This window comes from Theobroma cacao, chromosome 2 (genome assembly GCF_053813885.1).
Source record: "Theobroma cacao isolate CCN51 chromosome 2, ASM5381388v1, whole genome shotgun sequence".
NCBI lineage: Eukaryota > Viridiplantae > Streptophyta > Magnoliopsida > Malvales > Malvaceae > Theobroma > Theobroma cacao.
Window position 1 is genome coordinate 44,560,024 of NC_142640.1, and position 72,089 is coordinate 44,632,112.

The window sequence follows — 72,089 nt, forward strand, 5'->3', positions numbered from 1 at the left end:
AGAATGCCCCTAAAAACACTTAATTTTAGGAGTCCTTTAGAAGTTCTACAAGGTAGTAATTCATATATTGTTCCTTCAAAAATTTTTGGATGTGTATGTTTTGTTCACAAGAGGAACGTAGGTAAGTTAGAACCTAGGGCCCTTAAATGTGTGTTTGTTAGCTACTCTACAACTCAAAAGGGATATAAGTGTTATCATCCACCCTTGAGAAAGTACTTTGTAAGTATGGATGTTACCTTTAGGGAGTTTGAGCCTTATTTTCATACACCTCAGTCACCTCTTCAGGGGGAGAATAAGGAGGAAGAGGTGGAGGTGATAGCACCTGCCCCTATACAGTTTTCTAGTGAAAATCCTAGTGATGACAAGGAACAGCCTAAAACTGGGAGATTAGATAGGCCAGATTTGAAAACTTACACACGACGGGACAAGACAGATACAACCATCGAGCATGCTATACCTGGTCAAGCGCCATCTCTGAGTTTAGTCCCTGAAAATACATGTGATGAGTCTTCTTTACCTTTTGATTACCCTAATTCTAATCCCATTGCTAATGATCTTAACGTTCCTATTGCTATCAGAAAAGGAGTCAGAGCTTATACTAAACATCCTATTTCTAACTTTGTTTCCTACGATTCTTTGTCTCCTTCCTATAGAGCCTTTGTACTGTCTGTTTCCTCCATTTCTATTCCATAGGGTTGGCAAGAAGCATATTACGATCCAAAATGGAAAGAGACAATGGTTAAAAAGATGAAGGCTTTGGCAAAAAATGAGACTTGGGAACTTGTTACTCCTCCCTTAGGAAAAAAACCAGTTGGATGCAAATTGGTGTTTACAGTGAAACATAAGGCAGATGATTCAGTTGAAAGGTACAAAGCTAGATTAGTGGCAAAGGGCTTCACCCAAACCTATGGGGTAGACTATTAAGAGACGTTTGCTCCTGTTACAAAAATGAATACTATCAAAATCATGTTATCATGTGCAGCTAACCTTGATTGGGACCTACAACAGTTTGATGTCAAGAGTGCCTTCCTACATTAAGACTTGGAAGAAGAGGTGTATACGGAAATTCCTCTGGGTTTTAATGATGAGAAAACTAAAGGGAAGGTTTGTAGATTAAAGAAGGCATTATATGGCTTGAAACAATCACCCAAGGCATGGTTCGATAGGTTCAGTAAGGCCATGATCTCATTTGGATATCATCAAAGCAATGCTGATCATACCTTGTTTATTAAACACTGTAATGGTAAGATCACATTACTTATTGTTTATGTTGATGATATAGTTGTGACTGGGGATGATAAGGAGGAGATTGTTCGACTCAGAAAACTTTTAGCTCAGGAGTTTGAGATTAAGGATTTGGGTAAGTTGTAATATTTCCTTGGAATAGAGATTTCCAAATCTGATAAGGGAATCTTTATTTCTCAAAGGAAATATATTTTGGATCTTCTTGAAGAAATCGGTATGTTAGGATGTAAACTTGCAGACTCTCCTATTGAAGCTAATCATAAATTACAAGTAAGAGTTGGTGAGCCAGTTTATTTAGGCCGATATCAAATGTTGGTTAGGAGATTGATCTATCTCTCACACATCAGACTAGACATAGCCTATGCCGTAAGTTTGGTAAGTCAATATATGCATGACCCTCAAGATTCTCATCTAGAGGCTGTTTTTCACATTTTAAGATACCTAAAATCTGCACTTGGAAAAGGACTGCTCTTCTCTAAAAATGGTCACTTAAAGATAGAAGCTTTTACAGATGCTGATTGGGCTGGATCACCTGATGATAGGAGGTCAACATCTGGTTATTGCACATTTATAGGTGGAAATTTAGTTACTTGGAGGAGCAAAAAACAGAATGTGGTAGCTCAGTCAAGTGCCGAAGCAGAATATAAAGCTATGGCATAGGTGTTTGTGAATTACTATGGCTGCAGAAAGTAAAGGAAGAATTGCGATTGTCAGAAGGAAAATGTCTATCCCTGTTCTGTGATAACAAGGCTACTATTAGTATAGCTCACAATCCAGTTCAACATGATCGAACAAAGCATGTAGAGATTGACCGACATTTCATAAAAAAAAAATAACAGATGGTTTTTTGAAGGTTCCTCATGTGACCTCAGAAAAACAGCTAGCTGATGTGTTTACTAAGAGACTTAGCAGCAGACCATTTCATACTTTAGTTTGCAAGTTGGGCATGTGTGACATCTATACACCAACTTGAAGGGGAGTGTTGACTGTTTGGTAGAGATCTTTTAGGAGTAACTTTAGGAATTATTCTATTTTTATGTCAGATTATTAGGACTTAATATTTTGCTTTCTAAGACTTTAACATGGTTTTAAAGCCTCCTCTTTGACATTGAGACAATATTTCATTGATTTTAATATTTTTTGACTTCGTTTCCATATTTGTTACTACTAATAAATTTATTTCTTGACAAAATGTGATATTTGGAAAGAAGAGATAAGACACATAACATTGAATCAGATATCCAAGTGCTACACTTTGTTAATAAAAAGCTAATCTCAGAAATTACTCCAAGTTGCAATGAGTTAACCAAGTTAATTGACGCATTTTGCTTTGGATTCGTAATAGACGGACAAGATGGAATGTTTAAAAACTTTTGTGGATAGTCACGAAGACAACTGTTGGAGCCTAAGACATGAATAATTATGGGTGTCCACCGAACCAAACGAACAAGTTGTCGAAACCACATCTAATTTTTAATACACCTAATACCAAACGAATCTGGTTTCATATATATTATGTGTATATATATATATATGTACACAAACAACTTGTACATAAAAGATAGAAAGGTTCAGACAGCGTACGCCCAAACCACCAAGAAATTAATAAATTCTGTCCATAAATAATTACCAAATACTTCATGTGTACCGCAATCATCTCTTCCGATAGTGGATCCCACGTTAATTGGTTCAAGAAACGAGAGCCTTAAAATAATTTATGTGGGGTGGAAAATGGAAATGCGGAAATTTTATGTCAAAAGGGTTGAATAAATAATAAATTTGATAAACAAAATGTATAATTTCTTCTATTTTAATAAAATTTTAAATGAAAAGTATTACTAAATGCTAATTTTGTGTAGCTGTTGTTTGGTAGGCTATCAACTAGTTTCAATTGATCTATTATTAAATGTTAATTAGTTCAAGTTATTTTTGGTTAGCGAAAAATCGAATTATGATGGGTACAGATTATTCACTTTTGAGTTATTGGCCTTTTATAATAAAAACGGATTGATTTAACTTTGGATTCAGATAAATGAGACATTTTATCAAATTTGGATCACTTTATCAAATTTACACATTTCCCGAGTGAATTTTGCACGTATCGGTCCCAAAAATTTGGTTTGGCAGTAGTTCCCTGGTAATAAAAATAAGGATCAGGTAAGGAGTGAGCAATGCAATCGAGGTGAGGAGATTAGTTAGTTTAAGTTTTTTTTTTTTTTTTTTTCTCTTGGATTCTTTTCATTGAACAATTAAAAAGGGAATAAAGTCAATAAACAAACAAATAGGGTGCAAGCTAGCTCACTTTGGGAACATGGCAATAATTATAATATCCACAGATAGAAACTTCGCATTCTCCGTGTTGAAAAAATAGAAAAAGAGAGATTCTTTTTGGTTTGGGAGACAGTTTAAAAGGTGATGGGATTTGTCAAAACAGCCAGCCAACATAGCGGGGTGTGAAGTGTGACTTGTATCATCTTTCGGCTTCAACACGAAATCAACCCAAAAATCCAAATTCTAGTTTCTGTTTGTTTGACTAGAAATGAACAAGTATAATGGAAAAAATGCTGTTGCCAAAGCTAGCATGGAGTAGGCCCTTCGCTGGATTAACTCCTGAGATTAGGAGTTGGTAGAGCCTAAAACTTGGAAGTGGGGGCAGGAACATGAGTTTAAATCAAACTTAATTTGACGAGCATAGACTCACTAATTAAAAGTAATTTTTTTAGCGGTATAATAGTAATAATAATAATAATAATCCAATTACTATTACAATTTACAAGAATGAGTTATTAAACTTTGCAGGAATTTGCACCTTATATTCATCTTTTGAGGAAAATAATATAAGACAAGAATGAAAAATAGTTGCAATGATCATGACGATAAGATTGATTCTATTCAAGCACTCTTTCCAGATTGCGTTGATCGAGAAAGCAAAGATGGGGATGAAACCTGAAAAGGAAGTGGTAGTCAACAGAGTGATTATTATTAGTTATTGCTAGAAGCTAGATACAACGTTACGTTACAACCAAAATAAACAGACATATGCACAAATTGTAGAATAAATTTTCTTTTGACTTCTAAGGGCGGGGCATGCAAGGAGAAACGTGTCCATCCTCGATGAGGGATTCTGCACCTTGCCTCAACCTTCCAATTTTGGAAAGAAAATAAAAACTTCAAGTTAGACATGATATTCCACGTAAACTTGATCAAGCACCAAGTATCAATCACAACAAAATAAATGTTGAGTTTTTTTTTTCTTTTTCAGAAATACGATTACAGTATTCTCAAATTTTATTCACCACAAATTCTTGTCATTTGATGATTAAATATTAAATTGAGAGGGTTGATCGAAATTTGAAAAATGCAACTTCTCCTATTATCTTTTCCCCAAAATTTCCTAATAATCAGCCAAAGTTTAATTTTACCACAAAATTAAATGATATTACTTACAGAATATTTCATCACTTTAACAAAGTGGAGAGACTTATTTTGTTACATTATATGATAAAAGGTTAAAGCAAAATACGTAAATAAACTTCTAAATTATATCAAGAAAGTTAATTTAACTTTTATATTATTACGTTCAAATAGATTTTAAATTATTATTTTTGATCAAATAAATCCTTCACACTAATCGTTGACTAACAAAAATTAGTCAATGTCACGTTATCTTTCATGTAACATATTGACGTGTCATTTTAATGACGTCAATACCACGTGGTAGACGACATGGCATAAAAAATTATTGACTAAGAATTGAGTTTTTTTTTTTCCTTTTTATCCATTCAAATGTCTAAAAATTGTTGAAAATTTGAAACAAAATTTTTTTAAAAAAAAACTAATTGTTTCAAATTGATTACCATTTTCTTAATTAAAGCCATCCTTCCAAACAAAAAATAAAAAACCTTCACTTTATTCAATATTCTTTAAAGCCAACGTGTCTTAGAGTCAGAACGTTTTCTCTCTGTAAATTCCTATTCCTTTTTTAAAAATCATTCTTTGGGTAGTCTTTAATTTTCAAAAACTGTGAAAAATGTGAAGAGAAAATCTATTATTGTTAGTAAATAAAATTTAATATTATCAAATTTCTCTTATATATTTTAAGGAAGGGAAGAACATCGAATTTCCCTTATAGATTCTAAGAAAGAGAAGAGAAGTTAACTTTCTTTTATCGATTCTAGAGAAGAAAAGAGAAGGATTTAACTTTCTTTTCTCAAAATCGTTTTTGGGCACTCTCGGATTTCTCTACACCAGCGTTTAGTCAAGCAACAAAGCTTCAATCAAATCAAAAAAGTTGGATTAAGTTTTTTTTGTTAGGAACGATGATGTCAATTAAGAAGATGGTAATCAGTTTGAAACAATTAAATCTTTTTAATTTTTTTATTTTAAATCTCTAACCAATAATTTTTTAACATTTAGAAATGAAAAAACTCATTTTCGAATCAGTAATTTTTGAAGCCATGTCATTTGCCACATGTTATTGATGTCATCAAAATGACACGCCAACATGCCACGTGGTAGATAACGTGGCATTAAAAATTGCTAACTGTATCATTAACTAATAAAAATTAGTCAACAGTTTGTAAGAGGGGTTTATTTGATCCAAAATAAAAATTCAACAGTTTATTTGAATGCAAAAAAAAGATAAAGGTTAAATTGACTTTCTTGATATAGTTTGGGGACTTGTTTGGGTATTTAGTCAAAGGTTAACTATTCTTTTAAGGTTAAGTTATATAATTAGTCCCTTTACTCTACAAAAAGTATGAATTTAGTCCTTATATAATAATTTATGTAAATTAAGTCTTTATACTTTGTTAATTTCAATTATTAACTCTTAACATCATTACATTTAACTGTTAAGTATGTTGACGTAGTATTTTATTTAAGCTAACATGATACTTCTTGCTGACATGACATTGACTATATGCTAATGTGGCATGGTCATGATGACATGGCACAAATGCTAACATTGCAAAAAACTAAAGTGACATAATGCTTACGTGGCAAAAAAACTGATGTGATAATTATTGAATTAAAAAAATCATTTTTTTCAAACTTTTTATTTTATTTCTAATTAAATTAAACTTGAAATCAACATGCTAGTAAATTAAATATAGACTATTCTATTTTGGGATTCTGAGCATATCCGTTGGTCCTCATCAATATTCTGATGCCAAAGCTCCCTCGAAGTTCAAGAATTATGAGGTACAAAAGGCATTGGGTGGAGATTACTCTTAATCTTCTAACTAAGGATTGGTACCGGCCATTGCCTCAGAAGAAAAGTGAAAGGCAATGGCAAAGATCTTCCACCTGAATTGTTGATGAAAGGCATTCTTCAACAAAGAAGGAGACAACGAATGAGGGGGGATGCACAAGAAAATAAGGAAGAAAAGAAGGGAAAGTTTTAAAAAAATGAAAAAGAAAAAATGGGGTTCTGGTATGGGATATTGTCACTGAAGAGCAAAGATGCCTTCAATCTCATTACATTTCAAGATGAAAGCAAGGAAAAGAGGTGAGGAGTTACATGTTGACTTTGTCTTTTCTAGTAATAGATTAAAAGGAAATTGTGAGAAATAATCTTTCTCATAAGCCCAATTCAAAAATATTATTTTTTTATAATTTTAACTATTTTTGGTAAATTTTTGGCATGACTTGACAATAATACCTTTTAAACAATTTCAGACAAATTAAAATGGTTTCAGTTTTCTCTCTCCCGCCATTCAAATAAAAATTTTAAAATTAAATCTCTTTCTCTCTCTGCTCAAATATGTCTATCTCGCCATCCAATTCGCAGAGATGACATCAAGCTCTTTCTTATTTTGTTTTATTTGTTTGGATGGTGGATCTTGGGGTTCTTAAGGGCGATGAACAGCGATTTTGCTCTTTGCAAGCATCGATTTTGCTCAAGGAGAAATAACAGCTAAAACATGTTTGATGAGTTTTATGATGATTCACGGTTTTGTTGTGTTTAGGATTGAGATGATTGTTAAGCATGTTTGCTAGGAATTTTTTTTTTTTTTATGAAATTTGAGTTGAAATTGTTCAGGGAATATTTTGTAGAGAGGGTATATTTTGTTTTTGTATAAGGGGAGTGAGCAAGGCCTCCCGATAGGGATATATTTTCTCTTGCTTTGGAGGATTATAGAGTTTTGTAACCTATCTTTTATGAAATGCATAATTTTATGGCTTAGCAAACAAAAAAAGTATGTGTTTTAGGTTTTTAAGTTTATTGGTTTATTTATAGAACCCCAAAATTGAGTTTATTAGTTTTTAAGTATTGCGTGACTTAATTACTGTAGGACTAATTTTTAGACATTACGTGATTAGTTTTAGGCATTACGTGACTAGTTTTTAGACATTGCATAACTGATTTTTAAGCAATGCCTAAGTCACACAATGCCTTACTAACTAGTCACGCAATGCCTTACTAACAAATCACACAATGCCTTAACAAAAACTAGTCATGCAATGCCTTATCAAAAATTAGTCATGCAATGCTTTATCAAAAACTAGTTACACAATACCCAAAGTGAGTCATGCAATACCTATCAACTAGTCACGCAATGCCTTATCAAAAATTAGTCACGCAATGCCTTATCAAAAATTAGTCACGCAATGCCCAAAGTCAGTCACACAATGCCTATCAACTAGTCACGTAATGTCTTATCAAAAACTAGTCATGCAATGCTTTATCAAAAACTAGTCACGCAATACCCAAAGTGAGTCATGCAATACCTATCAACTAGTCATGCAATGCCTTATCAGAAATTAGTCATGCAATGCCTTATCAAAAATTAGTCACACAATGCCTATCAACTAGTCACGTAATGCCTTATCAGAAACTAGTCGCATAATGTCTTATCAAAAATTAGTCACGCAATGCCCAAAGTCAGTCACGCAATACCTAAAAATTAGTCACGTAATTCTCAAAAATCACCAAAACTACTGAATTCCATTTATCAAGATCAACAACTTTAAACGATACACCATATTTCATTTAACAACATAATTAACGAATATGAATGCTCAAAATGTTCAAAGTTTTTCTTCATATATCAAAAATCACTCTAAAATGCTTAAAAATACTCAAAACGCTCACAGGTTTTCTTCGTATATCAAAAATTACTCCAAAATATTTAAAATGCTTAAACGTTTTTCTTTCTGATAAAAAATACTCCAAAGATGACTAGTTTGGTGAGGAAAGCTCAAAAAATATGAGTCAGTTTGATGTGCAAATCTAAACATACTTGACCCGTTAATAGATTTCGGGTTAAAACGCGGAGCCAAATAAATGGGTTGATTTCATTAAGGGTAATTTTGTTCAAATTTTAATTTTCTTAGCTAAAAACAGTTAAAATTATGAAGAGATCTATTATCAAAAACACGTTATGTATAAGGTCCATTTAAAAAAGAACCCACAGATTAATGCTTTTCTTGGTACAAATTGGTTTTCTCAAAGCTCTTTTTTTTGGTTTTTCTCATTTCAAATCAAAGGATCAAAATCGATCTCATTGCTTATTTATCCCAATGTTTGAAAGATTCTACAACTATGTAGTTGTAATGAAATTAATCTCTTCATTTCAAAAAAAGAAAAAAGACAAGTACCACAATAGTAGTATTAACAATCTTAGTTATTAGGACGAACTTGAATATTTAATTTATTAATTGGTGCATGATCTTCTTGTTTAAAGAGCTGAGTTTAAACTTCCCTTTCCTCAATTTCAAAAAAAAAAATCTTAGTTATTAGGGCCTTGATTATCCACCATTAACTGTTTACCAGAGTTACATTCATGGGATTTTCCTTAAAACCTTTAATCACACTTTTTACTTCCCAAGGTCACAAGTCCTTTCTTGGGTTGGCATTTTCTAGTTTTTGCTTTGTTGTTTCTTTTCATGTTTTTCAGTTTTGAGTTTGTTGGTGTCTAATTGTGGTGTTTGGGTGTGTACGTGCTTGAAATTGCTCATGAGATGCACAACTTTGTCTTGATTCCAGGTTTATTTTTCTGGCATCTTGATTTTAAGTTTAGTTCAATCTAAAATAAAATAAAAAATTTAAAAGACAAAAATAATTTTTTCAATTCAACAATTGCCACATCAGTTTTTTTTCCGTCACGTTAGCTTTTTTTTGTCATGTAAGCATCATGCCATGTCAAATTTTTGTCACATCAACATGATCATGCTACATTAGCACATAATCAACATCATGTCAGCAAGAAATACCATATCAATTTAATTAAAATACATATCAACATATTTAATGATTAAATGTAACGGATATTAGGGTTAATGATTGAAATTAACACATTAACAAAGTATAAAGACTTAATTTAAATAAATTATTAAACATGGATTAAATCATACTTTTTGTAACGTAAGAGGACTAATTGCATCATTTAATCTTCTTTTAATGAGGTGACCCCTTCTTTCACTTATTTTCTTCGAATCTTTTTCTTTTCACTTATTTTTCCCTTCCACTCGTGTAACAGTGTGTCAAAATCTAATAACAAAAAATTAATAATAAAATATGAAAATTTATGAAGATTTTGAAACATTCAATTAATTAAAAGTATAAATATTTAAATAAATGTTCAGGGTTCCCTCGGCCTGCCCTCAATTCTCTCCGCCCTTGGAGAAAATATTAAAAGAAAAGAAATCCTGTATAGCCATTTAAGGGAAGAAAAAAAAAAAAGAAAGAAAATCAGAACAGGACTAATATTAATATTTACCGTCGCAGAATCAGACGCATAGCTGGAAGCCGCCCCTTTTTGTCGTTGCCTATTTCGTCGTGATTGTCGTTTGGCACCAGTTCATTCCTTTTCCTCACGTCATACTGTTAATAAAAACAAAAAAAAATAATTTTAATTCTTTGAAAAAATAGAAGTTAAAAATCCAGTAGCTTATCCGCATTTTTATCAGTATGATGTCATATTGTTGTAAAATAATGTTAAAAGTTTTTATCTACATTAACTAAACCACCATCACGGACTGATTGTTTCGTTTGGTCAGACCAAATAACATATGATTGATATATGGGTTTCAAAAAAGGAAATTGTCAAAATTTTTTTTTAAAAATAAACAGTTCAATGCAAAACATATCACCCCCAACAAAATAATCATGGACAAATTGAGGTGAGAAATTCTCCCATAGCAAAAAAAAAAATTATAATATTAATGCTCCATTAGTTTTAATTTCAAAAAATAAGAGAATATAGTAAAATATTGCAATTTTAATTAATATACTTTTGGAGTTTATTTTGGTCATTAAAAAATTGTGTTAAAGTAAACTTTAAATTTGCACATCTTGGATTTTTTAAGAAAATAATATGAAATTTTTTTTGAAAGGCGAAATAATATGATTTGGATTGTATTTTTCATGTTGCATGTAATAATGGTTCATACTGGTAACAGAATGAGAATAATAATAATAATAATAATAAAAAGAAACAAATTGAAAAAGTCTGTGAGACTCTATAATTGTTAGGCCACCACCAATTCCCCCACTCTAAAACATTGCCCATTTTGTTCCTTATAAAGATTAAACGAATAGGAAAAGAAAAGAAATGTTGTATGTACCTTAAGTTGTGGTGGAGTGGAGGACAAAATGAAAATATGACCATAATGAAGGACTTTACAGCCTAGCCAAAAAGCTTTTTTCTTTTCTTTTTTTAAATAGTTACTATTTTTCTATATGAAGAATGAATACTTGAAACTTAACTTGTTTAGTAAAATATATATATCAAATCAAATTAAATCAAATATTCAAATTTATTATTAGTGTAAAAAAAGAATAATATATTTTTATATATAATCAGTCGAGAGTTGATTCAATTGATTAGTTCGTTTATTTTTACAATAAAAAATTTTTGATTCCCATATGGTTGATCTCACGACTCTTGATGCTATCTTAAATATAAATGGTAAACAAAATGAGTAAAAAATTACACATTTGCACCTTAATATGAAAATCGGAACTGCCTATGTAGTTGGAATATATGTGGGAAGGAAAATATGAAAAAAAAAAATGGAAGTAAAAATTGTTGAAAACAACAAGAGAGTACGAGGTGGAAATGTAGGGTAATCTCTAGCAGTTGTTGTTGTTGTGTTACAATTCACAATATTCCAAATCCAACTGTATCCTCTCTCCTTTCCTTTCCTTTTCTTTTCTATTCTCCGCGGGTATCTCTATCTCTTAATCCAATTATTATTATTATTATATTATCCCTTTCCTCTCAAAATGCACCTTCAGCATTTCCTTATACTCGGCAATCCTTTTCTCTGAAAGGTATCTTTTATTGCTCCTCAATCCAATCAGGAGCCTACGCCGGGCTTTCAGAAATGGCTGGCGGACTCGCCTCGCATCAAGCAGGCGACGCTTCTCCGGCATTCTTGCTCCGCCTTGTCCACGACATCATCTCGGGGAATGTCGGCGGTGGAAATGGTCACCTCAATGTCGTGTTTAAAAAGGATTGCACGGATCTGGTGAGGAGGATAGCTCTCTTCACGCATTTGCTCGAGGAAATCAGCGATTTTGGACAGTCTGACCATGATGATGCCTCCTCCTCCTCCGCTTCTTCATGGTCGGCTGATCTGGCAGTGGCTCTCCAGGCTGCAAAGCGTCTCTTGTCCGTCGCCTCCGCCTACCATTCGAATAATTCCCCTGTAAAGCCCCATTTTCTGTTTCTCTTTAATTTTTTTAAACAGGAAATATGAGCGTACGATTGGTTTAATTAATTTTGATTTATCCAGAAATTTTGATCCATTCTTGATGTTGATATGTTAATTGGCATAGCATAGTCCAATGCCAGTTGTTTTACCACTTAAGTACTGCTACTAATGTCCTGCATTTTGATTTTATTGACGGGGTCAATTTTATGCGCAATTGATAGATTTAGTGAATTGTTTTTTCTTCTGGATAAGGAAATTTTTACACATGCTAATTACTGGGTCAATTTGTATGTACTTTGATAGTTAACTCCATTTGGGAAAAATTTTAGGCTCAATAAGTCGAATTAATCTATCAGAGTGCTAAGTTTATTTCTTGAATTTTTCAATATAAATTTCAATTGTTAGTGTTTGTCTCGGTAAATGTAGTAATTCTAATTAATTGAGCGATTTGGAGATTATGAGAAAATGCAGGAGAGGGGATATGTTAATTTTTGTATGGACTTTTTCTTTTGGGAGTTAGGGGAGCAGCTGTTGCTGAAATTTTGTTGTGGTTATGCTCGTTTCTTCTTAGTATGTTATGGGTACATATCTGAAATTTGGTATATCTTGATTTAAGGATGGAGCTGCCAAAAGAATTACTTTCCAATTTCAGTGTGTTACTTGGAAGCTGGAGAAAGCTTTAGAGAAAATCCCTTATGATCAGTTGCAAATCTCAGAGGAGGTTCAAGAACAGGTTTAGTTTGAGAATTTACATGTTGCTCATTTTTTTCTTCATTTATTTGCCTTTTTACCATCAACTAAAATATTTTTTTCAGGTATCGTTGGTGAAAGCACAATTGAAAAGAGCAACAGAAAGATATGGGTCTTTGAATTTGAGAAAGTTTTCTAATGCTCTGCCCCAGCCACTGGAAAAAGAATATGATAGGACCAACCATGAAAGTTTAGCAATGCTGGATGGCATTCCTGAAAATTGGGGTCCTCAAAGACATGGTGCAGATCAGGTGACTAAGATATTGGAAAGAGTGAAGAGCTCTTCAACCTCTTCTGAGGTCTGTCTATCAAATGAAAATGATTCCAAAGGGCAAGAGAATGTGGCCATTAAGGGTACTGAAGAACTCAAGAAGCCTGATGCACCAGTAATACCTGATGATTTTCTATGCCCTATATCTTTGGAACTAATGAGAGATCCGGTGATTGTGGCTACAGGACAGGTATAGTGTGCCACCACAACTACTGCTTGTCGTTCCTGTGTCTGATCAACCTTTGCCTTTTAGCCATCTCATTTCATCCTGGCTTCTGATTTATCATCTTCTTGATTTTACAGACATATGAGAGATCTTACATACAGAGATGGATAGATTGTGGCAACATAACATGTCCGAAAACGCAGCAGAAGCTGGAAAATTTAACTCTAACCCCTAATTATGTTCTGAGAAGTCTAATAAATCAATGGTGTGCTAAACATAATATTGAGCAGCCATGCGGGTTAGCAAATGGTAGGCTTAAAAAGAGTGATGGATCTTTCCGTGATGTTAGTGGAGACATGGCAGCCATCCAGGCTCTGGTCTGTAAACTGTCAAGCCGGTGCTTAGAAGAACGTAGGGCTGCTGTGGCTGAAATCCGATCACTATCAAAGAGAAGCACTGATAACAGGATACTAATTGCAGATGCAGGAGCGATACCTGTTCTGGTGAACCTACTTACGACAGATGATGTGTCATTACAAGAACATGCAGTAACTTCTGTTCTTAACCTTTCCATATTTGAAAATAACAAATCTCTTATAATGCTTGCTGGTGCCATTCCTTCCATTGTCCAAGTCCTCAGAGCTGGAAGTATGGAAGCAAGAGAGAACGCAGCAGCTACCCTTTTTAGTTTGTCACTTGCAGATGAGAACAAAATAATAATTGGTGCATCAGGGGCAATACCAGCTTTGGTAGATCTGCTACAACATGGGAGCGCTAGAGGGAAGAAAGATGCTGCAACTGCTCTGTTCAATCTATGCATTTATCAGGGGAACAAGGGCAGGGCTGTCAGAGCTGGAATTGTGACAGCACTGCTTAAGATGCTCACAGATTCAAGAAACTGCATGGTTGATGAGGCTCTAACAATACTGTCAGTTCTTGCTAGCAACCATGATGCTAAGGCTGCTATAGTAAAGGCTAGTACCATACCTGTTTTGATTGATCTTTTAAGAACAGGTTTGCCCCGCAACAAAGAGAATGCAGCTGCCATTTTACTTTCTTTGTGTAAGAGAGATTCTGAGAATCTTGCCTGCATAAGTAGGCTTGGTGCTGCGATACCCTTGACAGAGCTTACCAAGAGTGGCACTGAGAGGGCCAAGCGGAAGGCTACTTCATTGTTGGAGCACCTTCACAAATTACAGCAGCTCTGACCATTGTGGTTGTACCAGAGCGTTTGTTAATTGTTTTCTATTGACTCTAATTGTTTGACAAAATTGCCATTCTATTCGTTTCAGACCCAAGAACTGAGCATGAGATACAAAGCCATTCTCATTGCTCTCTGTGCATTCATTTCTTTCATTGATGAGTGTAAAAAATTTATTTGGTCTCTTGATTAATGAAGATTGCTTTCGTTTTGGTCTCTTGCTGTTGTTGAGAAACATTAATTATTGGTAGCCTGAGGTTTTTCATACAGCCACAGAAATTCCTTATGTTATTCTGTAAAAAATAGTGGATTGGAGACAACCAAAGTGCTTGGACAGTATGCTGTAGCTGAACATGTGACGATTGTAAATTTGTGATTCCTGTTATTTGTTCGAATAGTTGTACTGAAATTTGAAATAGAACAGCTAGGTGACATTGGATTTGGCTTAGCGTACAAATTTTCTTCCAGGACTGACAAAGTTTAAGAGGATCAATGGGCTTTATAATAATACTGCTAAACGAATGAATTACTTGCAGCATTTAGTTGTTTTGAGAATGTCATCTCCAGCTTTTCTCAGAGTCGAAACTTAGAAACAGAGCAAATTTGTTGCGGACGTTTATATCTCCTAAACAATCCCAAACTAAACTTATTTGAATGTCCGTCTGATTAATTGGACGCAGAAAGAAGTCTGATAAAATCCAATCTTTGAATTATTTTTTAAATTAACACTACGGCCTTATACTGTTATCGTATATTTGTAATCCACAGCTGGCTTTGGCCGATTCTTTCTGAAGCAAATTCTACTTTGTTGGTCGGCCTCCTTGTAGGGTCAAAGTATCAAAAATTGGGTGCATAATGATATATGACTTTGATCCTTAATTTGCATGCAAAAAGCACCAATTCAGAGAAAATTAAAGGGGACAACTCGCTAAGTAATCTACAGGCATACCTTGCTAATAAAATATAGGTGTTGTGCCTGTTCACTTCTTCGAACAAATTGGAGTAGAAGAAGGCATCAGCGTTGCAAATGTAACGTGACCTTTTTGCTTTGAAAGCAAAAGCGAAGATTTATCAAACTAACTGAAAAGCCGAAGTAATGGGAAATGGGCTTTGGATAATGCCAGTGTTCCCGTGACGCAATTGTCTAAGCCGCCGCTGGGTATGATGGCGGCGGTTGTCCTTTAGGAAAATTCTTGTTGTTGATTGGAGAAAAGAGGGTCACCAGAAGAATAGATAAGTATGCTTAATTTTGGATACGCATGAACAATATGATTTTCGTGAGCTTTTTGGGCTTTTTGGTCTGCTATTCCGTTAGTTTCTTTGTCATTCCTCCCTCTCGTTTTCCAGTTTCTTTCCTTGGAATTACCAAGCTGCTACGTGTTTATACGGCGTTGAACTGTTGGGCCATTGGGAAAGTGAAACTAGTTTTCCGTGAGAAATCCTTGCAGTACACGCATGCTAAAACCCTTGCTCCTTGCTATTCCTATAATTCAAAATCAAGCCAACACCGTTGGGATCAATTTCATGTGCAATGTGAAATTGCTTGCAGAATAACAAAGAAAAGAGAAAGTCTCGAGTTTGAATATTGAACTTATATAATAAAGAGGAAATTGTTTTTCCACATTCATATAATTATTCTAAATTCAACGAGCTTACGTAGGCGTGAAAGAAAATTTGGGGGAAAAAATGGCATGAAACTATGACAGATGATGCTGCGGTTAAAATCGAAACAGGGTCTTAGAAGCAGAGAAAATTAAGCCTGTTAATTTAACAGGCTTACAAGTAAGTGAGTTCCATGTTGATGAGCGGACTGTCAATTTGGACCTTGTCATTGAAAAATTCAAACTTTGCCAAAGCCTCGAAACCCTTACCTTTCTGCTTATGGAGACAAAATCAGCCTTAGCAGTCGGTATAATACTTGGTAACAGTAGTGAGAAAAAAAAAGGTTGGTGGTAGACTAACGTACTTTTCTTCCACGGTCAATTCCTCATGCTGAAATTGAGTAAATAATCATACACCATTAACCCTCAAAGTCAGTTTTCACATGTGCAGGTTGAATCTCAACAAGAAAAGGTCTTAATCCAGGTTTACCCCGTGCCGTGATTACCGTAAACCATTTTCGACAGAAGGAGAAAAGGACAAGATCATGCATATAATTTCCCCACATATCACGGGGCATGAATTTTTGCAGAATTGCCTCAAGTCCTTTTGTTGGGTGTATTTTAGCATGTGGACATGGTTGTTGAATTGGTTCTAAGCGGTTTAATTTCAGAATTCATATGTTAAATTTTGATTTATAGTTTAGCATAGATAATAATATTTGATTGAAAGCGATACGTTACGTACTTTTTTGTTTTTGTTTTGTCAAACATAAACAGTTGCCTATTTTCAAAAGGTTTGCCCTCTTTGTTGACCCGTGCTCCCTTAGCATCAACCACCAAATATCCCTTTGTCCTTTTTATCTCACACCCACCATTTAAATCTTGTATGCTTTAAAGTAGGCCAAAAGAGCAACCAAGCCAGTTTTGTGGTTCACCTCTCTGTCTTAAACTCAAAACAGGAACATCGAAGACATAAAGCGAGCTAGCTAGCTGTCTGTTTACAACTAACAACACTTAGGCAAATGGGGAATAGCTTGGGCGGGAAAAAGACCACCAAGGTCATGAAGATTAACGGCGAAACATTCAAGTTGAAGACCCCGGTGAAAGCTGAAGAGGTGGTAAAAGATTATCCAGGTCATGTGTTGCTAGAATCGGAATCTGTTAAGCATTTTGGTATTCGAGCAAAGCCTTTGCAGTCACACCAGAGCTTGGAGCCCAAGCGGCTCTACTTCTTGGTAGAGTTGCCAGAAGCTCCCAAGGAGATAGTTACAAGAAGGGTGCGGTCGGGTATAAACATGAGTGCTAAAGACAGGCTCGAGAGCCTGATGCTGTCGAGGAGATCCGTGTCTGATCTTACCCTCATGAAACCCAAATGTGTGATACCCGAGGAGTCCGAAGAAGAAGGGTCTGAAAGTGGAGCAATGAGGGTGAAAATGAGGCTACCAAGGGCAGAAGTGGAGAGGTTGATGAAAGAAAGCAACAATGAGGCAGAGGCAGCAGAGAAAATCATGCAACTCTGCGTGGCAAATACCAGAAACAGCCCACGTGAAGCTGCGCAGAAAGGAAACGGCGGCCTGTCTTTGCAGCAACAAGTGCATTGGAAGGGCAGCCACGGAAGAGTTGGAGAAGGTTTCAAGGCCCGTGAGGTTAGTTTCACCAGACAATGATCCTGTTTTCGTGGTATTTTTCATTGGGTTTTTCGTTTTTTTCCCCCTTTTTTTTTTAAGCTTAAACAGGAAAAGTTTATTATAGAATATGCTTATAGGAGTTGACAATTTTGATTTGTTATCTGTTTAGTTACAAGTGTGAATGGTATGACGTACGGAACAGGAATTGAGAAAGGGGAATTGTGAAGTCGTCGGACCAGAACAGAGTACTAGTAATACGTAAAGCAATTGTTTAGGAGTCAGCACCCTAAATTTGGACTTTTCTATGAAGTTCTCTCCGGCTAACTCCAAGTCGTCGAGAACATAATTCTAAATTCTGTTTTCTGAAGCAAAATTTGACTAATCACTTGAGTTTTCCAATGAGTTCATCTCATCTAGGATGTTTCCGAAACCAAAATATTGGATCTTGACCGTAGAAATAGATGCATCTCAATTAAATTTTAAGGCTAATTACATCGCCTTGTCTTTATTGGACTTGTCTCAAACTTAAGCTAAGCTAAAGCTAAAGCTAACTATGGTTCCAAGCCAAATCTATGTCCACTCACGTGCATTTGACCTAAGAATGAGGTTATTCTTGAAGAAATACATACTCTAGTATTTATCTTTGTCATACAACACCATATAAAATCTCCTTGTACTCTGCCCTGGCAGAGCCTTCGAAACAGCTGAATATGATCTTAAGAGTCTTTCTTTATCCATGATTCCACAAATCGATCAAATCCCCAGTGGGGACAAAGGGCAACCTAACTTTGACTGCAGAACAACCTTTCTTTTATTCGTTTGTTGTTTGAAAATTTTAATTATCACATATTCTTGTGTCTACCTTTCTTTTTTCTTTACGTCATTTCCCATTATCATTCAAGGAAGAAAATTATGAAAAATAATTGACCAATCCAGATGACTTTTTGATTTGCTTTCTCTATTCGAACTTAGACATGCATGCACGTCTTGTCATGTGATGGGTATAATTAAACAAAAAAAAAATTACAGAACCCATAAAGAATGGTAGTTAAAGTTGAAAGAGAATCCAAGGCAATTCACCCAAAGGCACTCTATTTGTTTTTCCAACTCCAAATCGAATTAAGTAATTGATTAATAACCGATCGAATCAGCTAACTTCTCAAAGTTTTCTTTGTTCCTTGCAGAAACGGGTGAGTTTCACGCCAATCAGTGAAGGAGGGAGCCAGATAGCAGTTACCTCTTGACAAACCATGAAGAGTATACTCACTCAGTGTTCTAATTAAATAAATCAGAGCAAAGCAATGGGAAGATGGTCCATGCTCAATTTTCCACATCCCTCTATACTTCACTCTACATATAAAAACAGTTTGTTGTACATAGAAGAAATATAGCTTTCAAGCTTTTAGAGTGAGAGATGTGACCTTGCGGGGCGTGCATGGTGGTTCAAATCTTTCTGCAATGACTCTATATATATATATATATATACATATAGTGATCTCTATTTCATGGACAATGTTTTATGTATTGTATCTTTTTTATACCTAATAGATTTTCTTTTTTGGCACATTAAGAAACTTTGCCCGGGGATGTTGGGAGAGCATGAATGGTACTGGCGGAAATTATTTAAACACTCCTCGTTCTAAATATTTATTAACAAAATTAATTAATTCATAAAATATGAATAATCTTTGTAAATTAACAGTAGTTTTTGGATTGTGATTAAATAAATTAATTTTTAAAATATTGATTTATTTGAAAAAAATAAAGTCATTGAGTTATTGAGTCAGATGCTCAAATATAAATATTGACAATATTATTAAAAAGGTAAATGGCATAAAAGCCCACGACTAAGCTCGAAAATCTCTATTTTCAAAAGAAGAAGATGAAGACTATGACATGAGGGGGAAAAAAGATTGAATTTTTTTTATATAAATATTCAATGGGTTAGAAAGAGAGGGCTTGCGCATGTGAAGACAAGCTCCACTGACTCAGCTTGATAGTTGAAGCAAGGAGCTCAGTGGCTATTGGTGAATAAATAAAAAAAAAAATGTAGGAGAGTTGGCAATATAAATAATTGCTTTTAATTGTAAAATCGAAATCATATTGATCGTTAAATGTAAACCCAAAATAATATTTCTAGATAGTACATTAACATAATAACAATTATTTAGTTTCAAAAGTAAACTCGAAAAATTAAATATTGAGATTTCATGACCATCTTGAGATTTAGTTAAATTCTTAAAATCATGCATAAAAAAAATTACTGGCCATGCTGTGCCGACCCATGGGTCACGATATATGATGACTCAGCCCAGCCCCTTAATAAGGTGAGGCCCATTACTGTAATAACGTGGGTCGTGCTGTACGCCCGTTTTGCCACCTCTATGTTACTGTGATTAGAACAGTGCTTTTATTATGGGAGAGAAGCATTATTCTCATAACAGTGACAAACCTGATTATAATGTGCATTATTATTATTAAGTATAAAGCCCTAAACAATTCATGTTAAGGTAGAGGAACCTTTGATTCTTCCGGGGAGCTTTTGCACATGCACAAGAGAAAAACTATACACTACAACATTACACCAGAGCCCTAAAAACTCTTCCCCTTTCTTTAGAGGTCATTAAAAAGAGCCCTCAAAAAGAAAGCTTCGTTTCCCCTCTTCACATTTGTAGTTTGTTTTAGATGCAGGCCACTTCTGCCCACATTGAAGAAATTGTGCCGAAAGAAAAAATGAGGATAAAAGAGAAACAAAACCTGGGGAGAGAGGGAGCTCCCTTCTCATTTATCAGCAATTACAATTTCTTATGCCTTATTAATGAACCAATGAATCAATGATAATACAGATCATGAAGTCCATTGATCAGGTACAGTGAGAAAATAGGTAGTCATAGCCTTCCGGAACCTTTTCTTGTACTGTTTAGGAGAAATAATTGTTGGGGATGCATTCTTTGGCCCACCTAGTATCCCAGACGCCTTAACCCATGTCTCCAAGTGCTTGTCCCAAGTATATTGTCTCATGTAATCAATAATTCCCAAAACCAGCTCTTTGCGCTCCTCATCCACTCCAACCAGCAATGAATAGTCCATGACAGCAACCGACTGAAAAAGCACAGCACAAAAATTTCAATAAATATTACTAAAAGAAAACCGCAAATGGGAAAAAGAATCTTAAGTCCAATGGAATAACTTGTTTAACATCATGAAAAGATTTTGGTTACGGCATCACATTCAAATCCTATTCCTACTTCAACATTGACCAGGAAGAATTTGAAAGATATGAACCATTTTTTAAAGCTCTTATGGTGGAAGCAACTTACTGCCAAAAAAGATGTATCATTCCAAATGGCTCTCTCAAGGCTTCTCTTTGCCTTGCTTCCCAGAAAAATGGGCTCTGTTCGCAGTGCTTCTAACAGATTCATATCTAGCAGTACTTTGTTTGTCCCTGTTGTATCCGGATTGTACCGTGACCTTGCAGAGCCCTTAAGATCATATACCCTTGAGATACTTCTTCTGAAAAATAGGTTCTCCATCACCATAAAATCCATTTTTGTTTCTTTGCCACCTTTCAGGTGTTTTACAGAGACCTACCATCAAGCCAACAACAAAAAATTTACAAAGAAACCTTGACATATTAGACACTCCAAACCCCAACTGGATGCACAGAAACAATGCTTTCAAAGAAGAACAGTAATGGGACAAACCTGATAAATACCAAGAATTTTAGCAAGGCAAGTTGGGCTTCCTGAGCTAAGAGAATCTGTCAAATACTTGAAGTATTCCGGTGCAAATTCATCAAATGATTCTAACTCCGTCTTTTGCACTTGTTTAATAATGAATCTCTCATCTAATGATTTGGCAAAATACACATTGCTCTTTCCCCCTTGTGCACTCCATTTCTGGCAGCGGCTCAAGGAACACAAAAAATCCAATTCACTAGGACAACACTTTCTTCTAAGAGAATCAAACTGTTTTGCAAAATAACAAGTCACAGAAAACTTCACTTTGCCACCAGCAGCAGAAGAATCATCTCCAAAAGAAACTGTTAAATGCGGAGACCTTTTTGTATCTGCAAACAAGGCACCCACAGATGATGAAGCATCTTCAGAGCCAAAACTTCTGTAATGGATATAATCCAGATCAAGAGAGCCAAATGACTGCCAGGGTGAAAAGTTGGAAGCTACAGAATCTTCTTTGCTCCTGTCACTGACACTCCAGCCTCCTCCATTTTCATAGGACTTATCAGCAACCCACTCCTCATATTCTTTGGAACTAAGAGCATATGCTATTATACTTGCAGGATCACTGTCGTAAACAGCAATAACAATATCACTGTGGCCCCTCTGCGGAAGAAGTAGCCGAGCCCCTTCAGCCATATGAGATGCAGAGGTGATTAAAGTGGGTGTGGAACTGAGCAACAAATTCAACTTTTGTGCCTCTAGAGGCAATGTGTAGGAGTAAGTGCTCATTACATTAGAAACAGGATCCCTCACCATACTCCTGTACTCTCCAGAAGCATGGAAAGATCTAAGTGTCAAAAAATGCAATGAAGAAGGGTACAATCCTTTTTGAATTCTTTCTTGGAATCTCAATACAGAATCAAACGAATGAAGCCTCATTGGAGATGCTATCTTTCTCAAAGTCAGATTATCAATTTTACTTGTTGGCCTGATAGAACCAGCTTGGGGGCCATCTCCCTGAGATGCTTCAGGAGGTTGAACTTTCAATGTGAGTAGATCAGTACCAGTCCAAGCAGAATCTATTTTTTCAGATAGAGTAGACGCAGGAGACGGGATGCTTTCATCTGGACGCACATCCTCCTCTCTCTTCTGGTGGCATAATGCCAAGTTAGATTCTTCTGGTACAACAGATTCCAAGGTTGTTAAACTTGAGTTCTGTTCCAACCCTATGTCATTCTTAGGAGGCTCCTGTGAATCTGAGGATCTGCAGGCATTTGGCTCATGAGCTTCAGGTTTTCCATCCTTAATATGATCCATGTCAGCTTTAACAGCAGAACCTTTCTTAAGAAGAGAGTCCAATGAATGAAGTTGCCGATCCCAAACATGTGAAGCAATTAGAAGTGAACGCCTCAAGCGATTCAGTTCTAGGATGTCCACAGCTGCTAGACCAAGTGGTGAAGTCTCCATAACAACTGGTTGTAGCAAACCCTATAAACAAGAAAGCTAGTCAATGATAGCACATACACACCACCAAGTATATTTCTAGGTTATATCAGTAACTAGTATTCAGTGTACTTACATTGTAATCATTTCTTTCCTTTCGAAGTTGATCTCTCAGTTCCATAATGTGATTCGGTAACTCACTTGCATTTGATGATTGACAGCTAGCAGAATTACTCTTCTGTTCAATGTGGTCAAGTACATCAGATATGTCCGCATACAACATTTCCATTTTGACCATTAGCTGTGGAAGAAAGATAAAAGTCAATAATTTCAAAATATGATAATTTCATTCGAATAAGAACAAGAGGGGCAATTAAACAACAAAAAAAGAACAAGAGGGAAAATAGACAACAAACCTCGGCTGCGTCTTTTCTAATCCACTCCTGCTGAGCGTCCCCACTAAATTCAAGCATTGATGGGGGCAAATGGACCGATAGTATATCAATTGGGGAATAGCGGAAGAATGCAACCATGTTGCCAAATCTGTAAAATGATACTCATAAGTATCAACATCATCCTTAACTGTCAACAGATACTACATATTAAAAACTTTACAGCATTTACCCATAGAAACGAAGGCAGTCCCTCTGCAATGAATGACCACAGGTTGCAACCCGATTAGCAGTCGCATGATTTGAAAAACTAAGCTCCAAAAACTTTCCAAAAGAAAGTCCCCAGGCAGCATCAGACATAACAACTCTATGAGTTGCTGGAGGAACCCCATCTATATGAGCACACCTTAGGCATCGGTGCCACATCCAAATCTTACCATCCCGTTCACCAGGCAGCTTAAGAGAGGAAAGGCGTCTTACATTGATTGTCAGATTCCCCTGCTGGTGGGTATAACATATAACGTGGCCTTCAGCTGGCTCATTACAAGAACGGCAGCAAGATGCCTGCAAAGAAAACCTATTAATATACAATTCAAACATAGACCCCATATTCTCACATGAAGGCACACAAAATCTGAAATGAGTTACTTGATCAAACAGATCATCACGAAGATATCTTCCGAGTGGTTTATCAAAAGAACCATAAAACTTTATTCGCAGGAGCCGTGACCGTTCACATACAGTTCCTTTCAGCACACACCGGCTTGAAAATGAAACCAATATACTCTGGTGAGTGTCGGTGGCTGAAAAGTATTCACTGGAAGCTTCATCCTCATCAATCTTTTCAAATTTAGCCATTTCGTGAATCTCACCAAGATGCCTCTCCTCTTCTGTCATAGTTTCTTGCAACTCTGATCGAGGAAAATCTCTAATATCACAAGGCAACGTCGTGGACATCTTCAAATCCTTGAATTGTTCCAAAGAACACATGTCCAAACCCTCATCATGTGCCAAGTCATCATTGCATGCATCAAGAAAGGAACCACCAGATGAAGGAAAAAAATGACTTTGATCATAGGGCTCAGATAATGATTCCAATCCTCCATGCCCTGAATTGTGACTCAGAGATGCATCATCCTGAGCAGAAGCATTGACTATCAAGTTGAAACTGGATGGAGAAGAGGAACTAGGTACAACCGAAATGGCATTGTCGGTCTGCGTTTTCTCTGGTACAGCAATTGAACGTTTTACTTTCATCTTAGGCAGAGTAGCACCTTCATCAGCAAGGAAGGAAGTCTCAAGTGATAAGTGATAGGCTGCAAAAACAGCATATTGAACAACATGTTTAACCTTCTTTAGTTCTTCACGAGATCTGCCCCTCAGCAGGACCTACAAAGAGAACCAAGGCAATCTGATTAGAAACAACTATGCTTAACATCTTTGGAAGATACTGGCATCAAGATCATATATGTTAAAATACAGATCAGTGAACACATTCCTGCAAGTAAGATTTATTTTCATTTCTCATGCAAACATCCATGTTTTACAAGCCCGAGGCTATTTTACCATCCACATGAGCAAATCAAATACTGGTCCTCAACAGCCTATAATGATCAGAAAGAGATCAACGTGCAACTAAATTTCATCTAATCTTTTGTTACGTTCCTCCTTTTCCACTTTCTGCACTGAATAAAGAACTAGAACAGTTCGAGAGAAATGTGCCACAACAACTCATACAATCAAACCACTCAACAAGTAGAAAGAAATCAATTTCCAATAGTTTCATAGTTACATACACATAAAAGGAGAGGACGGAGGGAGAGTAGGGGATAAAAGCATTTATTTAAATAAATAAAGCCATGAGACCATATCAACAAGATCTAACAAAAGAAATTTGGAAAGACCCAAACTAAAATGTTTGTGCCACATAGAGAAGCAAAAGACAAATTAATTGAAAGAATGGAAATGGAGTAGAGTTCAGCACTGAAAGCAACTATAAGAATCGAAATGCTCATAAATTAAATGTGGACAGCCAGTGTGTATCCTACAAAAGAAAGAGGGAAGCATATGTGGTTCAAAATTCCCACAATTCAAAGGAACTAAAAAAAGAGAATCATATGCATAAATAGAAATATTACCGTGCAACCTAAACGCCTCGGACAACCTTCAAAGAACATCAGTGTTTTTGATGGTTTCTTGTTAAACTGATTGGCCATCTCGTGTTCTTCAGTTACTTTCTCCAACCGGAACAATTCGCAGTGCCCCAATTGCTTAGCAGATAAATTATCAATTGATGGACAAATAAGAGCACCAGTGCACCTTGCTATACGCTCCAATAATGGCCTTTTCACATTGAGCACTAATGAAATTTCCTTAGCAAGTAGATACTCTTGTGCATATGAAGACACACTCTTCTCTACCAGCAGTACATTGGGGCGAAGAGCCTCAATCTTTGCAATGATCATCTTGAGATGATCATTTTCCTGCCCAAATGGCAAACATTTAGAACACACATGCACATACATAAAGAGAGAGAGAGAGAAAGCACACAAATATGTGATGGTTTTAATCCCACAAAAACCTTCTATTGACCTGCATAAATGGAATAAGTGTTTAAAACAAACCTGTTGAAGTAATGTATTAAAAGATGCCAGCTGATTTGGAACTTTCAGAAATTCTAAGGCCCCCCCTAAAAGAAGTAATCTAGGATTTTTGTATTGTGAGGTCATGCGCTTGTGTTTTATATTTTTGGTACAGACCACTCCCTTGACAAGGGTGCTGCAAGAATGACAGAATTCACGAGTTATGAACTCATATAATAAGAATATAAACGGGAAAAACTATAGAACATTGAAATTTAGAATATCTGAAAAAAGTAAGGCAGCCCACACCTCTCACTGGGAGTTCCAGACGCCATACACTTAACCTTCACATAATCACCAGGATCCATACTGCCTCCTCTGCTAGTATCTGGTTTCACAAAATTCGCGGCTTGCCATGCTATAGCTGTGACAATGTCAAGCCAGTCCCCAGCATTATCCTCTTTACCAACTTTAATACCCTCACCTTGTAATAGTTGTGACACAAGAGCCCTAAAATGCCCCCGTATTACGGCTCTGAGAGGTTCTTTGTTTCCCTCATTTTGTTTCTCCCTTGCTGGGAACATACTTGAAAGGCTACTACTGGATGAGAACATTGCACCAGAATCCCCAATATCATCATCTTCATCATCATATGTAAAGAAGCTACTCTCTGCCTCATCGTTTTCATCCTCAGGTGGTGGGGGATACCATATCAGACCATTGTTTTCAAAATCCAATGGCTTTTGGGACTTTGCATAATGATTACGAAAAACAGACATGTCATCAGAGTAATCATCAATATTTTCTGGTTCCTCACTCCCTGTCTCTGGCTTTCTTAAAACAGCCATGTTTTCTTGATCAAAGGGACCAACATACTGAGCCATTGGGCTCCCTTCTTGCCTCCGCTGTACAGAATGCCCAACTCTATAAGGAGTAAAATTGTTCCTAGAGGGGCTGACTGAAGGACTTGATCCCACGGACTTAAAGCTATAAAACTCATGTCTAGCACTAATACTACTTGAATCTAAATCCGAAACATCATGACAATATTCGGCCCAGGGACTCACAAAGTGCTTACCAGAATCATCAGCATCTTCTTCATCACTCCTACACCAGTAAATACACAAATAACAACACATTCACTACCAGGAAAAAAAAGATGAAAAAAAGGTCAAGAACAAAACTAATATTAGGAGGTTAACGGGGGTGTCTCCAATTTACATACAAACAGAAAAACGAAAATTCCAGCAAAGTAATTGTCATCTAAGCGGAGGTACCTGCTGGGAGATCTTCGAGTAGATACTGGAGAAGGATGAGCACTAAATGAAGTCATACTCTTGCCAGTCACTGCCTGCAGAGAAAACCTGCAATCTCGGGCTTCAAGATACCGGGCAAGATGATCACTCTTGATTGATTCACTATTCACAGAACATGGGGATGGTGGTTCAGGGCTCTCCCGGGGAGATTCAGAAGGATGCACTTTCTCACAATACTTCCTTCCTCCACTTTCACGCCTCGCTTTAACCCCATCACAACAAAACTTGCAAGATTTAACACTCATCATCCTAGAAAAATCATTACCCTTTACATTAGCTGATTGTTCAGCAGCAACAACAACAACAACACGGGATTCATATCTTTCAACACATTCTGAACATAACCAACGACCACAGCTTTGGCAACGGTATCTATGAGAGAATTCATCAGCAAACTTCATATCACATTCACAACACATTTTTTTGCAAACACCGTTTTTGAGCCTCCCAAATTCTTCACCAGGGAAACATGAAATATCACTTGCTCCCCAAGAAATCCAAGACCTAACTTTTTCTATTAGATCTAATAGTGAGCTATCGGGTATTCCCATAAGAATCCCAAACAACCCCCACAACAGAATTCCTATCACCCCTCTTTTCTCCTTGATCTTCCTCTTCTAAATCAGTATTTATGAAAAAAAATCTTTAGTTTGATATGGAAATATTGAAAATTTAATAGAAACCCACAATAAAAATGGTGGGTTTCGATTGATTTTTAGGGTATGTGTTTTTATAAGCTTACAATTGATTGATTTTGACTTTTTTTTCTCAAAGGTGTTAATAAAAGGAAAATGAAACTAAAATCCTCCGGGGTATCACAAAATATTTCCGAGGAGGAAAGTAAATCAAAACCTCCCCCACAAACTAAATTTTTTACTAAATCACAAATCTCATAATAACAATATTTACACATCAAAAATCACAATAACAATATCGATAATAATAATAATAATAAGCCAAGAAATTTCCCAATCAAGAATTCGACGACGACAACAACAACAACAACATAAACCCTACAATAAAAAAAAAAAGATTCAACGGAAACCTGACCCACAAAAATGAAAAAAGAAAAACTCAAAAATATCCCGAAAAATTCAGAGCTTTAACCACTCCTGGATATATCAGGAATGCGTCCGTAGATCGATACAAGCATCCGAATTACTGTGACTTATAGTGGGGTTTCAGTTTTTCAAACCAAATCCAGAGACCAAAATAGAAACACTAGAAGAAGGAGAAGAAGAAGAAAGAAAAAGAAGAAAATTAGATACGAGGCAAAATGAGGATCAGCAGGAGGAAAAGAAGGAGTACAGAGAAGGTTCCCTTTCTACCGGAATCAGCACGCATTTCCATCGACTCTACTCTCCCAACAAAACTCTTCTTTACCCTTTTCTTATTATTTCCAGTTTTTCCTTTCTTTTCTTTTTGCTTCCTTATATTATCACCTCTCTTCTCCTTTTTCATTCCCCTTCCATTCCCTTCCCTTCCCTTAGCCCCCTCTCCTTTCCCTCTCAACACCCAATACTATAATATTTCTCTCTCTTCTTTTGCTTTTTCTTTTATTTTTTTTTGAATGTTCGGTTTAATTAGGGCTAATGGGGTTGTATTTTATTGAGTGAGTTGTACCTGATTGGTCATCATGGTACTTTTTTTAATCTTAATTCATTTCTTTATTTCTTTTAGACCCCCCATCTTCAAGCTTTCTCTGTTCATTGGTCAGCATCAATGTTTCCATTTTCTTTTTTCTCAATTTTTTTATGCATGTTGATTTATTAAAACCCATGCATTTATCACGTCACAATTCTTTGTCCATTTTCTTTTATTTAAAATTTAAATTTTGAGTAAAGTTTTTTCTCGTTGACAGTGATCTTAAATGCACGATATAATTGTAAAAGTACCATCATATAACACGATTTATTTTAGAGGGAAAGAGACAAAAAAAGTAACAATGAAATGAATTTCCACGTTTTATAACTAAAATGAACAAAGTCAAATTCAAATTTGTCATTTATTTATTAGATGAAAATGCATAATTATGATGCAATAAATGAGTTACTTTTTATCAAAGCGGGAAACAAATAATACACATTTTATTTTAAACAGATTGGGGGGCTTTGTGAGCTGCTGTAGTATTCTTAAGTCTACGGATTATATTTGGGGATAGGGTCGTAAAGTAGATTTTGCGTGGTTCCGTTTTCTTCATTAACCAACTTTACACGCTTTTTCTACCTGCGTGTACTACACGCTCCGTTGACAACAACTAAAAAATTTGGGCTTTCCGACTGGGTCAGGTTGGCGGGTCTCTTTTGACCCGACCTCTCAAGAATCTTTGACAAGTTCTTGACGTAGTCCCTCACCTTCTTACACCATTTTTAATTAATGAATCGCATGCTACACTCTCGTCATTAGTGGATAAAATTAAAAATTTATGACTTCTTAAAATAAAGATTTGCAAATTGAATTAGGTAAGAATGTATTTAGTTTTAAGGATTCCTTAACTTTATTTATACATGAGGTTATGTGTGTATGGAATTTATCCATATGATTAATCTATAAACTCAATTCAAATTACTTGCATTAACATTTAGCAAAAAAAAATTACTGGCATTAACAAGTACAATAACATCTCCAGTGAGTTTATGATTCAAACTTGATATTAGAATTCAAGATTTCACATTATCTTATATATCTTAAGTTCGAAATATACGAGAGGAATGAGATTTTTTTGTTGGAAGAGAATTCAAGAATACCCTTTTTTTGGTAAAACCCAAAGCTTAATGAAATTTTGTTATTCAAAAAATTGATTGGATTACCATATTTACTTAAAAAATAAAAAATATTTTAATAATTAATCTATAACTTAAAATTATAACATAAAATCTTAAGTTTAAATCCTAAAAAGGAATGATTTGAAATGATGCTTATTTACCACAAAAATAAATATTATTTTAGTAATTAATTTGTAACTTGAAATTATAACATAAAATCTCGAGTTTAAGTTCAGAAAAAGAATGATGAGAAATTATGCATATTTAGCTAAAAAATAGAAATTATTTCAGAAATTAAATTAGTAACTTGAAATTATAACATAAAATCTCGAGTTTAAGTTTCGAGAAGGAATGATGAGAAATTATGTACTTTTACTTAGAAAATAAAAATTATTTCAATAATTAAATTTGTAACTTGAAATTATAACATGATATTTAGAGTTTAAGTCTCGAAAAAGAAGGATGAGAGATTTATGCATATTTACCTAAAAATAAAAAAATATTTTAGTAATTACATTTATAACTTGTAATTATAACATGAAACTCGAGTTTAAGTCTTGAAAAGGAAGGTTGAGAGATTTATGGAATAAAAGAGCGTTATCATTCTTGATGTAAAGTAAGAAAAAGAAATTATTTTTATGAAGACTTGAATTTTAAGTTCTAAATGACTTCAATTTCTTGCTGTGATTAAAGAAAACAACTATTGCAGTATAAATTAAATGCAAAGAAATGATCATCAAGTTACTTTATTTTCATAATAAAACCATCATAAAGCTTTTACTAGGACAGTTGGCAAATTTGTACTGTTTTTTTTTTTACTATATTTTAGTTAAAAAAAAAGTCATTAATCTTTCATAATTATTAATTATTGTCCTGTACCACTCTAATGATAGACCTCATTAAGCTATACTCGAAGTGGATTACTGTTCAATTTCGCAATCATAAAGATTTGTATCAACTTGGTCACCTTTTTTTCAACATGGGTTGCTATCCAAATTAAAGAAAAGGAACCCGAATACCCTAATTCTTAAATTCTATAAACATAAAAAGGGTGTGGGATGGCATGTCCCAGGAACATTTTTACAGGTAAGGTGGGTTTGGTAGCATTAGCTTGGCATTTGGTTTGGTGAGAAGACAACATCTGCAAAGGTGTGTGTGACTGTGTGCTGCCAAGGTGTGCCGAAAGATGAGGCTTTTTTTTTTTTTTTCCTATTTCTTTCTCCCTTCTTTATACTATTATGCTCTTGGCATTTTCTATGGGGATTTTCTTTTCTGTTGAATAAAAAAAAGTCTCACTAATTTTGCTTCAACTTTATTATTCTATTTACATACAAACAATTCTCATTTGTTAAAAAAAGACTATAGCAGGATGGGAGAATTATACAAACTAACAAGTAATGAATATTTCTTAAAACTCACACCCTGACACAGGATTTCAAGCATACCATCATCATATTAAATTATGCCCTTATTCCAATTTTATCGAAAATAATAAACTGATCATGGTTAAAAATTAAAATAATGGGTATGCGTAGATATATTATATTGTTGTTGAATGTCCCCAGATTCTTATGGAATGACCAATTTGAGAGTTGCCATGAGTCACTAGATGCCCCTCCACAGTTTAGTTTCGAAAGCTACGTCATTTCTTCACGGGTATAGTCACTAAAGGATAAGCGTAGAGTGAGCCGCCCCTAGACGTTTTTTCTTCATCACCATCATTTATGACTCATCTCCATGTGAGAATATGTTTATTTTTGTTGATTTACTTTTGGTATGGTTGGTGTATGGAGAACCCATACCACTTTGCTTTATGAAAAATAAGAGATAATTAAACTAATTAATGCTTGTCAAATTAGGGCTACAAAGGCCCCACTTGTGCATGCCCTTTGTCCTAAATATTAAAAGCCTAGTGAAACAACCAACGTCCTCCTTCCCTTGCCTTTATTTCTTTTCTTTTTTTCAAGTTAAAAACCCTAAACTAACCTTCTTGTATCTTGGTAGTCTATGACTATAGTTAACATAGAATGAGGATTCTCCTTCGATTGTATTGCTTAATATTCTTATGATCCATTATCCACCAACAATACACTCTAAGAATGCCTTGGCATGATGTTATAGTGTCATCATCCATTCTCTAGGATAGAATTAATCCTTATTATGAAAAAGGTTAAGCACTTGAATCTCGATTTGGTATCCATCAATAGGATGCTTCACAATTTCGGGAAGATGTTGTTGTGCTTTCATATCAATGATTTGTTCAAAGAAATTACAAGATGTATTCACTATACTATATTTGTATTTAGCAAATATTATTCCATTGATCCTTTCAATGACATGACGACGCCCACTAACCCTACTACCCTATATCTTATCTTCATGCCATTTTTTTCAGCAATGATCAGGCAAATATATCGTAGTCGCCTCCATAAAAATGCAACACCATGGTATTGCTTTTTATATTTCTTTTGTTCTAAATTCATTAGTTTTATTTAACTTTTATGAAGTTTAAGAGAAAATTTTAACTTCAATTTTTTTATGAAAATTTTAATTTTTTAATATAAAATTGACTTTCCATAATTTTTAATATCCACGATGCTTTTCAAAGATTTTTTTAAAAGTAATGCATCAATCTTATTAATTGATGTTACCAAAATTTCATTCTCACATGTTATTTTAATGTAATTGTTCTGTTTTTATTTTTTTAATAAAAAATAAAAACATCGTAATTTTAAGATATTAAAGATAGATAAAATAAAACCCAAAAAGTATTTTTTTTTTTCTGTAAAGTGCTAATACGAGGGGAATAAATTATAATAAGACAGAAATAGAGTTAGACTTATTGTACTCTTGGTTTTTAGAAATAATAAAATATAAAGCTATTCTTTTAACTACCAGTCACCAAAACTTTTTTTTTTATTTGTTTGGTAGAAGTAGTCATCAAAAGTTAATGTACTATAATTTCCACTATAATATTGTTGAAACATTTCAATTATTTGTACGCTTTTGTTTTGACCAATTTTCCTCTTGCTTTCTTCAGGATGAAAAAAGTATATGCCTTCTTCGAGTTGCTCCTGGCAAAAACAGCATGCCAGAGCTTGGCTTGTTTACAGAATTGCTTACGGTTGAATTTTCCATTAAAACCTCCATTAATTCTACATTATACAATTGCTTTAGGTTTGTCAAGAAAATAAAAATCTGCATTAAAACCGCAGAGTAATGCTTTGATTTCGTAAAAATAAGGATTAACATAATGCAGACGTGTGATTAAGTAAAATTCAGATTGTAAAATTTATTTTGAAGAATCCTAACAAAGTATTTATATCATCCATTTATCTTTAGATATCTTTACCATCCTATATAGACTAAATGTTTAAATTAGAACTAAACGTTTGAATACTTTTCAATTAAGGATCAAACGTTTCAATATAATAATTAAGGGTCAAATGTTTTCGGATCCTTACAATTAAGAGTTAAATTGACAAGTGAATGGAACTTATATCACAAACGAAAGACATTACAAAGCAGCTTATCTATCATCCTAAATCAACATCAGATCGAGAAGAAAGACACTATAAGACAGAAATGACTTTTTGACAAAATTATTTTTTCGTATCTTACAAAATAAGTCAATGTTTACGTCATATACTTATCTTACACATGTCAAATACTTTTCACCTTAACCCTTAATTGTAAGAAATAAAAAATATTTAACCTTTGATTATTACAATTGAAACAATTAATCTTAAATTGATAAAAATCCAAAAATTTTGACCACAAATTAATCTCTATATATATATATATATATATAAATGTCAAAAGTATTATTTGACGTTCAAACACCGTAGAAAAGATTTACTTCACCAAAGTATAACTGCTCATTTAAGCCTGCATGTCGCAGCAAAAGCTGCCCAAATTGGACCTATGAATACTACTAGAATAATCTTTTAGCTTGAAAAAGATGCCTTTTAGAGCAAACTTATTAAAGGGTCAAATATTTTCTTAATTATGCCCCTCTCAACTCAAATGAAAATGATTTTTTATCTGTCAAATTTAAACCAGATGCTAATTTCAATGAACCCTTGGATGCCCTTGATTAATTAGGAGGCACTGTCCAAACTAACGATACCCTTATTGGGAGTTTAGGTCACACATTAATTTACATGGATTTAGTATGTAGATGTTTTTGCACACATATCCAAAACATAATAATTACAATTTAATTTCATATTTGGAAATCACACTAAAATTGTTTATAAAAACTTGTATCAAGCATGCTTTGGGTCTTATTATTAAAAAAAAAGAAGAAAACTACGAACTTGGAAAATTGCTTTGGTATGAAGAAATTACGTGTTAGTTCAAGAAAGAATAATCTTATGGTAGTCATGGGCGGTGGTGCTGGCTAAAGATAGCAATGACCATTCCCCTTTATAGTCCCTATTCTTCCTCTTCCTGCCCCCTTTTTTTGAGAGTCCTAATCCAAATTTGATGTTCCGAAAAGGAAACCCAAAGGCAGGGCAACATCAGATGCTGACGAATTTGGGACAGCTGATGGATTTTTTGGGTCGGCAGAAAAAGAGAAGGTGCCCATCAATGCACAATTCTTGACTAATTGATCATTGTTTAAGCTGAAGATTAGAGACCAGCAAACAAATTTATGCCTACTTTCTTGGTTTTTCGTTTCATAGTTTAGACAAGTAAATTGAATGCTAGGGGTGTAGATACTTTTTCTTTCATTAACGTAGACAATTGCGTGCTGGGGTCAAACTACCCCATCTGCTTGTCAAGTTTAATTCAAATATATTTTTTTTAGTAAAAGTAATTCAAATCTAATTAAGATGATAATTGTAGTGTTGACTTTCTAAAAGATCATTTTGAGCATGTACAGTTTTTCGACTATGTATTTTGAAAATTTCTAAATATCAAGTTCAATCACACGTAGATTTCATTTAACTTTATGATAGTTCGTCAGTTTATTTGATTTATTTATTATATTTTTATTGAATATGTACTTAAAATTTTTTAAAAGTCAAGTTCAAGTTTTATAGTATATGGATTTCATTTAATTTTACATTGGTTTGTTGATTTAATTAGTTTGTTCATTACTTTTTTGTTGAATGTAATACATTGAATAATAGTTCATTAAATTGTAATTTTTAGTTATACATGTAACTTTATACTTTTTTTTAAAAGGATTTTTGAAAAGTTCTTAAAAAAGTAATTTTTTTAAAAAAATAAAATTAAAAAAAAAACTAAAAAAACTCTAAAAATGAGTTTTCTCTTATCTTTTTTTAAAAATATATTAACATTTCAAAAAATATTTATATCTTTCAATCAATCTCCCTCTCCTCTCCTTCCTTCTTTAATTGTTTGGTAAAATTGCGATTATCCTCTCCTTCACCTCTCGTTACAAAAACTAATAAAAAAAAATAGAAGACTTAGTAACAAAATAACAAAGTTTAAGATTTTTCTATTCTTACAAAGTTTAAGAGAAGAGAAAATCTAAAATTAAAAACTGTATTCAAGTACTATTTAAAAGTTTTTTATTTTTTTCATTAAAAAAAATCTAATACTATTACTATCACACAAGTTTGAGAGTTATTTTCTTTTTTTATTGATTATTTTTATGTTAACATCTGAAATCGTATACAAATTTGAAATAGACTTATATTCAGCTTTAATTTATTAGGTAATTGAAGATGACATGAATACTCTTTATAATAATTTTAACCAATTAAAGCTTATATAATTTGTTTTACTAAACAACTTAACAAATAACTTTAATTTAATTTTAAAAATTATTATTTTTTATAAAAATTTCATAATAATTTTTAAACTAAAAAAACTTAAACCAAACAGCCTCATACAAATTTCTTTCTTTGTCAAATGGGCTAACTTACTGCTATGTTACTCCAATAGTAACTATGGTCCAATCTTTGATTTATGTTACAACACCTTAATTGCATTAAATTTTATCATTATTATATTTTTATTTTGATTGATTTGCTAACAAAATTAGCAGAATAATATCCATGAGGTCAAAAGATTCTCTAATATTTTTTCGGTTATAAATATATATATATATTTTTAAATCTTCCTTGGTACAAAATTATAAGTTTTGCTTGTTTTTGGATGACATGTTTTATTAGTCAATCATAAGGTTAAATGACATGCTCGCCGACAATGATACAAATCCATGTCCTTGGCCTCATACAAAAGGCAAAGTATTCCAACATTACTTTTATGGAATGGAGCATAATTTAACCAAACAGCTTTATGCTTTCTTTCTCTTTTGCCTCAAAACCTTCACTTTTTTTTTTTTTTTTTGTGTATTTTAAGAAGTGCAGATATATTTTTGCATACAAAAGTTGGGTAACCTTTGTTAGGAAATTAGGAGGAAGTATGACATGTAAAATAATAATAATATCTAAAAGGTAAGAAAAATTATCAAAGAAAATTCCACTAGATATATGATATTCCTATTATTGGATATTCAATTGACTTTGGATGTTTTAAGACAAGTGGTTGGTGTGTGGGCTTTGAGATACACAGGACAATAGAAGATGAAGATGGTTTGCTGAAAAAACATTGCACGCCAAGTTTGTGAAAAATATTTAGCATGTGTAATGCGACCTGCGAGAAAAATATCTGAATTAAAGTAGGTCAGAAATTCCTGGCTTTATATAAGACAAATGTGACCAGAAAATGTTAACCCAACCTTCTCTCTCTAATTTCTGGACTAATACTTGATTTTCGCCCCTTATTCCCCCCTATTTTCCCTTAGAATTGGCTTAAATGCGGTTTAATTTATTTGATAATCAAATAAACCTCGCATTTCCAACCACGAGAACAGCTGCTGGGTCAGTGTCATAATAAATAAATATAATCACAAAAACCTATGTGGAATCTCATCATACATACTTTAATTTACTTGCCCTCCACCCCCCCCCCCCCCCCCCCCCCCTCCCTTTTTTTTTTTCTAGAGAAACCACCTGATAATTGGAATTTAGTAGGCATTTGAAAATTCCCTCGAGCCTTTTTCAACTTGGGATTCCTTCAAGTCGATCCAGCAATTGGTGGCTGATGGCCCCTCAGAAACTCCATTTGCTTCTCCTTTGTGGGGTGTCTTTCTGCCTGTTCCAACCCAAACAACTGGCGTGGCCCTGTTTACCGCCTTCACATGTCATTTATTCCTTACATCCAGAGGAACATAGTGACTTAATGAACATAGGAGAATTCCATTGAAATTGAGTAAAATACTCTCTCTCTCTTAAATTTTAATTAAAATTTTAAACGGATCAATTAGTTTTCAAAATAAATGTTTCACTTTAAAAATGCAAACATCGTTAACAAAAATTATGAAATAATTTAAATATTTTTTATTAATTAAAAAAATTATTATTATATTTTTAAAAAAATTAAAAAAATAAAGAGCACTGATTAGCTCCTGAAGAAAGGGGAGCACTGGCCGGTGCTCCCAATAGATCGATGATCCCTAAAGGAGGAGAGCGCCATTTTGAGCTTTTTTTTATTAATAAAAAATTAATAAAATTATATAATAGTAATTTAAAAAATTAATTAAGAGTAAAATTATTTTTTTTTATTACGTCATCAAATTGTTGCAAACACGATTGATTAACGACTGAACCTACATGTCCAGTGAAAAATATTTTTTTGGACGAAATATTCATTTTGAAAACTAATGAACTTTCGTATAATTTTTATCAAAACTTAAAAAAGTGAACGTATTTTACTAGTTGAAATCTGAATGGTCCATATCGCAACATTTTGCTTAATTAATTGATATGCGTAATCTCGGCTAAAAAAATTGAGTTCAAATTTCTCTCTCTGCTTAAAAAAGCCCAAAAAACAGATTGAACAAATCAACTTAAAATTAAACTAAATTCATATTCGATGAGACTTGATCTTGGATTTAAAGATTAGAATCTAAAATTAAGAAATTAAATTTGATGTTTCTGAAATTTTGAAATTAAATGCGGATCAAAACAAACTTTGAAATGGAAGAGTAGGTTGCTGCTCCTTTGACTGTACAAATGGAATGATAAGGAAAGTAGTCATGTATTTAGAAAGAGGAAAGAGATAAATTTGTAGAAATAGAGAAAATTGACATTAGGTCATTGTTTTCTATCAGAAATGCAATTCTTTTTTTTTGTTTTCCTTTCCCAGAATATGCATTTTAACTTTAGTTTTTGATGAGATATGCTTGGCATGATGCAAGTCCAATGGCATCCCACCCACAATACCCACTAATGGTGCAAAGCTTAAATCTGTGGTTAAGGTTAGAAAACTCCCTGAAAGTGCAATGTCATCATCAGACACAATGCCTGACTTTGGCCCCAAGACATTATGCACCAAATGAAATTTTCTAACTTAAAAAGCTAAAATCACATTTTGTTGTTCTTTTACTCATGGTATGGTCAAAGTTTTCAACCACATTAAACCACATTTCAAGCTATTCTTCACTGACACTGATGTCACCAATGACCAAAACCCCAAAATCTAGAAATGAATTGAATTCTACAAGAAAAATTCAATTCATGAATGAATACAAAGACCTAACTACCTTACAGAATCAAACAACAGACCAACTGTTCCCTATTGCAAGACCTGTATCCTACAAGTAGCACCAAAGAATTAAAAATAAGAAGATAGAATATTATATTTCTTTATCACAATTGACACCAAAAAAGTCATATTCAATGAAGAGTCATTGTTTCCTGGAAACGAAGAATGCACAACAGAAATTCATGGACTCACTTGCACCCAACTTCAACACATATGGGCAGTTTACAAAAGCTCTGCCAAAATCCAAAATGCCTTTCACATCCCTTTAAATGATAATGAATGGTTGGGCGAATAACTCCAAACATAAATGCACATACAATACACAGTGAATTCATCCCTAAGGACCTTTTCATTTCTCTTGACAAGGACCTTCACAATCAGGTTGCGGAAATTCCAAGACAGCCAGATTGTCAGCAGAATAAATTCCAAAAGAGCTAGAATTTTGTCAATGCATATAATTCTACTCATATCTTTTATAAAACAGCAATTTATTGTCTGTCAATTCTTTAAACCACTATTAGAGCAAGGAAAGAACAAACATGCTCTTTCTGTCTTTATATAGTCTGGGAAAGAGTTCTCTTATTGCTCAATAAAAAAGGAAATATAAATGATCATGCCCGTTTTGTTCGCCTTCCAACTTCCAGAGCCAACTCAGTATCAATTTTGAGGGATATATCAAGTGCTTTCACAGAATGCGTGAGTGCACCACTGTAAACATCCAAACATCAGAAACAGTAAATCATACCAAGAATTTTAAATTGCTGCAATGATAATTTTCTGTTAAATAGTTCCATTAAAATAAACAGATCCATCTAAATGCCAAAAAATTAGACATCCATGAAAGAGTATCATGTGCATTTTAAAGAACTTTGAATGAAATGATTAAATTATAATGATTCAAAGAGATTAATTAGGCACCAATTCATTTTATCCTTCACTATACCCAAATGCATCATGCACACATCCCACAAACATTAGCTGATGTCAGTGATAACTTCAACTAATTTCTATTATTTACTGAAACAATTTCCCAAAAAAGTACAATTATCAAGAAAAATAACCTGCAAAATGTATGCAGGTGCATACCTGGTTTTCAGTTAAAAGCCTGATTTTGTTTTTTACTTAACAGAGAATGCCCATGGGGAAATGTTTTAGTTTTTTATACTTATATCACATTTAAAAAATGTTAATGAAGCAAAGTATGCAGAACAAATTGATAATACAGCAAAGCACACAGATAACTAAATTCTTCCAAGGCAAGAATAGCACTTTTTACTAAAGACAACTAGAAAACCTTGATTTGAGCACTGAAAACCACAGAGATCATTGTGTGGCATGTAATTCTCAACCTCTGTACCTGCCTGAAGAGACATGGCTCCCGTATGGTGCCAAAGAAAGCAGTGGCATATCCTATCCACAAGCAGTAGGGGCCATTCTCATTTGAGTGCACTTATTAAATCTTATGATTTTGATGTTTATATATATTTCTAGGCATGTGACACATCTTAAATTTTTAGATTGAATTCCAACGACTTTAAATACCACTAGAACTAACTTCAGAAGCAAAAACAGCCCTAAATGGATGATAAGATTTTTCTTTGATAAAATACCTCCATAGTTCAGATAAAGTTGAGGTAACTTAGAACTTTTCTGTTTAATTAAACAACATAAATCACAAGAAAAAAGTTGCACTGCCTTACCTGGATATGTAGGTAACTCCAGTTTGTCCAATTTTATGTACAGTTTCAAAAGTAACATTTCCAGATGCCTACCACAATGGAAATTCATGTGTTAGTTCTAAGCCTCAGAAAAGTGCACAGTAAAGCAATTAAAACAGAGGTCATCACGTAAAACCATAGATGGCACTTGATAGCTACATGAGCAAGAATGTCAAGGTAAGTCACCAAAATGGATTACATTTTAGAAATTGTTCAAAAAATCAAGCAGCTCCACACAAATCTTGCATAATTTTACTCATTTTTCACATATTTGAATACCAAAAAGCCAAGCAAATAGGGCAAACCATTGTGTCACAACCCCTCCATGACCATCAAATAAAGTAAAATAAAGAACAAACACATCACTTCAGCAGGAATAATTTACTACAGGACAGCAGCCATCAACAGTACTTTCTTGCAAAGTCTGTAGGCACTAAATAAATGAACAGAAGAGCTACATGATAAAATCATGAGATACCTCCGTCTCAAATTTCCCATTTATTAGCTCCACAGCTTCTTTAAGCATAGACACATCAACATCACCATTTGGAAGAGGAACAACCATATTATCCAACATTATCCGGGTCAAGGAAGTCTTCGTTTGAGATGCATACTGCAATACCTCCTTTACTTCCTCATGAGTCCGGGTCTCAACCTTGAAAAAGACAACATTGTTAACGTATCAGTTACAGTTGCCACAATGCACCCACTGATTGATTCATTTGCACAACTGGACAAGCAGAGAGAGAAAACCACTCTGAAGCATTGTTAATTAAAAAGCAAGATATTAAATTACAAAATTCAAGTTAAACATGTTTTTCAGCAATGATTTATACTTCAAAATGAAGGCTTGAATCAAGTTGTAGGACACATAATCTACCACATTAATATTTGTAGATTTGTAACCAACTCTGTTAACTAATCAGTTTCTCTCTGAAGCATTGTTAATTAAAAAGCAAGATATTAAATTACAAAATTCAAGTTAAACATGTTTTTCAGCAATGATTTATACTTCAAAATGAAGGGTTGAATCAAGTTGTAGGATATATAATCTACCACATTAATATTTGTAGATTTGTAACCAACTCTGTTAACTAATCAGTGGCACAAACTACTTAATTATCTATAGATTTTAAAATCTGAAAAATTTACCTCAACCTCCATTTGAAGATTTTCTTGCTCTAAATACCGGTCAACAGATCTAAGGGCATTACTGATTCCTCCAGCTATTGATATATGATTATCCTTTATCAACACCATATCAAATAAACCCAGTCTATGATTCCTTCCTCCACCAATTAGAACCTTCAAGAAGTAAATTTCAACAATATCAACCAAAGGCGTAAGAGAAAGAACAAACAACAAAAGAGAAAAATCAGGGAAGTGATCTACACCGCCCACTTGTCCACCAAACGTAAGCCTGGAGCAGTTTTTCTTGTCTCTAAGATGTATGCAGGGTGTGCAGCATCAGCCATTGCCTGCAAGAAAAATTAACATTCTAAAACAGTCTTTTGTGCACATTACAAAGCTATTGCGCTGATAAGCTTTTGCTAGGTGTCTTGTTTCTTTATTATATTTACCATGCATGATTGCCTAATATGGATTTCATTACTGAATTTATAGGTTAAAACAATTATGAAATGCATTGCATGTCTTGTTTCTTCCATATATTTACTGTGCATACACGACGTAATTTGCAATTTACAACTATTAGTCCATCAAAAATTGAAAATTTGCTGTGTTTTGATCACATAAATAGGTGGAAAAACAAGGCCATATAATAATCAGTAACAACAAACTTCAAACTTGTAGAAGAATGTAGGAATCAACAACACTAATAATCCAAGCAGTTATGTTTTTGGTCAAATACAATTTACACTCATCAACCTATTGTTTTGCAATTCCAATCCACAACAATCTAAAATAACAAAGATGCATTTTGTGTTTTCCTACAACCATCCCTATTATCTGCTCTATAATGGCAACTAAGATTTGCTTGATTAAAATAAAGATACTTAGCTATGATTATGAAAAATCATTTTTTACTTTATTTATAAAACTCAAGGAAATAGAAGCACCTTAGTTAGTGTCGCTATACCACTCATCCGCTGCATAAAGTTCAGAGCTATTCTTTCAGCTACGACAATGCTATGTGCCCTTCCTATATGGAGAGAGCATATGATTTTAGTAGGACCTTCTTATACAAAACTAAGAAGCCCCTTTTTGTCTTACCATAAACTTTTCCAAACTGCAGCCCCTTCTGGACATAATCTCCATCCTTTCGAGACCACTTCACCTGATATCAGAATGTACATCAAAATGAGGAAGTTTGTGGTCCAAGCACGCTAACCATATGGATAAACCAAAGACACAGAGCACGGTGTCTCTATACCTTCAAAGAAGGATCAACCTCTTGAAAAACCATCTCTGCAAGCACAATTCCAGCAATGATACCATCATCCTTAGCCAGAAAATGGGCTTCAACTTCCATGTCAAATGGAATAGTGGCCATACTAGTCACATCCCCTGCAATTGAACCCAAATGTTGCATAAATTGAATGCAGAAGATATTTACAAAATTATAACTGAATATTTGCTCACGCTGCAGCAAAACCTTTAGCTTAATGTTTTCATAAAAATCATTAAACATCATTATCAACTTAGTAAAGCAAAGATTATGGGATATAAAACACTGCAATGGAGATGCCATAAAAGCAAGGATGGATATTGGAAATTCAAATGAGAATCAAACCTCGACCACCAGCATCTTCAGCAAGGGCAAGCTTAATGATGCCCTCTAAATCATATGTAGGGTGTGAAGGAGGCTTTATTGCCACAGCTTCGAATGATAATCCAGCAATTGTAGTGTGAACAGCAGCCATTCTAACAATATGCCTACAGCTTCGGACAAACAAAAAAATCAGGCTCAACCAACTGCTAGACAAGAGAGTATTCTATAATTCAACAAAGTACCTTGAAGTTGTGCACCAACGAGGCAAAACTATTGAGGAAATAGAAAACATTCCAGGCTTGGACTCCTTGTGTGTTAAGGTCTTACAGTCTAGTGAGCTTTCTACTATCACCTACTAACAGTTACCTCCCAGTAACAGCCCAGAAGCATCAGAAAACTATATGGGAAAGAGCTATATTTAATGAAACAACATTAAACATCAAAATTTCATGTTCCAAAAGGCCACTCAGTAGGTTTTCTTTTCTTTCTTTTTCTATTGAAGATCACCCAGCAGGGTTTTAGATATAAATATCATCCACATACAGTAATTTGAGCCGAACAAATTCAGAAAAAAAAAAAAGCAAAATAGGTGAAAATGTAAACAAGATTGGTGGATTGAAGATTCTGTACCTTACCTGATTGATTAATGGAATACCCAATATCCTTCCTTTCAATACCTGAAGATAAACCTGTCACACATAGATCTTTCCCCACTTTTGTTTTAAGCCCTCAGTTTGATTTTTTTTTTTTTTTTATTGAAACGTGCTAGATGATATATCTTATACGTGATAATGGGGATAAAAGGTTAAAAAGTAAGAAATAAAAATAATAATAAAGGGAGTTAAAATCCATAAAATTAATGGTATTATTATGCATAAATAATACAAATTTTATAAGTAAAGATTTAATATTTTATATTCGAACTGATTTTTTTTTTACATTTTTCTTTTGTATTATTGATGTTTGCCTAGAAAGTGGATATCTATTAAAAAATGAAAAGGAAAAGTTCATGGTCTAACGAATTCAGTACTTGGAGCTAATTAAATTAGATTACTGTTGCTCTATTTCAGTTCAGATTTAGGTTGTTATAGGTTTGGATTATTTCAGGTTTAAAGTGTAATAAATTTTGATTTATTTTGAACTTAAATTTGTATTATTTTAGATACCAAGTTACTCAAATTTAAATGATCATTAACTTTTTAAAAATTAATTCATAATTAGATGGATTGAGCTGGATTAATATTAGTCTACTTCATTTCAGATTTAAGTTGCTATAGGTTTGGATCATTTACGGTTTAAATTGTAATAAATTTTGATTATTTTGAGTTTGAGTTCATTTTATTTTAAGTATCAAGTTACTCAAATTCAAATGATTATTAACTTTTTAAAAATTAATTGAAGTAAAATCAATATCGAGTTATTTTAGTAATAATGAATAAATTAAAAAAAAAACCTCTAGACCCTTAAACAACACTAACCCCTCTTCTTTTTTCTTTTTCAAAGGATCTAACCTCTCTTATATTAAAATGTATTTTCCCACTTGTAAACATTCCATTTTGTTTGGGTGAATTTATTATTATTTTAATCTTATTTGTTGTGTTATTTTTAGACTTAATTAATTTATCCTTGAACTTAATTAATTTTTTTAAACTTTTAATTTAGATCACGTTCTTAAATTTATTTGAACTCAATTGGATTCTCATTTTGCCTACTTAATCTTATTTTAAGTCTTTATTAATTCGCCCACATTTACTCTTTAATTATGCATTTACTAAGTGGGTAATTTTTTAGGGTTCTTTTCAAAAATACCTCTCATACATAAAATGCTTTTGAAAATAATATTTTTTTATGATTTTAACTATTTTTAGCCAAAAAAAATTAATTTTTGACAAAATTACCCTTAATGAAACCAACTCATATGTTTAGGTCCGCACCTCAAATCGACTCATATCCTTTGAGCTCTCTTTGCTAGACCATTAATTTTTGAAGTACTTTTTATCAGAAAGAAAACTTTTAAGTATTTTGAGTATTTTGAAATAATTTTCGATACACAAAGAAAAATCTTTGAGTGTTTTTAGCATTTTTAAGTATTTTGGAGTGATTTTTAATAAATGAAGAAAAACCTTTGAGTATTTTGAGCATCCTTTACCAAGTAGCTATATTCGTTGATTATGTTGTTAAATAGAATATGGTATATTGTTTGAAGTAGTTGATTTTGTTAAATGAAATTCAGTAGATTTGATGGTTTTAGGCATTGGGTAATTGATTTTTTGGTATTACGTTATTGATTTTTTAGGTATTTTGTGATTGATTAATAGGCATTACATGACTGGATAGTAAGGCATTGCGTGAATAGTTTTTAGGCATTGTGTGACTTAGGTATTACCTAAAAATCAGTCATACAATGCATAAAAACTAGAAACATAACAATTAAGTCACGTTATACCTAAAAATTAGTCTTGTAATGTTTAAAAACTAATGACATAATGCTTAAAAACTAATAATTTAATACCTAATAACTAATTGATTTGTTTGCTCGCAACAGGTTTAAGTTGTCAAAGTCATATAGTGTTTTAATTTATAGATATATGTAATCAATTTTAACCTCCCAACTTTGGGGTCCTATAAATAAACCAATAAACCCAAAAAACTTAAAACACATATCTTGATGCCATCTTTGCTTTTTGAGATGACAAGAAAAAGCTGGATGGCGAGATAGATAATATTGGACAAAAGAGAAAAATAGAGATTTAATTTTGAAATTTTTATCTAGATGGTGGGATAAAAAACATTGAAACTATTTTAATTTGTTTGAAATTGTTTAAAGGGTATTGTTGTCAAATCATGTTAAAAATTGAATAAGAATAGTTAAAATTAGAATGAAAGATATTTTTGAATTGAATTTATTTCTCACAATTTCATCATTTTTTTAAGGTCAAGTCACGTGATTTTGGGTTTTGGACTCATGAAGCTCACTAAGGAAACCCATTAATGGCAATAGTAATTACTATTTTTATAATATATTAAATAAAGATAAAATCTAAAAAGCTCCTTCAAAACATTTTATAATGACATTTTGGTCTCTTTTATTTCAAAATCATAATACTATATAAATAGTTAAAAAATTAGATTTAATACTATATAAATATTTTAAGACATAAATACCCTTTATATTATTTTTTTAATTTTAGCATATTCTCTTTTAAAAAAATCTACTCGTGTTCTCTTTCGAAAATCATAAACTTCTTTCTTAAGGCAAATTATTGTCATCAAACTTTTTATTTGTTCAACAATTTGAGAATTTTTTTTCATTAAAAGGAATGTATTAAAAAGTAAATCTTTTATTCAATGATGGATATTTCAAATTTGATGATGTAAAATTAAGAGGTTAATTTCATACTCGTGATTATTAATTTTGATGATTTTTTTTTTCAAAATTTGTTCTTTCAAATTAGGATTTATGGTAATGTAAAAAGATTTTAACTTGATTACTATATATCAAAAGTTTCAAGTTTTTCTTCTCTGTTAAATATTGAATTTTATTAAATATCAAAGTGAGCACATTTTAGAGTTTGATTAAGTTTTAACTATTTTTTTGTCAAATATTGAATTTTATTAAATATCAAAGTGAATTTTATTAAGTTTCAAAAAAGAACATGAGCAATTATTTTTTTTAAAAAAGCATTTATGTCTTAAAATATTTATATAGTATTGGATATAATTTTTTTTAACTGATGACTAACTATGTTTACAATTAATTGATCAAAAACATCATTTTGAAATAAGAAGGATTAAAGTATTTTTTTAAAGTGTTTTGAGAGTTTTTTTTTATTTTATCTTATTAAATAGAGAAAAATAATAATAAAAAAAAAAGTGATTAAAAGAGCACATCCCATGGTGCCTTAGTAAAAAAAAAAAAAATTGTGGATGCCTTCGGGAAAACCAATTGCCACAGTCACACTACAATCACCACACAACCTCCTTATAACAACTCCATTCCCCCTTTTTTTGGTGCCCACCTACTCATCTTGTCCTCTAATGCCCCCTTCTCTGAAGAGAAGAGGAAAACAAAACACAAAAAAAATTACCACTTTAAAAAATCACAAAAAAATCCCATCTTTGCCTCCAAAACCACCTTTAACCACCCTTAATGCACTAAAACTCCAATACTTCAACCTTTGCCTTTCACCACCATTCATTGCCACCCACTTACTATCACCCAAAACTACACCTACCTTTTAAATAAAAAAAAAAAACCCTAAGCCACTACCCGCAGTCCCAAAAACCACCACACACACCATTGCCACAATACCAAAGCTTCCACCACAACCACTTCTAATAAGCTCTAACTTTTGCCACTATAAAAAACGCCTCCACATTAATCTAAAGTTACATTACATATTAACTCATCTTCATAGAACCTAAAATCAAGGCACTTTCCCCAAAACCATCACCATTAACCCATTATCTACCGCCCCTAGCCTCCATAATCTCTAAAAATTATAAAAAATCTATCATTTTTTTACAAAAGAGTATTTTTTTTTCTCAAACCTTAGATAACCATAAAACATTTTACAGTTGTAAAAATTTTCTCCTTTTAAGACAAGAGAAAAAGCTGAAAAACTTTTTTGAAAAAAATTGATTTTTCATAAACATTTTTCCAACTTTTTCTTTTTTTTTGGAATAAAATTTTTCACAAATGTAAAATATTTTACATATTAACAAAAAAAAAATTCTATTGAGTAACGTAACATGTCTTACAATAAAAAAATGTAAACATTTTCCATGTACCTTCTTTTTTCTCTAGATCTCATTAAGAAAATATTGTTGGTATATTTTCAAAATCAAAGGTTATGTCACATAATGAAAAGCTATCTTAATTCAAAAGTTATGTCACATAAAGTAACATAGTATAATTATTAGATTGTAGGTAGGTTTTTCATGTGAATGGTTATATCTTTTGGTAAAATGACATTTTGAAAAAACATTTCTAAATCCGAAAGTTATGAGACAACTTGAAAAAACAAAACAGCTCCAAAGTTTAAATATGAAAAGTTATCGTTTAAAATTATAGCTCAAAAATTATGTTTTATCGAATGAATGGTTATCTTTTTATTAGGTGATTATAAAAACAATACCTTTATCCAAAGGTTGTGTCTTGCAAAATGTAAAGATGTTTTTTAGATAAAGTGATACCTTGATGAAAGGGTTGTGTCCTTGAAGAAGAGCTACTTGCAAGCCTATATAAAGGGCTTTTTGCCAATCATTTTGATACATAAAAACAAAAACAAAACAAGAGCAGAAAATTAAGAGTAAGAGAAGCGTTATGTTCTGAAAATTAACATAAACACTTAAGCTACTATCAACTACAAAAGCGTCTAAATTCCTTATAATCTACTTACTGTAGAAAGTAGACTTTACAGCTAAATAACTTTGCAAACTCTCAAGTGTATCTAGCGATCTACTCTAATAAAGTGCAAAACGAAGTTGGACTTGGGCTTCATTGTATCCCTAAGGCTATTCGTATTATTCGCCTTTACATAACAAGTGGTAGGAGCAAAATAAGTCTTAAATATAACGTTTATTGAAAAGCTTACCTTGAAGTCAATTTTGCCAATTCCTTGAATTCCTTTAAACCCCATTTGCACAAACAAATATTGCTCTCCCATTCTTAGAGATCATTTGTTGGAAAAATAGTGTATTTCATAAGGTTTCAACATCCCACATTGCTAAGGTACAAGAGAGGTCAGTGTCTTATATATAAAAATCCATAATGGGCTTGTTGCATGCAAGAAAAGAAAGTGGGCTTGCGCATAATGAGATTGAGGCAAGCTTTGAGAAAATGTTGATTCTCCCTCTACGAGTATACACGTGGAATAGGCCTAAGTATAATTTTGTACCTTGGTATATAATTTTATTTTCCCTCAACCTTTAGTAGTTTATGTTGATATTTTGTAACGTTTACTTTTTGCACTAGCCTATAAATACAACCTCTCAACTTTAGTCACAACACACCAATAGATTTTTTGTATTAACAAGTGATGTTTTTGATAATAATACTATTATTGAAACAAAAAATGCTAAATTTTTTGTTTATATTTTTCCATTGAGAATTGATATAATTTCTAATGCACCTTTTAGTAAAAACGATTTTGAAGTACCAAATGATAATTTAAGAAAAAGATGAGGGAAAGAAATTTCTTTGATAGCGATTTTTATACTTATCTTGTAGATAATGAACCTTTAATTTATGCTGAGGCAATTTCTTCTAAAGAATGTCCATTTTGAAAAAAGTTATAAAAAATGAGAATGATTTAATTTTACAAAATCAAACTTGGAAATTAGTTGATTTATCATTTAGAGCCAAACCAATTGGTTGCAAACAAATTTTTAAAAGAAAATTTAATCCTTATGGTTCTATTAATAAATGCAAAGCTAGATTAGTCGTAAAGGGTTTTACTTAAAAACAAAATATTAACTATTTTGATGCTTTTGCTTCAGTATCAAGAATTTTATCTATTCGTGTTTTATTTGCCTTAGCTTCGAAGTACAAACTTGTTATTCATCAAATGGATGTTACAACCACTTTTCTAAATGGTGATTTAGAAGAAGAAATTTATATAGCACAACCTAAAGGATGTTCTTATTGGTCAAGAAAACAAAGTTTGTAAATTGATTAAATCTTTATATGGCTTGAAACAAGTACCAAAACAATGGCATGAGAAATTTGATCAAGTTCTTATTAGTAATGGATTTTCTACTATTTGAGTTGATATATGTGTGTGCACAAAAACTGTTGATAGTAAATATTAGCTTATATGTTGATGATATGCTTATTTTTAGTACATGCATTGACGTGGTTAATAAAACAAAATGTTTCTTGGTTTCTAAACTTGATATGAAGGATTTGGAAGAAGTTAATGTTATTTTGAGTATTAAAATCATAAGATGTGATAATGGCTTAATGCTAACAAAAAAGCATTATGTTGAGAGGCTACTTAAAAAGTTTGGATATTTTGATGTCAAACATGTGAATACTCCTTATAATGATAATATTCAATTAAAGAAAAATAAAGATGATAGTGTGGCTCAGTATGATTATGTTCAAATTATTGGAGTCTGATGCATTTGATAAATTATACTCTACCTAATATAGCTTATGTTATGTGTAGATTGAGTAGATATACATAAAGTCCCAATCAAGATCATTAGACTGCCTTAAACAAAGTAATGAAATAATTAAAAGATACCATAAACTATGATATTTTGTATAATGGATTTCCCATTGTATTAGAAGGATATAGTGATACTAACTGAATCTTAGATTCAGATGAGACAAATTCCACAAGTGGTTATATATTCATCCTTTGTGGGGATGCTATAACTTAAAAATCAACCAAACAAACAATAATTGCTAAATCTATAATGGAGTAAGAATTTGTAGCTTTAGAGTTGGCCAACAATGAGGTTGAGTGGTTAAGAAACCTCTTAGCTGATATTCTGTTGGGAATGAAACCAACATCTTCTATGTCTATGCATTGTGATTGTCAAGTGACAGTAGCCATTGTAAAGAATAAAGCTTTCAATAAAAAGAAAAGACACATTCATTTTAGACATGGTATAGTAAAGTAGATGCTTAGAGATGGAATTATGTCAATTAATTATGTGAAGTCAGAGCTGAATTTGGTCGTTCCTTTAACAAAACCCTGAGGAAGAAAATTAATTATTGAATCATTAAGGGGAATGAGACTTAAGCTAATTGGGAAAAATCAACAATAATGGTAACTTAACTTATGTGATTGGAGATCTCATGAATTAGGTTCATACGGGTAATAACAAGTTATTTGTTAATAAATTGATGCACTATTAAAAAATCATTATCCCTCATATGGTGTGTAAATAGTGCAAAATTGCAATGAAAGGAGGTTAAGTTAAATTCTTAATGAGTTCCATATCCTTTATGGGTAGTGTGTTAAATTGCGATACACACTTGATAAAATCACCTATATAAGTATGGAGTGGGGACGCTCATATGAGAATAATGGCAAATTCTCTAGAGCACTTATGAATAATCAAGCACGCGCTTGGCCTATTCGCACAAAATATCATTGAATAATAAAAATTGTGGGGGTGTAATGTGATTGATGAAACTCATATTTCACATAAAGAATTTTTGGTTCATACAAGTTATAAATTTCACCAAAATTCTATGATTTATGTTTCATTCTTTCTAGGGCTGGTTTATAGCTTAAAAAACACTAATCGCAATGCATTACACTCAAATGAAATTTGATTCAGGAAAAACTTGCTATGAAACCTTATGAAATATGTGGCAATTGTTGGGAAAATAGTGTATTTCATACGGTTTCAACATTCCACATTGCAAGGTACAAGAGAAGTGAGTGCTTTATATATGAAAATCCATAATGGGCTTGTTGAAAAGAAAGTAGGCTCAGACGCACACGAGATCAGGTTAAGCCTTGAGAAAATGCAGATTTTCCCCCTACGCGCGAGTATACTCATGGGCTAGGCTCAAGTATAATTTTGTACCTTAGTATCTAATTTTGTTTCTCCTCAGCCTTTAATAGTTTATTTTAATATTTTGTAACATTAACTTTCTACTCCAGCTTATAAATATAATCTTTCTACCTCAGTCACAACAGACCAATAGTTCTCTCTTCTCTTTTAAACCTTTTCTACATATTTTATCTATTTTTCTTGCTTTCCCATTGGGTTCATTTTTATCTAAAAAAGTCTTTTTGCTGTTTCTGCTATCCTTTACTAGTTTGTGCAAACTAATAAGGAAGGGTCTATTGAATCTTGAAGGATAACTTTTATAGTCCTTTTATGCTGAGTTACGTACTTCGAAGAGGTAGAAATTATCGTTAAGATTAGTGAAATCACATCTCAGACTTCTTATTATTGTCACTTACTTTATTATTTTTTTCATTGTTTCTCAGATTTTATAACAATCGGATTTGCTTTATTTGTGTTTATTCATTTAATTCATATTGAACATATCTACGATTGAGCAACGATCGATTGCAATTGAGCAATGGATCACAATTGACATTCGTGGCCACAACCGACTTGATTTTTTTATGTCGATTATGGCATCGATTTTAATCGTCGATTTTTAGGATGCCTTAGTTTGATCGTTGAAGACACAACCTCTTCACTAAAGCCGACATAATAACCGAGGGGGGGGGGGTTAAAATTCTAATTTTATCCCTCATTAATCCCCCCATTTAACTCTTTTTTCTTCCTTCCCCAATTCCCCTTCCCCAACATTCAATTTCCCTTTTGTTTAAAATTTGAAACCCTAAAAATCAAGCAACTTACCTTCTTTCACTTGTGGACCCATTGCCATCTCTTGCCATCTCTAGACTTCGACCATCATCTTCTTCCTAGTCGGTCATCTCTTGCCTTTGTCTCTAGACCATAAAGAATCGTGTTAAAGTGAGAGAAAGAGAGAGGTTGCCATAAAACAAGCAAAAATAGTAGTTTTAATTTCCTTTTGTTATTTTTATTTCAAGTTTGTTGAAGTATGTGTTTGTAGTGAAATGGAATGATGAAAGCTGTGTTGGTGTTATGAAGAAAGTAAACTATCGAGAAGTGTTTTAAGAGAGATTAAATGGTGGGTTGTTTTTTTTTCTTTTTCCTTTTCTTTTCTTTGGTGGGCATTTCTTTTGTTATGAGAGATTTCCAAAGGTTACTCCTTTTCTCTCTCTGGAATTTGGATATCATTTTGTGGATAGTGGACATATTTCATAGGAAAAAAATGAAGAAAATTTAAGAACCTTTTTTTTTTGTATGCAACTTAAGAACATCATATTAGTCCATTGATGCTATTGATTTTTCTCTTTAAACTTTAGTAAGTCTTCATTTTGAAATTCTAACATGTGTACAACTTGAGATTTATATTCATTAATATTATTGATATTTTGTTACATTATCCTCAAACAAGATTATTTGTAGTCCAACCATTAAACACAAGACCACTTACCACATTTAGCAAAGTTGAAATAAATTCAGTTACTAGAGTTGAATTAAATTAAATTTTATTAAATGTTACTAAATATCTAACAATTCACTCATAACATTTTATTAAATATTATTATTTTATTTTCAATTAAATTTTGTTAAATATAACAGGTCATTGAATTTTTTTTCACCAATTTAGTAGGAAGAAAATGTTATAAGTGATTATTTAAATATTATTAAATATTATTATTGTATTTTCATCTCCTGATGAAAAAAATTCCATTTGATTACTCTTATTATTAGCACGAAGCATTTTTAACTTCGAACAAACCTTAACATGATTATTTAAAAAAAATGTTCCATTTTTTTTTTGTATCGGTACATAAAACCTTATCACAATGACGACATCTAGCCTTATGATTACCTTTGTCATCAACAAATTTGTGAAGTGATTCCACACAAGCAATGACGTCTTAGATAGTTCCTTTTGTTTTTGCAATTTAGAGCTTATTGCTTCACTTTTTACATAGCTTTCAATAGCACTTCTATCGACATGAAGTGTAATTGTTATGTTATTAGTTGCCAAAATTTATATCCTCTTCAATTTCATTTGACATCTACAAGATAAATAAATAAATTAATCATCATATAAGCAAAACAAAACAAGCAAAACAAAATGTTGACAAAAAATGTTATAAGTGACTTGATACTATTAAACAAATGTAAACATGTAATTTAAAAGGTGTAATTGTTATGAGTGACTTGGTACTAATAAACAAATGTAAAAATGCAATTTTAAAAGTGAAATTCACTTTTAAAATTGGATTTTTACATTTGTTTATTAATACTAAGTCACTCATAACATTTTTTGTCAACATTTTGTTTTGCTTGTTTTGTTTTGCTTATGCTTGGTAATATTATTCTTTTTCACTTTGACATACCAAATTTACTTAGTTATATGATGATTAATTAATTTATTTATCTTGTAGATGTCAAATGAAATTGAAGAGGATATAAATTTTGGCAACTAATAACATAACAATTACACTTCATGTCGATAGAAGTGCTATTGAAAGCTATATAAAAAGTGAAGCAATAAGCTCTAAATTGCAAAAACAAAAGGAACTATCTAAGACGTCATTGCTTGTGTGGAATCACTTCACAAATTTGTTGATGACAAAGGTAATCATAAGGCTAGATGTCGTCATTGTGATAAGGTTTTATGTACCGATACAAAAAAAAATGGAACATCTTTTTTAAATAATCATGTTAAGGTTTGTTCGAAGTTAAAAATGCTTCGTGCTAATAATAAGAGTAATCAAATGGAATTTTTTTCATAAGGAGATGGGTTTTTGGGTAGTTGGAAGTTTGATGAAGATGCAATTAAGAGGAGTTTAGCTAAGATGATCATTATAGATGAATTATCTTTTAGATTTGTGAAAGGTCAAGGGAATGGGAAACACATGAAATAAGGATGCCCTAGATTTCGCATACCATCACAATGGACCATTGCTAGGGATTGTTATAAGGTTTATATTGATTAAAAACTCGTATGAAATAAATTTTGAGATCATGTCCTAGTAGAGTATGTCTCACCACAAACATATAAACTTCGATACAAAAACTTAATTATTTGTGTCTGACTACTCATTTTATTGATAAATATTGGAAGTTGCAAAAAAGGATTTTGAACTTTTGTCCTATTATTAGTCACAAAGATCAAGCTATTGGGAAGACAATTGATAGATGTTTGGTTGATTGGGGAATTCAAAAGATTTTTTCTATTACTATTGATAATGTTAGTTCCAATGATGTTGCGGTAAGACATTTGAAAAAAAAAATTAATATTGTCGGAACTAGTATTTTATGAGGTAAATTTTTTCATATGAGATGCGTTACACATATTGTTAATCTTATTGTGACTGATGGATTAAAAGATATAAATGACTTAATTGCTCATGTTAGACTAGCAGTGAAATATGTTAAACAATCTCCTTATAGATGAACTAAGTTTAAGGAGTTTGCTATTAGTGCAGGAGTTGATAATAAGTGTTTATTATGTTTAGATATATGCACCAGATTGAATTCTACATTTTTGATGTTAGATATAGCTGAGAAATTTGAAAGGGCTTTTGTATTTTTTGAGAATTGAAAAATAAAATGATCTAAAAGAATAGAGTCAGAAAAACTCTTGCTCTTCATTAACAAGATGAATACATATATATATATATATATATATATATGACTTGCTTGGAGTGCAAGTAAAGTAAATAATATCAAAAAAAGTTTTCTAATCCTAGACTTCCATGGAGTGCAAGTAAAGAAAAGGCTTAATGAGCAAAGATTATATAAAAGAACAAATCCCATAAATAAAAGATCTTTCAATACTCCCTTTCAAGTTGGGGTTTGAAGAGTAAAAATGCCCAACTTGCCCACTAGTTTATGAAATCGATTGTACCCAAGTGCTTTAGTGAATATATCAGCAATTGATATTGTGACGAAATAGTGCAAGTAACAATAGTTTGGGATTGAATGTGCTGTCGAATTAAATGGTAATCTATTTTTATGTGCTTTTTTTGTTCGTGGAAGACTGGATTTGTTGCGATGTGAGTAACAGCTTGATTGTCACAGAACAACGGAATCGGTGCAGTGTGTGTCACTCCAAGATCTCGTCAGAGTCGTGTTAGCCAAATGATCTCACTAATGGTGGCGATTATGGCTTAACATTCAGCCTCAGCAGAAGAATGGGAAACTACTGTTTGTTTGTTGGATTACTAAGAGATAGGAGAAGACCCAAGAAAAAAAATATAACTAGTAGTATATCTACGTGTCATCGGACATTTTACCCAATCTGCATCACAATATGCTCGCAAAGACAGTGAACTATTCGAAAGAGGCAAAATACCTTGTCTTAAGGTTCTTTTGAGATAACACAACACTTTATGAGCAGCATCAATATGTGGTTGTTGTGGGGCATGCATAAATTGGCTAAGAATATGCACTGCATAGATGATATCTAGATGGGTGATGGTGAGATAAAGTAAACGACCTACTAGGCGATGTTAGTGCTTTGGATCAACGCAAATTTCACCAGAGTCGAGTGAAAGTTTATGTTATTGCTCCATAGGAAAGTTGGCTGGCTTGCAGCATGTGAAACCACTCTCAACTAATATATCAAGTACATACTTATGCTGGCTTAGTGCAATAATTGCTGGAAAACGTGCCACTTTAATTTCAGGAAAATACTTGAGTTTGCCAAGATCCTTGATGCGAAATTTTGCATCCATATAAAGTTTCAGCTTAGAAATACGATCGAAATCTATTCCCATGATGATGACATCATCAACATATATGAAAATTGTAATAAAAGATCCTCTTATACGAGAGAAAGTAAACAAAGAGTGATCCACCTTTGATTGGTGAAAACCAATGGCAGAAAGAGAAGTGGTAAACTTGTGATGCCAATTTCGAGATGCTTAACGGAGTCCATATATAGATTTCTGTAAGCGACAAACCCATTGCTCCCCCTGTTTGGCAAACCCTTGTGGGATTTTCATGTAGACTTCTATTTCCAAGTCACCATGTAAAATGGCGTTATTTACATTTAGTTGATGTAATTCCCAATGCTTAATTAAAGCAAGTGCCAACAAATAACATACGATGACTAATTTGGCAACGGGAGCAAATGTCTCATGAAAGACAACACCCTAAATTTGAGTGTAACCTTTAGCAACAACTAGCGTCTTATAGTACTCAATACTTCTATCTGGTTGATATTTGACTTTGTAAACCCATTTTGATTCAATAGCTTGTTTACCAGGGGGTAAGAATTGTAAAGTCCAAGTATGATTTGCCTTCAAAATGCAAATTTCCTTCGCCATGGCTTCCCCCCAATGTGCATGTTTGACTATTTGAAAAAATGATTTTGGCTCATCGGTGGATGAGATGGTCACTAAGAAAGCAGTGTGATTGGGAGAAGATTTTTAGTTAGAAATAAATTGTGAGAGGGGATGTATTGGTAAGTTTACCGAAAAAGGAGATGAAAGTAATGTGATAATTGGGCGACTGAGAAAAGGGGGTAAAATATAATTATAACCAGAAAAGGAGTGTGAAACTTGTCATTGTCGTTTGCTTGAAATAAGAGGAGCTTCTAAAACAATATTTTTAGACTCATTGACAAAGTTATAACTAATTAGGTCAGATGATGAGGTTGTTATGGTTGACAAATTAGACTTAATTGACTCAATCTCGGCATTGGCAAGTGAAAAGGACTCATACGGATTGGGGTATTAGGTGGACTCAGTCGTATTAGACTCATATGCAACAGTTGGCAACATGGGTTCGTCTAGTGCAAGCTTGTTATTTTGAGACATAGGCCTAATTGTGCTTATAATTGAGTTGACGCATGCGGATGACTCGTTAAGCTCAAGTTTAGTGACATTGGGCATTGCATGGTTGAATGGACTATTTAATTTAATAGTCCGACCAAAATCACTTGACTATATAGATTTTGCTGGTAAGGAATTGGAAAATAGAAAAATGTCTTCCAACAAATGAACATCACATGAAACATAAATCTTCTTATTTTTAAGATCATAAATTCTGTATCCTTTTTACACACTAGGATACCTAACAAAAACTGTCACGACCTGAAACTCTCCATCGGGCCCGTGACAACCGCCGTGAGGCCTCGACAAACATTCTTTACCCCGAATGTCGATTGAAACCTCGCAAGGCTCTCGTATCAACTTTCGCACTTCTCCAATGAGCAATAGTAATTAAATCTCGCATTTAAAAAAAAATCATAAGTCGTTTGCAAATAAAGACAATAAAATATTATTTTCTGGCTCACATGGGTATTTTCGTAATTTTTGTCGAAAATCTCGAAACTTGCTAAAAATGTAGTAGGTGAGCAAAAAATATATATTTAATGATTTAAAAATAAATTAAATATCTAAAACGTTCGTTTGAAAGCAAATTGTTGACAACTAATACTATTCAAAAATAATAAATGAAATATTCTATTTTGTCATAAAATAAATTTTTATAGAAATATTCGTAAATAATTTTTTTTTCGCACATGAAAGTAAAGTAAAAATTGTATGAATAGATATACAGATAACCAAAATATAAGTTTTGATCTGCAATGACACGTGGGCCCACCTTTAACCAAAATGCATCGGAAGCTGGAAACCTACAGCTTTACAGATTCAAGTCCAAATGAAAGTCCTTGTCAAAGTCAGCTAACTATGGAATTCCCCGAGCTTGAAATGTGAGGAAATGAGGGTGGTGAGATTATAAAATCCCAGTGAGTAAACAGATACCATCTAAACTATCTAAAGTCGAGTAAATGGAGACAATTAAAATAAGTCATCATATTGTAATTTCATTACCTTTCAACTCATTTCAACCAAATAAAATCAATCCATATAAATCGAGAAATCAACTTGGCTTATGAATTTCTTAAAACTTTGGCTCGTGCCAAAACTCATACTCGGTGATACCTTGCGCAGGGCATCTAACCAAGTCCACCAAGGCTGTTAAAATTTTGTATACACTTAAAATATATTTTTAGTTTGAGAAAAATACAGCCGTTCCTTGGCGTTGGTTGAGTTTCCCTTTACGTGGTGGTTTGGCTTGAAGTGAACCCTAAGCTTTACCCCAGGAGATACCCTACGAGCCTCTCCGTTCGAGGTAATAATATAATAGAGTTTACCGTGCCCCTCTAATAGGTTGGTCCACGGAACCCCCTCTGCAGTGAATAATTAATATATAATCCACTAATCAATAAAATTCATTCTATCATGATATGGCAATTTATCGCAACCTAGCCTCTCAAGGCTGAATACACAGTATAAATAATTCTAACACTAAAATCAGTTTAGCCATTCATGCTCATATATTGTCATAAGCCATTCAATTTTAAAACCATAAATTTACAACACAAGCAGGCAGTCTCCAATTACTCTATTTCAAAACCAGTATTCAATTTTTCAAAAAATTTATAAAATCACAAATTTCTCTTAAAACATAACAATTTACCATTTAAACCCATTTTTCATAAAATCACACAATTGTATAAAACTACTCTAGATAATTAAGACGATAATAAGTTCACTCACTGTTCTAGGAGTCGATGTACTCCTAATCCTAGTCTCCAAGCACAATCTCTGTACTTTTACTAGTGTACTTTGCTCACCACCTATCCACAATGTACAATACATAATTCACCACATCAATACTTGACCATTATAAAATCAATTCAGGCTCGGTATATATGCATGATATGATATACAACTTATCCGACTACCACTTAAATGCGGTGTTGACCTAATTCGGCCTATTATCTCTAATTTAACTCCAAATCAATTCTACTCACTTTCTACACTCCAATTATAACTAAATTACCTCCATGACTGTGAATGAGATTCAATTTATCAGTCTCGATAGCAAATTACGAAAATACCCCTAGTGGGTAAAAATTCATATTTTTGCTTTGAAAATTTTCATTATTTTTCTAGGCTCATAATTCATCATTTCTTAACCAATTCTTCTAAAATGAAAATCAAATTTATCCTTACTCAACACATGATAAATTCGGCCATTAATGATTGTGGGAGAAAATAAATTCTTTTCTTGTTGTTTTGTTTCTAAATATGCTAAACTAACTTAAAACATTAACATAACTTAAAATCAAATTAATCTAACAACTTTCTCTCTCCTAACCCATTTTTCAGAATTGAATTCATCATAATAACTCAATATTCAACCATGAAAATCAAGAACAAAAGCATGGGTAAGCTAGGTATCAAGGAGAACTAAAGAAATTCTAACTTACCTAGCTTGTTTCCTTGATTTTTTCACTTTTTCTTTGAATTTTCCACCTAGGTTTTCTTGTTTTTTCCTTTGTTCTTCCTCTCTTTCTCTCTCTTCCTTGCTTGGCCGGCCATATGAAGAAAATGAGCTGATTTTATGCCTTTTTAATAAGAAACAATAAAATAATAAAGGTATGACACATGTCATTTTCTTATTGGTCCATTTTTAAAATTTTAAAATTTTAATCCTTTTTATCTCCACCACACAATTAGTCAATGGTCAAAATGAGGATAAAGGAAGACCATGTGCTGGAAAAATGTCCTGGTGGTGAAAAATTACAATTTTACCCCTGGGGTGGCAAAATTACCATTTTACCCTTTTACTCCAAATTATACCGAAATTAAAATTTTTCACTTCTAAACCTCAAATCTTACTCCAACAAGTCAAATTATACTCCAATAAGTCAAATGGGGCCAAAAAAATCTTTTCTAAAATTTTCATTTTGTCCTCAGGTGGCAAATGACCATTTTACCCCTGGATAGCGAAAATTCTGGTTTGACTCCAAATTGATCCTCAAACTCCGAATCACCATATTAAACCATTCTAGGACTTTAAACTTCTTAATTTCATCATAAATTCTCTATTTGATCTAGTTTGAGGGTTAAATCAACTTTATTGTACCTCTAGGTACAATACCGATTTTTATAAATTTTTCGGGACTCTACTAGCATGCAAACATGCTATCCATCACTTGTATGTCATGATAAATATTTTTATAGAGTTGGGCTTGTCATCTTCTCCCCCACTTGGATCAACCATATGATCCTTCTTCTTGATTGACTTCGACATCCGGCTAAATATTATTATTTTAATATTATTTTATTAATAAAATATTATTTTATTCTAAGAATTTTATCTTGTCTCCTTGGTACCTGAAATACCTTATTATGCCTCACTTGACTTCTGAATCGCCTTTTATCTCACAAATTCTTCTCTGATAAAATTATTATTATTTTATTATTATTTTCTCACTTGCAAAATATTTTATTCTAAACTACTCCTTTCGTCTTTTATCACTTCTAAACATTTTAATTGACCTCAATTTGTATTCGATCAACTTTATTTATCAACATATCAAAGTATGGGGTATTTCAAAAACAGTTGGTTTAGCATGTAGAGCAAACTTGTCATATGGCTTGCTATTTATATGCCCATAACAAAGACATCCAAAGCTTCTCAAATGATCACATGTGGGACTTTTTCAAGTAAAACCTCATATGGAGTTTTATTTTGTAAAATAGTGAATGGCATGCAGTTGATCAAGTATGCGGCAGTAAGAACACATTCACCCTAAAACGAAATAAGAAGATGAGCTTGAAATCATAATGCTCGTGCAACTTCTAAAAAATGCCTATACTTTTGCTCAATAACTTTATTCTGTTGCGATATGTCTGTATAGCTAGATTGACGTTTCATGCCATGATCAAAATAATGAGTCATTAAATCATCATGAGTAAATTCTAAATCATTGTCTATCCATAGAATTTTAACTCGTAAGTTAAATTGTGTGTAAACCCAATTAAAAAATTACAATAGATACGTTTTGGTTTCATACTTGTATTTCAAGAAGAAGGCCCATGTTGCTTGACTAAGATCATCCACTATGGTTAGAAAATAGTGAGATCCAGAAAATGATTTTGTTTTTTATGGGCCCCAAATATCACAATGTACTAAGTCAAAGGTATGCATAATCTTATTTTTATTGATAAGAAAAGATAATCCTGCTTGTTTTGCTTTACAACAAGCATCACAAAATAAAGTATTCTTGCAATCCAAAGAAATGGATAAATTAAGAACCAAAGGAATGCGATTATTGGTAGATGCCCCAAGCATCGATGCCATAAAGTTGCATGAATCGAATTGCTGGCTATCAATGCCCTCTCCTTTCTTATCGGCTCCAAGTAATGAAAGCCATTATGCTCTCTACCCATTCCAATATGCGTCATCGAGGGTAAGTCTTAAATCACAGAAAAATTCGACCAAAAAGTTACTATATAATGTAAATCATGTGTCAATTTACTTACAGACAATAAATTGAAACAAGAATTAGGGGCCCCAGAGCTCACTCAAGGATTAATCTTTTTCCAAAAGCAACTTCGCCCAAAGCATGAACCTCTATTGTTTCACTGTTATTAATTTGTACTGGTGGTATATTGGGTCGAGATACCATATTTGATAAAGAGTCTATGTTGTGGGTTATATGATTTGTGGCTCTTGTTTCTACAACCCATTCATTGTTTCTTTTACCGAAAAAATTAGAGGTTGCCATGTTTGTAGATGGGTTACTTATTGGTGCTCCATGACTATTTAGTAAAGTTAATAGTTATTGATGCTGGGCATAAGTCAAACATGGGATAGGCAATCCAACTGCATCCATGGTGGCGGCACAAGTAGCTCCTGAAGACATGCTTGTCACTACATTGCTATCCCATTAATTTCCTCGAGAATACGATTGATCACTATTTATTTTTTTGCTACTCCACTTTCTAGATTTACGCTAATCTGGATAACCAATCACCTTGAAACAATATTCTTTGCTATGGTTTGTCTTCCCACAATGGATACAGGATGGAAATCAGCTATGACTCCCATCATCATTTTTCTTTTGTCGTAAATTATTTTCTATAGTGAATAGGGTAGTAACTTCAATGATGGGTGCATGAGTTGTAGTGACCAAACGTTACTTCTCTTTCTATGTTGCAATGGCGTATGCTCTTCCAAGATTTGGCAATGGGTCAACACTTAATATTTGTGACCGCACAGTTGAATATACTTCATCAAGTCCCATAAAAAAAAAAATCAAAAACCTTTTCTTCCTTACACATAGATTGCATCCTTTTCGTCGCACCATAGGTATATCCACATTTGCATGACGGGATTGGATTGAGACCCTATGACTCACCCCAAATGGTTTTTAATTTGCCATAATAGCACGAGATCAAGGATTTTTCTTGTTGTAAAAAGGCTATGGTGTGTTTCAACTTGTAGACTTTCGATGCAATTTTTTAAGTAAATCTTTCTTTTAAATCTACCCGTATTTCTCTTGTAGTTTCAACATGAGCAGCACTACCTTGAAGCTCCTTAGCAAGTGCATTTGTAAGTCATGAAAGAACCACTGCATTGCATTGTATCCATGGCTGTAAATCTAGAGAATCAACATGTGGTTTTTTTATCGTTCCATCCACAAAACCTGTTTTGTTTTTAGAATAGTGCGCATCCATAAAGCTATACCTCCACGTGAAATAGTTATCTCCATTTCCATTGAGAAGGTGCATCACAAAAATCAAGCTTGGATGATTGACGAATGCAAGTAGTATGGAGAAGTGGCATCAATAACCTTGCTTTGATTAGCACTCGCAGTCACCACAAATTCTTTTATACTCTTACCTTTGTCATTATTTGCATATTCTCTTGCCATTTAAAAAAAAAAAGAATCAGGGTTTCATAACCTGCTGTAATATCATGAAAATTGAAATGACTCAAAATAATAGAGTCAGAAAAACCCTTGCCCTTCATTAACAAGATGAAGACACACACACACACACACATATACATATATATATATATATATACATGGCTTGCTTAGAGTACAAGTAAAGTAAATAATATAAAATGAAGTTTTTTAATCTTAGACTTCTTTGGAGTGCAAGTAAAGAAAAGGCTTAATAAGAAAAAATTATATAAAAGAATAAATCTCATAAATAAAAGATCCTCCAATAAGTATTATGATAGTTGTTACAGAAGTGAGTTAGTAAGGAATGGAGATAGGGTGCCAATGATAAAGATTGGGCAATTATTAGGAGGATTTTTCTTTTCTTGAAAGAGGTTTATGATATGATTGTGAATGTTTCAAGTACATCTTATGTCATTGTCAATTCTTTCCTTGATTCTATTTTTGATGTGTATGACACTTTGATTGAATGGGAACAAAATGATGATGTTGATTTGAGGTCTATGGCAATGAGAATGAAAGCTAAATTTGACAAGTATTCAGGGAATATGGAAAAAATGAATTTGGTGATGTACATTGCCTTGATTCTTGATCCTAAGAAAAGCTTGCTTAAGTTGAATTTACTATGCAAGATATGTATTCTACTGAGCAAGTTATATTAATGTTTTCTTTGATGAAAAGAACAATGGATAAATTGTTTCAATATTATAAAACTATGTTGCAACCTCAACCTCAATCTCATGTTGGTGAAAGTGGTCAAGAGTCTCAAATGTCAATGAGACAAGCCATCGGTGGTGAAGGTGGGCATGGTAGTGTTGTTGTTTCAAGTGGTAAGAAGCCATTAACTACTAAGAAAAGATTAGGTGCTTTTAAGAGGCATCAGTTAAACAGTGGCATAGAGGAGTAGAAATCGAAATTAGATAAATATTTATTTAAGCCAGTGGATGATGATGAGGATATTGACTTTGATGTTCTCATGTGGTGGAAACTCAATCAACATAGGTTTCCTATACTTGCTGTTATTGCTCATGATGTATTGGCGGTTCCTTTATCAACAATTGTTTTCGAATCCGCTTTTAGTACCAGTGGATGTGTGCTTGATGCATTTAGGAGTTTTTTTTACTTTTAAAGTAGTGCAAACAGTTATTTGTGCTTAAGATTGGTTAAATGGAAAAACACGTGGTAATCCGAAGCAGATTAAGGATGATTTGGACGAGATCGATAAACTTGATTTTAGTAATTATTTCTTTGTTTCTTTAGTTCTTTGTTTAATTTACCATAATATAGTATCTTTTTTTTTAAATTGTTTCTTTGTTTCTTTAGTTCTTTGATTAAAGATTCTACCATATTTATTATTTTATTTTTTAAATTTGTCAAAGATTACATTAAAGCTCATACGTGAAATTAAGGCTGAGTCCGAGTCTGACTCTGAGTAATGTGTTATTCCTATCGGCTATTTTAATTCTTCAAGTAATATTATCATTAAATGTTATGTATATTTATATTTATAATTTATTTTTATTATCTTAACAGAATCATTTATACTTATTATTTTATATTTTAACATTTTTAGGAACATGTTTTGAAAAATTATTAAATTGGAGTTGGAGGTCCAAGGTCTATCAAATCTATGTTTTGAAGTTTAGTAATTTATGTTGTGTAACTTTTAACTTTTATGGATTTGTAATATGTACAATTTATTAATTTATGTTGTACTTCTCACATTTTTTTTATACTGGAAATTCACACAGGGCTTAGCTACCTTGTTAAATTTTATTAATTATGAAATAAAAAGTACAAAAGAGGGGGACCTAAACTGTACCTTTAAGTTACATGATCATGAGAAAATTTCGGATAAGCACCTAGAGTAAGGAAAATCATTTTACGTGTATAACTTTTGATGGTACAGTAAAACAGATATTCCCTACTATTACATTGAGTCAATAAACTAAATAAAATTAAAAACAGAAAATGTAAATAAGAAAAGCACCTAGAATCGAGTGTTTCATTTTATGACCATAATTTTTACTATCGTCATAAAATTGAAACACATCCATATTACAAAATTCTATGTGAATAGCAAAATAAGAAAAGTAAACTAGGAGTATTACTCCTTTACATTCATTTAAAGCGAACATAAGGTAAACTAACTTTATCTAATCTAAGAATACCTCTAAGTTGACCTTCTGCTTGTAAAAATACTTGCAGGTTCTGGTGCGTATGCCCCTGATTTGAGAGATGGTCTGCTACCTGGTTCCCTTTTGATGGATGTGCGAAATCCTAAAAGAAATACCACTCAAGGATTTGTGAATGGAAGCAAGCAAATACCGAGTCCTAGAGGATCCCTGATGACCCTTATTTATCATGTGAACCACTATTTTTGCATCCATTTCTATCCAGAGTCTAGTAATATTGTACTCAATACACAAAAGTAAACCCTTGTGTAGTGCCATTAACTCTGCTTGTAATGAATCATACGGGTCGAAATTTTCAAAAAATTAAAAAATCATGGTACCTATATGGTCTTGAAGGAGTCCTCCTCCAACAGCATTCTGAAAATTATGCTTGGAACTGCCATCAACATTCAACTTAAACTTACCTACTGATGGTTTATGCCAAGAGAATTTTTTGGACGATGTGGGATTGCCTGCTGAAATGTTAGACCGCATGCCTGAGCAATCTATAAGTCTCCCCTCCATTGCCACCAGTGGAATTGCCTTCCATGAAATAATTGGTGGATGAAATTAATAATAAAATGAAAAAGAAAATATATAAAATATATTAAATTGGCTAAAAAAATTAAATAAAATGAAAAAGATAAGGGAAGAAACAATTTCATAAATTGTACATAATATGAAATCCAATTTAGTTAGTTATGGGATGCAATTAATCTAAATGTAAGAAGTACAACATATGAGCTTAGCACAATTTTAAGTCTAAACCCAATGCAATTTTTTCAATTTTTATCAGTTTTGTACCATTTTAGTCCAAGCCCATCTCAACTTTCAACTGACCAAAACCGGCCAATGCTCTGTCCTAAACATATCAGTATAATTATTTTTACTAAGATATTATATTTTTTAATTTAATATAAAATAGTTAAGATTAATTAAAAATATTTTATATAAAATAAGAAATAAGTTTTTCACACATGAAATCCTTTCTTTAATTTTAATTTCTAATTTATGATTTATTGACATAATAAACAAATCAATATAATAATATGATGAGAAATAAATAAATAAATAAAAATAATTAAACATTATTTTATATATAATGTTTTTAACGTTGAAACAAATGTTTTAAATGTATTGCATAATTGAGTAAAGTTAAAATTTTTACTGTATTATAAAAGAAAATATTTTTTATAAGATGATTCAACTAATTGAAAATATTTTTAGTAATTTAACTAAATAATAAAAAATATTAAATTTTTCAGTAAAATATTTTACATAATCTTTTTAGTTATTGAACGGATGCGAAGTCGAAGAATGGAAAAACCTTGAGAGGCGAATCGATTAAAGCTGTAGTGGGCCATGGCGCTTTTAGCTGTCCTTCAGCCTCCGTCCATAGATTCAACCTGTGGGACCTACAAAGAGCCCAAGCCCAAATCCTTAAAACAGATGTTTGGTGACTATTCGGCTCTTTCGAATGACTTGACCCTCTTTCCATTGAACATTTACCAGATATCCAAGGATTTCATTTTATGTGAGGCCAAAACCTTGGGAGGGCAAACAAGGAGCAAATTGCAAATCCAAGTAATATTCTACCCTAAATAATTTTGGAGAATTTTCCCGGACGCATACTCCGAATGCCCAGATCGATCGGCGTTGCATAGTTTTGAAGATATATACACAAACTATTCACGTTTTAGATCCGTCCCAAATGTCCATTCTTCTTTATACAAATCAGCAGACTTTTCGTTTGATGCTAAAAGCAAATTTTAGTTAGCCTTGTAGAAATGTAGGCGGCAGAGAGTTGGAAATAATATTGGAACTAGAATGTCAAAGATGAGTGTTTACTGTGTTTCTAAATTGGCTGCTGTTGCATTTGTTCGGCTATGACTTTCTCTTGAAAATTAGCATTAAACAAAAGAAAACAGAGTCCATTCTTCAATAGTAGATTAATTATATGCATAGAAAAGCATTTCCCACTACCCTTTTTTCTGGTCTAATACAAACGGCATTTAAATCCGACCGCTGTCTCTTGCTCTGTTTCATTGTATATATCAATCCCCTCTGTCGCACAAATTCTGTTAAGGCAGTTGAAACAACCAAAAGGAAGTAACGATGCGATCTTCGGAGAAATGTTTCGAGTGTTTGAGGCTTGTCATCGTCCTTTTTCTTCTGTTACTGGCCAAGGCTTCTATGGGAGGATGCATCCGGCCAATAAACAAAGGTACTAAAAGTTTTGGACATTTGTTCGACACTCAGCTTCCTCGAGGGCCAGTGCCTCCGTCAGGGCCTTCTCCATGCCATAACAAGCTGGATCCTTACGATTACCGCAAGGTCTCCTACTCCAATGGTTATATCATTTGCCCATGATGATCATAGAGTATTTTTGTTCATTTCTCTTGTGTCTTTTTTTTTTTCGCAGCATGCATGGGAAAAGAAATCAGCAGTCAGTATTTTAAAGTAGTTATCAATTGTAGCATTCTTTATTGGAAAGTTGTTTGTTTATTATTTCAAAGATTGCCCAAATTAAATTAATCCAATCAAATGCAGATGCATCGAGATATAAATCTGTTGCTTATATCTGGCCTTTACATATGTCCTTGCAATATTAGAACTTACAAAAAAATGTTAATGTCATCAGTTCTACTTCCACGAATTAACAAACTGAAATATGATGATTGAGATGATTAGGATGCCTATCTAGGAAATTATCGAATTCTTGTTTTCTTATCACGTATAATTTAAAAAAAAAAAAGGAAACTCTAATTCAGCTTTATAAGCAAAGATATATATATAATTGAATGAAATATTTATATAAAAAATTACTTAAGTTTTGAACATTTAATCACTTACAGAAGAAATTTGCTATTTGATGCCATGGCAAGTGAAGGTGAGCATCGGTTGATTTCGATTTTGAGAGAAATCAAAACCTATCAAATCGATTTTCCTTAATAATTGACCGAGGATGATTCCTAAAACTGATCAAAACTAGGAAGGGCATACCTTAAATGTGCAGACTCCTAAAACTAATATCTTCAATCAAATAGTTGCTGTTGATCGAGCTAGATTAAGTTGTTCTTCTAATATAGCTTCCAATCCTTTATATGTTGAATTATGTAGAAAATGGGGAATTAGCTTATTAGAGGCTATGCACACATGATAGTAGCCTGATCAGTTAAATAGAAGCTTGATTAGTTAGGGTTATTCAGTAATTAATTATTATTTTTAAATTAAAGAGAATATTATTGCAAAATTGGAATTATCTAGGAGGATAAATCCCAAATCAAAGAAGTACATCAAAAAACAAAACCCTGAGAACCATAAAACAGAAATAACAAAACCCAAAAGGAAACAGAAGAAAACAAAAAACCGAACAATTCTTGAACAAACAAAAAAATAAAGAAAAAATAGAGGCAACAGAGTAGAATCAAAAGCAACAAGAAGCAAAGACTAGATAAAAAACAAATAGAGCTAAAAAAAAGTCAAGCTCGTGACAATAGAGCATCAATTGTAGGCTATCAATAAATCCACCACCCTTTGCGAGACGATCGGCTAAATGATTGGCAGATCTTGGAGCATGAATAATAGACCATGTAGCCACTTCTTTCTTAAAACTAGAGATTATGTTCATAATTCTAATCATTTTCCAAGGAGCCTTATCAGAACATTACATTTAAGAAACAACATTGATAGAATCTGATTTTCATGAGTAGTAATCTATTGAGATGCAGTAAACAAAACAAAAGCTTCTTTAATCACAAGAATCTCAGCCCATTTCGAGTTACCCACACCAATAGATTTTGAAAATAAAATTTTAGCATGACCACCATCTCTCAAAGTACACCTCCAACACTAGATTCACCCGAAAATCCTCTCGTAGCTCAATCAACATTAAATTTTAAGATATCTTTTAAATGAGGTTTCCATGTCATCTTTTTCCTACTAGTACCGCAATAAATAGAAGTAAAAAGCATTAGACAGAGCCCTCATCATATACAGAATTAAGGAATTATCCTTTGACCATTTCGCCATCGTCTATTGCCTAACTCTCAACTTAGACATATCAAAAACTTGCTAACTATCCAAAACCTTACCATTAAAGACAATTTCATTCTTGTGGAGTCAAATGAACCAAATAATGAAAAAGAAAGCCATGTGCCAAATCAAAACATTGCTCCTTGACAACAAAAAATCATTCCAAATAACAAAGAAAGAAACAATATCCCTAAGACCCACCTAATTAATACCCCATTCTTTATACCACGAAGACTATAAAAGCCAACTCTCTCTACAATTAATAAATAAATGATCAATCATTTCCACCTCATCATTACATATGGCACACAAAGCCGAATTTCCATAAATCAATCCTCTCTTTAGTAATTCGCCTTTAACGGCCACCCTCCGTTTCAACAACTGCTAACAAAAAATTTAAATTTTAGGTGGAGCAAGATTAGCTCAAACCAGCTTCCATATACTATCTCTAAAATCATGACCACTATTAAGCGCATTACAAGAAGATTTAGGCGAATAGAACCACTAGTGTTGTCCTTTTAAATAAGCTTATCTCGCACGCCCTAAATGAGAGGATTATCATTAAGAAGATTATAAAATGAAAACCTTTTTCTTAACTTAACATCCCATAACCAAATCTCATCAATCCACTTTCCGAAATCAACCAACTTTTCTTCTCTAAGCAAAGCAAGTGCATAAATCCTTTAAAAGTCATTACTTATCCACTTATCTTAGTAGAAACTAATATTAAGACCATTTCCCACAACAAAATTAATCTTTCAAATTATTAGCATAAGTACCATTAGAAGAAAGAGCATTAATTATGTTTTTCAAGACTAAGGAAGAATTCTTGTTACTTGAATTTTTTAGAAGCAAGCTCATCAAGTCACCATCATTCCTTTCCACGATCACTCGCTTCTATCAACTATCAAATTCATCCCCGAATCTCCATCACCATTTATTAAGAAAAGTGTAATTTTCAAGCGAAATTACTAGTTGGTTACTGACTTTACATGTAAAAATTCCTTTCGGCAAGTATATATACTACATTTCGTAATTGGCTATAAAGTGATGAAAATAATCACAATTTCCTTAAGATTAATTGTCTTCTTTTTCGACAAAGCTTACATGGTATTGAGCGGGTTTTAAGGTTTCTTGGCTATGATTTTTTTCACAAATTCAATGCTCCTCAATTTACAAAATCAATACTTACAATTTTAATCTTTCTCTAATGGCAACTCCATCTGATTTCTTATCTTGAATGTCCTCATTTGCCATATTTTTTACATCAATTCGATTACCGAAGCAAATATGTGTCATAGAACTGATCCTTTATGCTATCGTCATCAATCAAAAATAAATTAAGTTTTGTCAAGTTTTCAACCCAAAAGACATAATAGGTGAAAAAAAGTCCATGTTTATATATCTAAGACCCATTCCATCTTTTATTGATGTGGGATCTATGACATACCCCATCTAATTGTGCAACGCCTTTATTGCACTGACTCTTTACCCGTAAATGAAAAGGAACCTTTACCCGTAAATGAAAGGGAACCTTACATTGGTCTGCGTCTACCTCAACCTTTGTAACTCTCATAGAGATCTCACATCAGTGAAGATCTAGATTTGCTATGATACTATTTGTCACAAGCCCATGTTTTCAACCTATAAGACATGCTTGATAGATGGAGGAAGGTCTATGTTTATATACTCAATACCCACCACATCTTTTATTGATGTGGGATCTGTGACATTCTACCCAATCTAATTGTGCAACGTCCTCATTGCACTAGCTTTTTACCCATATAAGTGAGGGATCTTTACACTAGTTTGAGTCTATCTCGACCATTATATCTTTCGTGAGGGCCTAACATCAGTGAAGATTTGAATTTGCTCTAAAACCCTTTGTCACGGGCCCATGTTTTCAATACAAAAGACATGCTTGATAGGTGGAGGATGATTCATGTTTATATACCTAAGACCCACACTATCTCTTACTGATGTGAGATTTGTGACATTTTACCCCATCTAATTATGTAATACCCTCATTGCACTAACTCTTTGCCTTTAGAAGAATGGGATCTGTACATTGATAGGTCAACCTTGACCCTTGTATCTGTTATAGGGTCCCACATTAGTGAAGATCTAGATTTGCTTTGATACTATTTGTTATGGGTTAAAGTTTCCAACCTAAAAGACATGCTTGATAAGTGGAAGAATGTCCATGTTTATATACCTAAGACCCACCCCATCTTTTATTGATGTGGAATCTATGACATTTTACCCAACCAATTGTTTGTCATGAGCTTATTTTTCCAACCTCAAAGACATGCCTTATATATGAAGGAAGGCCTATGTTTATATACTCAAGACCTACCTTATATCTTACTCATGTCAACATTCTATCCTACCCAATTTTGTAATGCCTTAGTTGTGTTAGCTCTTTACTTGTGGAGGAAAAGAACCCTTATAGTAGTTTGGGTCTACTTTGACTCTTTTATCTTTTATGAGGATCTCACATCAATGAAGATCTAGGTTTGTTCTGATACCATGAAGAAAAACTCAACAAAGAAAAAGAATAGTAAGAAGTGAAAATAAAGGATTTGTTATTTTCTCTCATGTGTTTTGATGCAGAAAGTTCTCTGCTTTTATAGAATACATGATCTGTTTATATGAAAAGTTTTCCTAATGGTACAAAGGTAATTTTGTGTTGATTTTTAGCACATATGAGTTATGATTTTGGGATACTTGTTGTATCTCTGTAGAGTTGATTTTGTGTTGATTTTTAGCACATGTAAGCTATGATTCTAGGTTGTTGTTTATACATTTGTAAATGTGATTTTGTATTGATTT

At 32.9% G+C, this 72,089-nt stretch overlaps 4 protein-coding genes across 20 annotated transcripts; 2 read left to right on the forward strand and 2 right to left on the reverse strand.

Annotated features, from left to right (window-relative positions):
* The first annotated feature begins 11,432 nt into the window (after window positions 1-11,432).
* Window positions 11,433-14,511, forward strand: LOC18609754 (U-box domain-containing protein 11-like). Its single transcript, XM_007045042.3, has 4 exons — window positions 11,433-11,901; window positions 12,524-12,640; window positions 12,723-13,118; window positions 13,232-14,511. The coding sequence occupies exons 1-4, from the start codon at window positions 11,578-11,580 to the stop codon at window positions 14,300-14,302; spliced, it is 1,908 nt and encodes a 635-aa protein (XP_007045104.2). The 5' UTR covers window positions 11,433-11,577; the 3' UTR covers window positions 14,303-14,511.
* A 2,265-nt stretch (window positions 14,512-16,776) lies between these two features.
* AT17.1 (plastid movement impaired protein) lies at window positions 16,777-19,088 on the forward strand. 2 transcript variants are annotated; one of them, XM_088803152.1, is made up of 2 exons: window positions 16,777-17,542; window positions 17,694-17,877. In XM_088803152.1, the coding sequence occupies exons 1-2, from the start codon at window positions 16,919-16,921 to the stop codon at window positions 17,703-17,705; spliced, it is 636 nt and encodes a 211-aa protein (XP_088659278.1). In that variant the 5' UTR covers window positions 16,777-16,918; the 3' UTR covers window positions 17,706-17,877. The 2 variants fall into 2 exon arrangements, with proteins under 2 accessions (XP_088659278.1, XP_007045105.2); XM_007045043.3 differs by lacking the exon at window positions 17,694-17,877 and adding an exon at window positions 18,709-19,088 and having other exon boundaries at window positions 16,781-17,542.
* A 935-nt stretch (window positions 19,089-20,023) lies between these two features.
* Window positions 20,024-28,513, reverse strand: FAB1C (FORMS APLOID AND BINUCLEATE CELLS 1C). The gene is made up of 11 exons (XM_007045044.3): window positions 26,899-28,513; window positions 25,931-26,728; window positions 25,664-25,817; window positions 25,178-25,522; window positions 23,688-24,428; window positions 23,272-23,603; window positions 23,064-23,190; window positions 22,784-22,948; window positions 21,229-22,692; window positions 20,845-21,111; window positions 20,024-20,626 (listed from the first exon to the last, which is right to left on the reverse strand). Exons 1-11 carry the CDS (start codon window positions 27,486-27,488, stop codon window positions 20,372-20,374), a joined length of 5,238 nt encoding a protein of 1,745 aa, XP_007045106.2. The 5' UTR covers window positions 27,489-28,513; the 3' UTR covers window positions 20,024-20,371.
* Window positions 28,514-38,618: 10,105 nt separating this feature from the next.
* On the reverse strand, window positions 38,619-43,513 carry QPT (quinolinate phoshoribosyltransferase). Of its 16 annotated transcripts, none has more exons than XM_018116420.2 (12): window positions 43,373-43,513; window positions 42,980-43,092; window positions 42,759-42,901; window positions 42,399-42,532; window positions 42,239-42,302; window positions 42,085-42,167; window positions 41,401-41,484; window positions 41,159-41,311; window positions 40,485-40,661; window positions 39,989-40,056; window positions 39,558-39,698; window positions 38,619-38,996 (listed from the first exon to the last, which is right to left on the reverse strand). In XM_018116420.2, exons 2-12 carry the CDS (start codon window positions 43,027-43,029, stop codon window positions 38,900-38,902), a joined length of 1,194 nt encoding a protein of 397 aa, XP_017971909.1. In that variant the 5' UTR covers window positions 43,030-43,092; window positions 43,373-43,513; the 3' UTR covers window positions 38,619-38,899. The 16 variants fall into 16 exon arrangements, with proteins under 16 accessions (XP_017971909.1, XP_017971905.1, XP_017971902.1 ...); XM_018116416.2 differs by having other exon boundaries at window positions 42,759-42,907; XM_018116413.2 differs by having other exon boundaries at window positions 42,759-42,907; window positions 42,980-43,134; window positions 43,373-43,512.
* Between the last annotated feature and the right edge of the window lie 28,576 nt (window positions 43,514-72,089).

Coding starts and splice junctions, on each gene's coding strand:
- LOC18609754 (XM_007045042.3), top strand. CDS start 11,578: ATGGCTGGCGGACTCGCCTCGCATCAAGCAGGCGACGCTTCTCCGGCA. Junction 11,902..12,523: donor ACCATTCGAATAATTCCCCT/GTAAAGCCCCAT, acceptor TCTTGATTTAAG/GATGGAGCTGCCAAAAGAAT. Junction 13,119..13,231: donor TGATTGTGGCTACAGGACAG/GTATAGTGTGCC, acceptor TTGATTTTACAG/ACATATGAGAGATCTTACAT.
- AT17.1 (XM_007045043.3), top strand. CDS start 16,919: ATGGGGAATAGCTTGGGCGGGAAAAAGACCACCAAGGTCATGAAGATT. Junction 17,543..18,708: donor AAGGTTTCAAGGCCCGTGAG/GTTAGTTTCACC, acceptor TGTTCCTTGCAG/AAACGGGTGAGTTTCACGCC.
- FAB1C (XM_007045044.3), bottom strand. CDS start 27,488: ATGGGAATACCCGATAGCTCACTATTAGATCTAATAGAAAAAGTTAGG. Junction 25,523..25,663: donor TTAATACATTACTTCAACAG/GTTTGTTTTAAA, acceptor CCATTTGGGCAG/GAAAATGATCATCTCAAGAT. Junction 22,949..23,063: donor TTAGAAAAGACGCAGCCGAG/GTTTGTTGTCTA, acceptor TTTCTTCCACAG/CTAATGGTCAAAATGGAAAT.
- QPT (XM_018116416.2), bottom strand. CDS start 43,029: ATGTTTTCTATTTCCTCAATAGTTTTGCCTCGTTGGTGCACAACTTCA. Junction 42,303..42,398: donor AGGTTGATCCTTCTTTGAAG/GTATAGAGACAC, acceptor TTCTGATATCAG/GTGAAGTGGTCTCGAAAGGA. Junction 39,699..39,988: donor GGAGTTACCTACATATCCAG/GTAAGGCAGTGC, acceptor GCTTGTGGATAG/GATATGCCACTGCTTTCTTT.